This window comes from Agelaius phoeniceus, chromosome 31 (genome assembly GCF_051311805.1).
Source record: "Agelaius phoeniceus isolate bAgePho1 chromosome 31, bAgePho1.hap1, whole genome shotgun sequence".
Taxonomy (NCBI): domain Eukaryota; kingdom Metazoa; phylum Chordata; class Aves; order Passeriformes; family Icteridae; genus Agelaius; species Agelaius phoeniceus.
Window position 1 is genome coordinate 2,378,093 of NC_135295.1, and position 69,930 is coordinate 2,448,022.

Genomic DNA, 69,930 nt, shown 5'->3' on the forward strand with positions numbered 1-69,930 from the left:
GCTGCTTTTTGGCAATGGATATTGGGGAGGTGGAGACAATTTTTGGGAATGGGATTTCTGGGGGGATTGAGACATTCCCAAAGCTGCTTTTGTGGTGATAGAGACATTCCCAAAGGGGTTCTGGTGAAGCCAAAATGTGAGGAAATTGCCCCAAATGAGAGGAGCTCTGCAATTATTGATGCCTGGCAGTGCCCAGGGCAGGAAGGCCCCAGAGGGGACACCCTTGGGGTCACCTGGGGAGAAGCTGGTGCAAGATCCCAGTCCCTGCTCTCTCCTGCTGCCAGTGTGGAAATAACCACTGGTGCCCGTGCCAGGCAGTTGGAGGGATGCATGTTGTAAGCATTTCAGAACATCTAAAATTAGACTTTGTCTTTTTTTCCCCCTACCAGAACACGGCTGAGTGTCTCATCCACCAACACCAGCTGTGGATTTTTTATTTATTTTTTTAATTTTTTTTTTTTTTCCCCTCTCTCTCGCTTTGGAAAAAGCTTCCTCAGAGATACAGACAAAAAAGAAACGCTGCTCCACCCTCTCCCTGGCACACACAAAATATGAGAGGAGTAATTACAAACTGGGGCTCTGGGCCTCAAACCCAGAGCCTGCTTTGGGCTATTGAGGGAAATCTTTCAAAACCCAACTGGAAAGCAGCTCCATCAGCCTTTTGCCATGTGGGGAAGCTGGTCCTGCTGTGCTCAGCCCTCCCAGCCCTCTGGACCTGCAGCCCTGGTGCTGCTGAAATGCAGCTCCCAGCTCTGAGAAGGGAACAATTGCAGGCAGAGCCAGTGGGAGTTCAAAAGGAGCAATAGTGAATTAAACGATGGCAATTTCCCTTATTTTCTGCTGCTTAAAGGTGCACGCTGGGAATGTTTAAATATCCTTGTTATCCCCTTCAGTACCTAGGGAACATTTTTTTAACGAGCTGGGCTGTAATCAGGCCGTGTTCGTGCCAGGCATCCCTTACAAGAGCTGCTCTCCAAAAGAGCTGCCCAGAGCGAAGCCCTTTGAGGCAGAAGGAGAAAAAGAAAAAGCACCTGCAGCAAGGAGGAGCAGGCAGCTGAGCTGGGGTAGGTGCTGGGGGGACACTTCACCCAATTCTACCAGGACAAAACACAGCTCCCTGCCAGTACAGAAAAGGAATTGTGGTATTTAGTTCAGGTTTGGGGATTTGTGGGGTTTTTCCTGGTTTTGTTTGGGTTTTTTGGTTTTTTTTTCACTTGGGTTTGGAGGTGAGCTGAAGCTAACAGCACATCTGAGATGATCTGCTATAAAATTTCTTTATTTTTCAGGCTTCAATCCCCTTTTGCCCTGAAGCTGCTGGGTTACATGGGTGCCTTTGAAGGCATCGCTCAGGGGGGACACTTCACCCCATTTTACCAGGACAAAACACAGCTCCCTGCCAGAACAGAAAGAGGAAGTTTTGGGGGTTTAGGTTTGGGATTTGTGGGATTTTTCCTGGTTGGGTTTTTTTTGGATTTTTTGGGTTTTTTGGGTTTTTTTTGTTTTTGTTTTTTGGTTTTTGTTTTTGTTTTTTTTGTTTTTTGTTTTGTTTTGTTTTTGTTGTTTTTTGTTTTATTTTGTTTTTTGTTTGGTTTTTTGTTTTTGTTTTTTGTTTTGGTTTGGTTTTGGTTTGGTTTTGGTTTGGCTTTTTTTTTTAATATTGGTTTAGAGGCGAGCTGAAGCTGACGATAACACCACATCTGACATCATCTGCTATAAAATTTCCCTATTTTCAGCCTTCAATCCCCTTTTTCCCCGAAGCTGCTGGGTTACATGGGTGCCTTTGAAGGCATTGACCCTTTGGGGTGAACCATTAAAATCTCCTGAATCCCCAAACCCTCCACCTGAAGCAGGAAAACACTTGCAGGGCACAGCCAGGAGGAAACCACGAGGTTTTCCAGCCCTGAGGCCAGCAGGGTTGGTGTGGCTGAGGGGTCCAGGATGGAGCAAAGCGCTCAGGACAGAGGCTGTGGGTGCCCAGGACAGAGGATGAGGATGGGCAGGAGCTGCCTGGCACAGCCTGGGCATGGCTTTGGAGCTTCTCTGCCTGTGCCCTTCAGCCTGCACCCACCTGCTTCCAAATGCAGCCTTTTGTTGGCATTTTCTTTGTCTGGAGGACGCTGAGGCAGTGGCACAGCCTGGCCCAGGCAGCAGCAAAAGTGCCCAGGGAAGGCAGAAAAATGCCATCCATGGAGTGGGGGCTGGCACCAAGAGAGATATTTATTAATAAATTTATTTATTTAGACACCACCCAGCCCCAGAGCTTTTCCCCTTGCCCCAAACCTGCCAGCCAGCGCTGGCTGTGATCTGCTCAGGCAGCTGTACCCCAGATTTTGGGGTGACTGGGACTTGTGCAAACAAAATCCCGTGTTTGGATGTGCCAGAGCAGCAGCCACGCACATTTAGGGTCCGTTGTGTGGCCATTGTGTACAGAAAATAACCCACAGCTGCTCTAAACCCCCCGTTTGTGGGGACACCTCAGTGCAAACGCCTCAAAACCCAAAAACCCTCTTTGACCCCAATGTGGCCCTTCTTACACAGCTCCCTAAAGCTTCTCCCCTGTTTATGGGATGTTCCAGCTCAGCTCTTCTGGGGTTAAATGGGAAAATGAGGAACTGGTTGGGTCTGGGTCCAAATCCCCAGGAAAACCTGGGAGGGGGGAATGAGCTGGGAGAGGGAAGGGGAACCTTGCATCTCCCACACCTCTGAGCTGGCAGGCAAAAAAAAGAAAAAAAAAAAAGGGAATTTCCTTAAAAATGCCCAGCAGGGAGCTGCAGGCTGCTCCCTTTTGGGGCCCTGCAGGATCCCCAAAGCCCCACGGGCTCGGGGAGAGAGCGGGGAGCACCCAGGGCTGCAGGAGGGCATTTCAGAGGGCATTTGAGAGGGCATTTGAGAGGGCATTTTAGAGGGCATTTGAGTGGGTATTTCAGAGGGCATTTTAGAGGGCAATTTAGAGGGCATTTTCAAAGGGCATTTTGAGTGGGCATTTCAGAGGGCATTTCAGAGGGCAATTTCAGAGGGCAATTTTAGAGGGCATTTTGAGTGGGCATTTCAGAGGGCAATTTGAGAAGGCATTTCACAGGGCATTTCTGAGGGCAATTTCAGAGGGCATTTGAGAGGGCAATTTCAGAGGGCAATTTTAGAGGGCATTTCACAGGGCATTTCAGAGGGCATTTTCAGAGGGCAATTTTAGAGGGCAATTTTGAGAGGGCATTTTGAGTGGGCATTTCAGAGGGCATTTGAGAGGGCATTTGAGAGGGCAATTTGAGAAGGCATTTCACAGGGCATTTCCGAGGGCAATTTCAGAGGGCATTTTCAAAGGGCATTTCAGAGGGTAATTTTAGAGGGCATTTCAGAGGGCAATTTTAGAGGGCATTTGAGAGGGCATTTCAGAGGGCATTTGGAGTGGGCATTTTGAGAGGGCATTTTCGAGGGCATTTTGAGAGGGCATTTCAGAGGGCATTTTCGAGGGCATTTCAGAGGGAATTTGAGTGGGCATTTTGAGTGGGCATTTCAGAGGGTAATTTCAGAGGGCAATTTTGAGAGGGCATTTTCGAGGGCATTTCAGAGGGCATTTTGAGAGGGCAATTTCAGAGAGCAATTTCAGAGGGCATTTTGAGAGGGCATTTTGAGAGGGCATTTTGAGTGGGTATTCCAGAGGGCATTTCAGAGGGCAATTTCAGAGGGCAATTTTAGAGGGCATTTGAGAGAGCATTTCAGAGGGCATTTCAGAGGGTAATTTCAGAGGGCATTTTGAGTGGGCATTTCAGGGGGCATTTCAGAGGGCAATTTCAGAGGGCATTTGAGAGGGCATTTGAGAGGGCATTTTGAGAGGGCATTTTGAGTGGGCATTTTGAGTGGGTATTCCAGAGGGCATTTCAGAGGGCAATTTCAGAGGGAATTTTCAGAGGGCATTTTCAGAGTGCATTTTGCCCCTTGGCATGCCCAGGGGCACGGAGAGCATCGCCCTGCAGGTGCCCTGGTGCAGGGAGCTGCTGAGGGGATGGGGTTGGTGTCCCATGGAAATCCCTCTGTGCCCCCTGTGCCACACGCCCGCCTGAGGTGCCCCCAGCGAGGGTGGCACACCCGGGTTCAGGCACATCCCAGCGGCTTCTGCTCAGTTTTGGGGGTGCTCCCGCTGAATTTGTGCCCCCCATTCCCACCCTGGCGTTCGTGGCCTCGAGTCCCATCCTGGCACAGCCGGGGGGCACCAGAGCACCCAAAAATCCCCCGGGATAACCCGGGCAGGGGGGTCCCTCCCGTCTCCCCTGATGCGCTGCAAACCCGACCCTTCTGGTGGGAAATCTGCCTTTGTTTGGGTTTTCTGGAGGGGTTTTATCCCATTTTTAATGGAGCTGAGCGGCTCCGTGCGGGGCGGGGGTCCCGAGGGTCGCTGCCTCTCCCTCCCCCGGGACCCCCGCCCGGAAAATCGCGGTGAAAATCCCCCCGGATCCTCGGAAACCCACCGGGATTTGCCTTGCAGCAGAAAATCTCTGCAAAAATAAGTTTAAAGCGCCCGTTTTGCGGGCACTGAACGCCCCTGCTCGTTCGCGGTGGCAGCGCCTGGCACTGGGAAAATGAAGGCGAAATGAGATGGGCACAAAGCTCCTGGGCTGGAGGCTGCGTGCCTTGGGCTGGAGGAGCCAGCAGTGCCGAGAGAATTCCCAAAAAAATGGAAGAAATTGCTCGGCCGCTTTGCTCCAGCCCCTTCCTCTTTAAAGTTCGCTGTCAGAGAAAATAAAGAGGCGCTGTGAGACCCAAAAATCACAAAATCTCCGTCTGTCCCGGCGGGAGGCGAAGGTTCTCAGTGTCTTGAATTGCTACTTTGGGATAAGGAGGGGAAAAAATAATAATCCACCTTTTTTGGGGGGAAAAAAATAATAATCCACTTAAAAAAAATTAAAATCCACTTTTTGAAAAAATTTTTTTAATTTTTTTTTTTTTTTTAAGCATAATCTGGTGAGCGAAGCCGCCGTCCTCGCTGGAGGATGGGGAAGTGATGCCAGAGGGTCTCGGGGTTGCAGTGAGGATTTCTGCAGGGAAAACGGCTCCTCTCGTTGGGCGTCGTGAGCTGCGAATTTGCCAAGGCAGGGGGAACAGAAAGGGAATTTCAAATTTTTGAATTTCCTTTCCATACAGCGTTGTCCACGTTTCCAAACTCACGGGAGGTTTGCAGGAAGGTCGGCTGAAATGTCGAATAATAATAATAATAATAATAATAATAATAATAATAATAATAATAATAATAATAATAATAACCGGGAGGGACAGAAATGGTCACGGCTCCTCCGCCCGCGGCCGCGCAGGATGTTCGTAGTTTCTGGTCATTTGCAGTAAATAAATGGATTTTTAAAATATAATAATAATAGTAATTGTTTAATAAAAAATAATAAAAACTCCTGGTGAGTGGGGAATTAAAGAGGAATGGGGTAGAGGAATGCAGAGAGCAGCGACCCGGACGGGGCTGGGAAAAGCGGCTCAGCCGCTGAGGTGGAAAGGAAACTGCAGAAAAAGGTTTTTCCCAAAAATTAAAAAAAAAAAATTAAATTTTATCTAAAAAACTGGAAAGAAAGAAGGGAAGAGACCCCGCAATTCCCTCTGTTTCACGGCTGTTGCTGTTCTTAACCCAGACTCGGGCGGGCTCCGTGCCCCGGGGCTGCTGCCACCCCCACCGCCCCCATCCCTCGCCGAGGTTTTGTTCACTTCGGGTGTTTTTATCAGTATTTTTATCGCTTAAACGAAACCAAAAAACAGGGAATTGGTCGCTGATTCTGAGTTCATTCCCGTTATTCGGCCGTTTGAATGGCGGGCAAAAGGGAGAAAATGTTATTTAATAGGGGAGGAAAAAAGAAAATAATCCTGAGTAGGGAAGAAAATCGGAGCCCAAGCCGAAACGGGGAGTTATTTTTGAATACGCCGTGATCACAGTTTGTGAAAGGAGGGGAACAAAGTCAATTCCCAAACCGAGGGGGAAGCCCAGAGCCGGGGGAAACTTTGCGAGACGCCACGGGCGAAAACTCCGGCGGAAAAATCCGCGCCCGGCGCTGCTGCTGCCGTGTCCCCCCAGCTTTAACCAACACTCAGGAAATGCCAGGCAGACTTTGCCCCTAATCTCTGCTTATCGAGCAAAAAAAAAAAAAGCCCCGCGGTGTTTATAAACCCGCAGGTAAGCGGGGAACTCGCGGTCCAGCGCGTGTGCCCGGGATCTCCGCTTCGTGGTGGGGTTTTATTGTTAATAAAATGCAAGAAGTCCGAGGTTACCTTTAAAACACTCCCTGGGGCCGGGGCTGGAGCGCTCCGAGCCCGGCTCGGGCCCTCCGCGCGTGTTTTATTCCCAATTCCCGGGTTTTATTCCCAGTTCCCGGGTTTTATTCCCAATTCCCGGGTTTTATTCCCGGGGCGGGCTGAGGGCACCGCGCCCTTTGGGGAGCGGCTCCCGGGCAAGCCCCGGTCCCGGGGCCGGGCCGTGCCGCTCGTTTATGGCAAAGGGAGAAAATATGAATTGGAATTAAAGAGTGAATTAAGGGCAGGCGCACGGGCCCCGGCCGCGCTGTCTGCGCCCCCCGAGCGCTTCGCGCCCCCGCGGTTCGGCTGCTTTCCTCCAAAACCACCCAAATACCCTCAAATCACCTTTTTTCCCCCCGTTATCCCCGTTCCCCCGCACGCCTCACCCCTTTCCCACCCCCAAAGGCTGCCGCGCTTCTCTCTCTCCCCGCGCCTCCGTAGCTGCGGAGAGAGAGGTTGCCACATTTGCATATATGGTAATGAGCTCCTAATTGCCAGGCTCGCTGCGCTTTGCCGATCGATTTCGAGCAATCCAGAGGTTAAGGAAGCTTGGAAATAGCGCGGCTCTGAGCTCCCCCCACCCCTCCCCGCCCGCAACACGGAGCTGGCCCCGCATTTGCATCCCAACTTTTTTTAACTCTCCCACGTACACTTTACGTATCGGCTACGTGGAGGCTCCTCGGCCGCTCCTATATATCCGTACGGCGGGCACGGCCCCCGCTCCTCCGCTCCACCGGCGGCTCCGGGCTCGGGGCCACCGCCAGGACCCGCGGGAGAGCCGGGCAGGTGAGGGCAGGGCAGGGCAGGGCACGGTGGGCAGGTGAGCGAGGGCACCTTGAGCAGGGCACGGAGGGCAGGCAGAGCTTGCCTGGCACTGAAGGGAGGGCACCGCTCCAGGCTGGTGACCGGCACCAGGGAGGAGCCGCTGCCCATCGGGCGCGTCCCCCAGGTGGGTGAAGAAGTCGGGGTGACCCCGGAGAAAGAAGGGGAGCAGCGCTCAGCCAGCCCCGGCCCGCAGAGCCCCGCGGAGCCCCCGCGGAGCCCCCGCAGCCTCCCCGCACAGCCGGACAAACAATGTGAGACTTGGCGGAACAAAAGCGGCGGGGCTTGGGTTGCTGAACACGTCTGAGGCCAGACGAGCCGCGCGATTTATTGGACTCGGTGAGAAAACCATAATAAAAAAAAAAAAAGAAAAAAAAAAGAAAAAAAAAAAAGTAAGGGGGGGACGGGGGGATGGATGGAGGGGGGAGAGGACTCTCAAAGCGTCTTTTTTATGGGCTGGGGGCCGCAGCGCTGCGGGGCCGGGGGGAAAATGCTCCGGGAGCGGGTCCAGCTCCTGCCTGGGGTCGGGGCTGCGGGGTCGGAGTTGCTCCTAAATCCCCGGGGCAGGGGGAGCTTCGTCCCCTTTTCCCTTTTTCCTTTTTCCCTTTTTTCCCTTTTCCCTTTTCCGTTTTCCCTTTTTTCCCTTTTTTTCCCTTTGCCCTTCCCTCCCGTCCCGCCGCATTCCGGCATCCGAGCCGAGAAAGTTTGGGCACGGCCGAGCGCGTCCATCGCACGGCCCCGCGCTCTTCTCTCGGCCCGCGGCTGACCCAGAGCCACTTTGGGGTGAGGGATTCACTTCTTTCCCATTCTCCCAGCTGGAGAATCCAGATTTGGGGTGCGGAGCCCCCCGTGCAGCGCCTCGGGCAGGGGATGGGAGCGGCCTGGCCCGTTCCAGGCTCTCGCCAAGCCCCGGGGCTTTGTGCTTTGCTCCAGGGGATGCTCTCGGTGCCTCTCGTGTGGGGCAGGAGGAGAAAGCCCCAAATCCTCGCTCCTGACAGCGCTTTCCCCTCGGGGGTGCCCGGGGATGCTCCGGGGGTGCGGCCGAGCGCGGGGAAGGGGCGGAGGGGACACGGACACCGGGGGAGAGGGGACAGAAAGGTCCCGGTGCCCCCATCCCCAGGCAGGAATTTGGGGAGGCGTGGGATGCTCGGGGCTGGATCCCAAATTTGGAATAAGCAAATGAATGCAAGGCGAGCGGAAATAACCCCAGAGCAAAGGTTCTGCACATCCTCCGAGGCAGAACGGAGGGGGAACGATTCCTCCCCACCTCGGGAACTTCTCCCCGTGCGGCGTTTCTTAAATTTCTCCCCCCACCATAACAAGGTGGGAGCCGATCCTTTAATCCCCCTAAACCCCGAGAATTCCTGCCCTGGAGTGGCCCCGCTAAGGCTCCCCCTCCTCAGGCCGTGCAGGGAACCCAAATTAAACGGGTTTAGGGTATTTTTTAGAAGTTATTGAAGCCAAATGTGATGCTCCGACCGAAATTCGCCTCTCGGTTGCAGCGGGCCCGGGTGTTCCAATCCTGCCGCCGATGCAAAATCCCACATGGCTTTTTTGGGGGGTTTTTTTGTTGGTTTTTTTTTTCCTGCCAAAGAAGATTTAATCTTCATTTTAATTATAATTTTTATTTTAACTTATATTTTAGTTCTTATCGTCCTCTTTTTTTGTCGTTGGTGTTTTGGTTTTGGTCTTTAAAAAGCCTCATCCCCGCAATCAATCCTTGATTCTTTCCTCAGCGAGGGGAAAAAGCTGCGCTCAAAGAGTGCACGGGGAAAAATCAACCCGGGCTTATTTTGGGGCCATTTTTGGGCTATTTTTGGGGTCGTACGTGGACTCCCGGCTCTGCAAAAAATGCCCATGGTACCCACGGGGTCATGTCCTGCCCAGCTCGGCTCCGTTTTTAGCCCGCGGAAATTAAGTTTTTATATTTGCACTGACGTGCGTGGAAGTTTCAAGGCTGGAAATCCTCAAATCTGCCGTTCAAAGGGAGATCCCGCGGTCGCGGCGGCTCCTTCTTCTTCCTTGCGGTTTGGATTGGGTTTGTTTGCTTTTTTTCCCCAGAAAGACAGAAAAGCACGGAGCAGGTTTTTATTTATATCAAAACACACCCGAGCATTTTCTGCAAATCGCTCGTGCCCTTCCCTAAATCCTCCCAGATCGGGTTGGTTCTAAGGCGATGTTAAATAAAATTAGAAATAAAAATGCACTGTCATCGGGGTAATCCCAGGGTGAATCCAAATTTGAAAGCGAAATCCCTGTCTTTGCAGCCTTTTTCAGGATAAATCGCAAAATTCGTGGGTTTTTTTTTCTTTTTTGGCAGGTTAAAAAAAAATGATAATTTCTGGAGGGGACTGGAATAAAAATGAAGATTTAAAAAATGTGAATTTAAATAAAGAGGAGAATCAAAAGAGGGGCAGGCAGGCGGTTGCGTCCCTAAAATCCCATTTCATTTTTGCGTCCCTAAAATCCCAGTTCATTTTCGTGTCCCTAAAATCCCAGTTCAATTTTGCGTCCCTAAAATCCCAGTGCAATTTTTGCGTCCCTAAAATCCCAGTTCATTTTCGCGTCCCTAAAACCCCAGTTCATTTTTGTGTCCCTAAAACCCCAGTTCATTTTTGCGTCCCTAAAATCCCAGTGCAATTTTGTGTCCCTAAAATCCCAGTTCATTTTTGCGTCCCTAAAACCCCAGTTCATTTTTGTGTCCCTAAAACCCCAGTTCATTTTTGTGTCCCTAAAATCCCATTTCAGTGGCGGTGGGCAATGGTCACAGCCGGCCCCGCCGGGACCCCACCGAGCTGCTCCACGGCCCCGGGGGCTGCTGCGTTTTTAACCCTCCCCTCTTTTCTGTTTCTCTTCCAGGAGAGCCCCGGCCCCGGCTCCGGCCCCCTCTGCCCTCGGAGAAGCCGCTGGCCCAGGTGGGTGATGGGGAACCACGGAGGGAGAGAAGAAATCACGGGCAGCGCCCAGGCCGGGGGGCGAGCGGCCCCGAGAGGGCTCGGGGAGGGTCCCTGCCCTGCCAGGAGTTGGTGGCTGTAATTTGGATATGGGGGTGCAGCTGGGAGGACCCCTGGGTGCCTCCCATGGCTGCTGCAGCCCCTCCCTTCCCCGCGGAGCACCCATAAAATCTTCCCGAAATCTGCGATTTTCGCCCCAACTAAGCCTGGATGGATGAAGGGAAAGGGGAAAGGTGCGACAAAGCACCCCAAAAACCCTTTTGTGCAGGGGGGGCTGGCAGAGAACCGGGCAGGAGGCCACGGGGAGGGGCTGTCGGTGGAACAGCCTGAGGAGCAGAGCCCCAGGGCTATTTTGGTGCTATTTTGGGGCTATTTTGGGGCTATTTTGGGGCTATTTTGGGGCTATTTTGGGGCTATTTTGGTGCTATTTTAGGGCTATTTTGGGGCTATTTTGGGGTTATTTTGGTGCTATTTTGGGGCTATTTTGGGGTTATTTTGGGGCTATTTCCACACCCACAACCCCTTTTCCCCACTCCAGTGCTGGGCCTGATGGGGGCCAGACCAGTGGGTTCCTATTTTCCCAGTAGGGGCAAATGGGAGAGAGGGCCCTGGCAGGTCGGAGTGGCTGCACCGGGGGTGGCAGCGGGAGAATCCAGCTCCAGCAAGAGACAAAAGCCATGAGTAACTTCCCAGCCCAAACTCATAGACCCCAAAAGCAGCTGGAAAAAAAAAAAATTCCAAGGTAAAGAAACCTATAAGAGAAAATGAAAAAAAAAATCCAGCTCCAATCCTCTGTTCTTGTTCAAGGAAAAATCATGTTTGTTTGGAGTTTTTTTTTGGTTTTTCTCTTTTTTTTTTTTTTTGTTTTTTTTTTTTTTTTTTTTTTTTTTTTGTTTTTTTTTTTGTTTTTTTTTAATGGGCTCTATATTATAACAGGAAAATCACAGAGTAATTAATAGTGGGGTTAAAACTAGAGAAGTAAACCAACATTTGGTTCCATTTGGGATCTGCACACCGCGGCCAGGCCCTGGCACTGGCGCTAGCACTGGGTGGTGTTCGCCTCCCCGAGAAGGGGAAACCAGGGACGCTGAGCCCGGGGGGCACAGAGGTGGCGACCTGGGGACATCGGTGCTGGCAGGGCGGTCACGGCCGGGGCAGGGGACACTCGGTGCTGCCCAGGGCTGGTGGCCGCGAGCGGTGGCGCTGGGGGTGGCGGCGGCGATGCCCGTGGCAATGAGGAGCGCCGCGCTGAGCCTGGTGAAGACCATGCCATGAGCGTGGCCATGAAGATGATGATGATGATGATGATGAGGGTGATGGTGGCCATTCAGGGTGATGCTGGACGTGCCCATGGCGGTGGCACCGGGCGGGAGAGGCCAGAACGGCGGAGGCGGTGGCGGCGATGGGGCAGGCGGGGGTGACGGACGGCGGGGGGCGATTGGGGGGTGCCAGCTTGGGGGGTGCCAGCTTTGGGGGGTGCCAGCTTTGGGGGGTGCCAGCTTTGCCCCAGCGCCGCCCCTCCCCAGCCCATTGATGAAGCGGGAGCGCTGCAGAGGGGTGGGAACGGCCCGGGTGACGTCAGGCGGGTGCGGACCAATCAGCGGCGGCGGCGAGGGCCGGGAGTGTGAAAGCATGAATGAAAAGTGCCGCGCGCCGCTCCCCCCGGCGCAGAGGCTGCGGGCAGCGGCTGCGGGCACCAGGTACGAGCCGAGCCGAGCCGAGCCGAGCCGAGCCGAGCCGAGCCTGGCTGAGCCGGGCCGGGCCGGGCCGAGCCGCCGGCAGGGCCCCCCGAGCCGCCGGAGCTGCGCTCCGCGGGGGCGGAGGAGCCGCGGGGTCTCGGCGGAGCGAGGGCTCCGCGCTGCCCGCAGCGAGAAGGGTGAAAGAGGGATGCAGGTGAAGGAGGGATGGAGCGGAGCAGGTGGCTGGGCGAGGGGAGGGACGCGGGGGTGGAGGGATGCGGGGTGCGAGAGGGATGCGGGTTCCTTCCCCCCAGGAATGGAGGGATGCGGGCTGCCCTGGAGGGGAGGAACGGTGCGGGGGATGCGCGTTCCGCCCCGGAGGAAGGAAAGGGTGGAGGGACGCAGGTCACTCTGGAGAAGGAGAATGAGAATGAGGGGTTCCCCCCCGCCCCCGGGGAAAGGAAGGATGGAGGGAAGCAGAGCCCCCGAAGCGAGGACGGAGGGATGCGCGTTCCCCGCGAAAGAAGAAAGGACGGAGGGATGCGGGGAGAGGAAAGGCAGGGATGCGGGGAGAGGAAAGGCAGGGATGCGGTTCCCTGGCGGGGGAAAGCTGCGCTCTCCCCCTGAACGAACGGGGGGATGCGGGTCCCGGTCCCTGCCCGAGATGCGCGGTCCTTGCTCAGGGCCGGGGTCCTGAGCCGCGAGCAGGAGTCGCTCCCTTCCTTCTTTCCTCCCTTCCATCCCTTTCATCATTTCCTCTGTGTTTTCTGTGTTTGTTCATCGCTATTCCCCCAGATCTTGGCTGAATCCAAAGCATCACAAGTTACTATTTATATGAACCGGCAGGTTTTTCTCGCAGTCATTTTGTTTAGAGAGCGTTCAACGCATTTGTGGGTGGGGAAATGTCCTTTTGGTCTTTTATGCATATTTTAAGTTGTGGGTGCAAATTATATTTGCTTTGATTATTACCAGTTTGAATGCATTAATTTGATAGTTATTAAAAATAATGTGGGCTTAATTCTCGGCACCTGCAGAATATCATTTGGTTTGCAAATGAAACAAATTGAAACTCGGCAGAAAATAGGCAGCCCTTGCGTGGTTATCCTGTAATTCTGCTCCAAATTGTGGTTCCTAGGGGCCTGATCCTGCCTGTCCCAGTGATGCTCAGGACTCTGTGCCCTGGGCTGCTCGGGCTGCAGGAGCAGGGCCAGGGCTGGAGCTGGGTGAAGATATTACGGATCTGGCTGCTAATATTTGCATCTCTTTTTATTCGTTTTCCTCCCTCGTTCCTTCCTTAAAAGCCACGTGCCCCCGAGCCCCTGGAGAAGAGGAGGTTGGCTTTTTCCTGCTGATGCTGTAGACTCCAGGGGTTGGTTGTTATCTTTGGTTATCTAGCTGTATGAGTGGTGTCGATTCTTCATAAAGCTAGATAACCGAAAGTAAAAATAACCCCATTACACGCCTGAGGAGGATGTGGAGAAGAAAGGAAATTCATCAAAAAAAAAAAAAAAGGAAGAGGAGGAAAAGAAAAATATATTAAAAAAAAAAAAGAGAGAAACAAAAAAAAAAAAAAGAAGAGAAAGGAAATGAGAGGCGGAAAAAATGGGGGAAAAGACAACTTTCAGAGACTGGAATTAAAACCTGAGGTAGGATTTTTTTTTTTTTTTTTTTTTTTTTTTAAAGAACCTATTTGCCTCCTGTGATTTTAAGAGTTTACTGGTTCTGGGCATGTGAAGAAACCGTCTGTGTTGAGAAAGACAAAGATGTTGCCGCTCTCTCCTCGGCCGTTAACTGTAATTGAATTAACAAAGTAAAACTTCCAATCAGATTATGAATTAGTTAAGTCCAGGACCCAGACTACAGATCAAGGATGAACTTTCATTGCATAACCAGTCATAGAGCATCAGAAAATCCATAAATCAATACAGATTACTGTGTTGGATTATCTGTTTAATAAAGCAGCAACAGAGCAATGTTTATTAATGGTTGTTTTGCAAATACGAGTGCTGGATTCTTTTTCCTTTTTTCTACCTTCCCTCCCCCTTCTTCCCTATCTGTTATACAGATACATAAATTTTCCTCCCTGACAGCTATAACTTGATATCAGTATTAGAAAGAGGGATATGGTGATTTCTAAAATGGTTTCTTGCAGTTTTCTTTGTTTTTCTTCCCTTGTGTCTCTATCCAAATGCTTCCTTTCTTCTTTTAACCCTTTGTTTATGAATGTTTCTTTGAATGGGCTCAAGATTCTAATTTGGGGATTTACAAGGGAGATTTTATATTTATATATATATATAAAACTTGTGTGTGGAACCGCATGAGATTAATTGGGGAACTTGATTTTGCTTAATTTATCTTCTCTGCCAATTGATGTTGGTTCTTATCCCTCTTTAATGGATTATGTGTCAACCTCTTCCTTGTGGAAACTGGGATTTTTTAATCTGCTCTACCCTAGAAGGGAATTTTGAGTCAAAGAGGTGAACTGGGTGCTTCCCACTTGCTTTAAATAATCAGATTGGGTACCTGAGATGCCACCTACAAAACACAGCAACCTATTTGAAAAGGTGTCTTGATCTTGCTTAGAAGAACACAAAGATCTCCTGGTGGATTAAGATAAAATAATATCAGAACGCTGATTCCAAGGAGGAAAAAAAAAAAAACAAACCAAAAAAACCCAAAACCAAAAAAGACTTTATAATAATAAAGAGCTAATGTGGGTGATGGCACCTGAACTAATTTTGGAAAGGAGCAATTATAGCTTTGTGACTTTATGAAAACCCTCTTGTGAGAGATGTAGAAATGAGCTGACTTTTGACCTGTGCTGGACCCGCTCGTTTCGCTCATGTGCTCATTGGGATCTCTAAAAATCCCAAAAGGGCAGAGGGAGCTGTCCCTGGCACTTCCTTCAGGGAAGGGCTGTAGTGCTGGGTGTGACGTGACAGATTTATCCTGCTCATATGAATGCTTGAAATTAATAAACAAGATATTATTTTCCCCTCACCCATGGCCTTGAATTCAGAATAATTTAGCACATGTGTTCAGTGGAGTTCTGTAATGATCTGCTCGGGGAAAGCTTAGGGAGAACCTTCTTTCCTTCTTCCCATTGAGGTTCTGCCATTGTTCCTGGTGCTGGCAGGGATGCAGGGAAGTTTTTACAGGCTCTTCTTTGATTCCTTGCTCTCCTTTGCCATCCTGCTGCTCCTCCCTGGGGCGAGTGCAGTGCTGCTCTCCTGGCCAGGCTGTTTGTCCCCAACCAGAGAGGGACAGGGCAACAGGGAACCAGCTCCATGGGCAGGAGAGCAGCCCCCAAGGAAGGGGAGAGCTCCTCCATGGATGCTCAGAGCCAGGGAGAGCAGCCTCCAAGGAAGGGGACACCTCCTCCATGGATGCTCAGAGCCAGGGAGAGCAGCCTCCAAGGGAGGGGACACCTCCTCCATGGATGCTCACACCTGGGGAGAGCAGCCTCCAAGGAAGGGGAGAGCTCCTCCATGGATGCTCACAGCCAGGGAGAGCAGCCTCCAAGGAAGGGGAGAGCTCCTCCATGGATGCTCACAGCCAGGGAGAGCAGCTCCAAGGAAGGGGAGAGCTCCTCCATGGATGCTCACAGCCAGGGAGAGCAGCCTCCAAGGAAGGGGAGAGCTCCTCCATGGATGCTCAGAGCCAGGGAGAGCAGCCTCCAAGGAAGGGGAGAGCTCCTCCATGGATGCTCATACCTGGGGAGAGCAGCCTCCAAGGAAGGGGAGAGCTCCTCCATGGATGCTCACACCCGGGGAGAGCAGCTCCAAGGAAGGGGAGAGCTCCTCCATGGATGCTCATACCTGGGGAGAGCAGCCTCCAAGGAAGGGGAGAGCTCCTCCATGGATGCTCACAGCCAGGGAGAGCAGCTCCAAGGAAGGGGAGAGCTCCTCCACGGATGCTCAGACCCAGGGAGAGCAGCCTCCAAGGAAGGGGAGAGCTCCTCCATGGATGCTCAGACCCAGGGAGAGCAGCCTCCAAGGAAGGGGAGAGCTCCAAGGATGCTCAGACCCAGGGAGAGCAGCCTCCAAGGAAGGGGAGAGCTCCTCCATGGATGCTCACAGCCAGGGAGAGCAGCCTCCAAGGAAGGGGAGAGCTCCTCCATGGATGCTCAGACCCAGGGAGAGCAGCCTCCAAGGAAGGGGAGAGCTCCTCCATGGATGCTCACACCCCGAGAACCTCAGGGTGATGTTAGCCACCCTTGGCTTTGGTGACAAAGCGGTGACAAAGCTCTCGGCACGGAGCTCTCCTCACTCATCCTTGCCAGGCCAAACTGAGCCAGGAGAAGTCCTGCTGGGTGTTCACACCATTCCTGCTGGTCCAGCTGGGTGCTGGTGCTCCAGGATGTGTCTGAGATGTCGGCACCAAGGTCTGGGTGTGAAGGGGGACAAGGGACTCTTATTCAGGCTGAGCCCTGGGAAGCTGCCATGTGCCATCCACCATTGGCCCGTGGCTTCCCTCAAGGAGGGGAAAAGTGCCTTTTTCTCCAATCAGGGGCTGGCAGTGCTGCTGTGGGAGCATCTTTTGGTGTTCCTGGGTGACCAATCCCAGGCTCTGCGGCGCTGCCATAGGCTGCTTTGGATGGTGTCACTTCTTGGCTCTAACAAAGGCATGAGCAGGAGTGGGGGGATGTAAACTGGGACAAGGATGAAACTCCTCCAAGAATTTAGCAAACCATGTGTGGAGGGCCTGGAGCCAGGGGCAGGAGGTGCCTGTGCTGCTTGGTGATGGAGAGGGTGGGTTTAAAGCCCATCAGGCCCAAGCTGCCTCTCTGGAGCTTTTGCTCCTCATTCCCAGCTGCAAAAAACTCCCTTTTAAATGCTTGTGACCCCCACTGCCATTCAGGGATGTGGTGACACTGTGGGGTTAAAGCACCTCCATGCTCATCACCCATCCCTTTGTGCTCCCAGCCTGGAGGGGAAATAGGAACCAGTTCAGCTCCCTCAGCCCTTGGATGGGTCCCTGGGGGTTCCTGGTGCCACAAGCTTTGCTGCAGTTTCTGGGTGCTGTTGGAGCATGTCACTCTTTGGCTGGATAGAATTTCTTTCTAATTTGAGTTTTTGTTGTGGGGGATAAGCAATTCCAGTGGTGGAAGTGGCTGTGTGAGTATGAGCTGGGCTCGCTCCAAGGGCTTTGGAATAGTCTTGCAAATAGCTGATTTTTAATTTTTTTTTCCCTTTTTTTTTCTCCCTGATTTACTCCTGGAGTGCTGTAGCAGTAAGCCCTGTGTGTTGGCGTGACATTGATCCAAATTGCAGTTTACATGTGGCCGTTTAAGCTTGCTTGGACACTATGATTTGACTGGTTAACACTCAGCACTGTCTACTCCGCTCTCCCTTCTGGCCACATAACTGCTGGAGACATTAATAGGAGACACACTCGTTTGGGAGCGAGGTATCAGCTCTCCACATCGTCCTCTTGCTTAGCAGCAGTTTGGAATTGAGGGGAGAAAAAGAGACAAAATGCAATACTGATTTTTCTGTGATTCAGCGAGCTGTTGAGGAGAATGAGCCTGTACAAATATAATTGTTGAAAATGATTGATTTCACTCCGTGGATCTCCTTTAGGTTCTGTCTTTAGTGCTTATGTTGGCAGTGCAGAAATGCAGCAGAGCAGTTTGGTGCTGAGGCCAAAGCCCTCTCATTGTACGAGCGCTGCGGGTCGGGGACTGGCAAAAAGGCAGAAATTCTTGTGCTGGTTGGTACTGCCAGTGGATATGAACTTTTAGTTTGTGATGGATAAAATATGGTTGTTGTTTTTGTGGGTTTTTTGGCATTTCTTATTTGAAAATTCTCAGCCCGGAATGATGAAAACTAGCTAAAAAAAAAAAATGTTTTTAAAAAAATCATTATTTTATAGTGTCTGAGGGAAACAGACATTTCCCCATGGAGGGAAATTTTTTGCTGGCCTTTTACAGTTTTAAACTGAAAACAAAAGGAGGCCCTGATGGCTCCTTTGGTACATGAAGTGTCCCTTGTCCTCCCAGCACAGTCCCACGCAGCCTGGCTTGGGCAGGTGTGGAATGGCACTGCAGTGCCACCACAAAGAAATCCCACCAGTAGCACAGAAATTTGCATGTATCTATTTCATTTCGAAATGCACAGACTGAATTCCTTCCCACAAGCAGTCGCAGCTGGATTTGGAGGGAGAGGGGATGGTTTTTAGAGATGCTCTCCCAGCAGGGCTGGCAGCCAGCGGTGACTTGTTCCCAGCACCAATCCTCAAAGCTCTGCTCTTTTTGGGGTGCTGCTGGTCCAGCTGGGTTTGGGGGGCATCTCTGTGCCAGGGAAAGCGTGAGGGCTCTGCCATGGGCACCTACAGGCTCAGAAATGCTGCTGGAAGCCTCCAGCTGCCCGTCCGGGGCTGAGAGGGGAGCACATCTTTGTGCTGAGAACAGAGTCTTTCCTCTTCAAACAATCAGGGCTTCAAACCCCTGAGCGTTTTCAAGGGAGCGATTTTTATGTCGGGATTATGATAAAGCGGCTGAGTGGGCGCTAAGCCGCCATAGGAATCAGATCAGGCCCTGCTTTAATTTCAGCGAGTGGCGGTGTGTGGGAACGGAGGCCGGGCTGATGCTCGGAATTACCCGGCTGGGCTCTGGGCTCGGAGCTCAGCCTGCAGGAGGCTGGGCACGATCCTCTTGTCCTTGTCCCCAGCGTGGCTTTGCCCATCGTGTCTGGCACTTCTCAGGGTGCTCTGCAGCGCCCTGGGGTGATTTTGGGGCGGCCGGTGCCTATTTCTATAGAGCAGAAAAGGAGATTTCTTGAAATCCCCAAACGCGGTGCTGCGCGCCCAGCGCACGGGGCCGGGCGGCTCTCCCGCACCTCGCCCGGGGGAAGCAGTGCCCCGAGGTGGGGACAGCTCGAAGGAAAATGATGAGCTCTGTGCTCCTCAGGCTGCCGAGGAGACGGGAGCCAGCGGGCAGGTGGCTGAGATGCAGCCGGGGTGATTGGATGTGAAAGCGGAGCTCGGTTCTCGCCGCCCGCGCTGGCAGCTCCGCGCTCCCATCGCCGCGGCCGCCGCAGCTTTTGCTGGCCCAGGCTTGTGCTGCCAGCATGCCGGGGGCGGGGGGGATAAATATAGTCCTGGGGGGGTATTTCGGATTGCCCGGAGGGATTTTCGGGGACAGATATAGAAAGGGACGTGTGCGTGTGAGTCCCGACGCTTCTCGCTGGCCGAGCTGGGGAAGGGGCGGCGGCCGCGGGCAGGATCTGCTGCGGGCAAGGCTGGCACGGCCCTGGGTAGATTTGCAGGAAAAGAGATGGGAAACTTTGTTTTAGGGTGCCAGCTGCAGAGAGGGATGCCCGAATGCTGGGGTTGTGGCTGGGAGTGTCCGTGTGTCTGCAGGGCTGGTGGGGAGGTCTTGGACCGAGCACTCCTGCTGAATCTGGTTATCTGTGGATCACAGTCCCTTGAATCTGGTCCTCAGTGCATCATAATCTCTTGAATCTGGTTCTCAGTGGATCACAGTCTCTTGAATCTGGTTCTCAGTGGATCACAATCTCTTGAATCTGGTTCTCAGTGGATCACAGTCCCTTGAATCTGGTTCTCAGTGGATCACAATCTCTTGAATCTGGTTCTCGGTGGATCACAGTCCCTTGAATCTGGTTCTCAGTGGATCACAGTCTCTTGAATCTGGTTCTCAGTGCATCATATCTCTTGAATCTGGTTCTCGGTGGATCACAGTCCCTTGAATCTGGTTCTCGGTGGATCACAGTCCCTTGAATCTGGTTCTCAGTGGATCACAGTCTCTTGAATCTGGTTCTCAGTGCATCATATCTCTTGAATCTGGTTCTCGGTGGATCACAGTCTCTTGAATCTGGTTCTCAGTGCATCATAATCTCTTGAATCTGGTTCTCAGTTGATCACAGTCTCTTGAATCTGGTTCTCAGTTGATCACAGTCTCTTGAATCTGGTTCTCAGTGGATCACAATCTCTTGAATGGTTCTCAGTGGATCAGTCTCTTGCTGACTGGTTTCAGTGGATCAGTCTCTTGAATCTGGTTCTCAGTGGATCACAGTTTCTTGCTCACTGGTTCTCAGTGTTTCACAGTCTCTTGAATCTGGTCCTCAGTGGATCACAGTCTCTTGAATCTGGTTCTCAATAGATCACAATCTCTTGAATCTGGTTATCCCTGGATCACAGTCTCTTGCTCCCTGGTTCTCACTGGATCACAGTCTCTTGCTCCCTGGTTCTCAGTGGATCACAATCTGTGGCTCACTGGTTCTCAGTGTATCACAGTCTCTTGAATCTGGTTCCCAGTGGATCACAGTCTCTTGCTCACTGTGTAACCCCAGGATTTACCCTGCTACAGCTGGGACAGGCTGGCACCTGGCATCTGTAACTGTCCAGCTAAAGCTGGGTAATCCTCACCCAGCATCGACGGCCATGGCTGGAACTTTGACTTTGACAGCCCAGTCTAGGTGTAAAAATCATTGTAATTCCACTTTTGGGGAGTTGAATATTGCTGGGGAAGGGACAAAAGGAGCAGTGGCAGGATGCTGGTGCAGGAGGAGGGAGCATCCATTTTGGGTGCCTTTAACTGCTTGGTCTTGTTTGATGCATTTTTACATTGAGGCAAGCAGAGGACGTGAGGTGGAGCTTGCTCTGGGGTAGGGAGAAAATGTGGTTCTCAAAAGGAGAGAAAAGTGCTGATTAATAAGTGTTGGGAATGAAAATCTAGATACTCATTGGTGGTGGACTGGCCTGGTTCTGAGCCCTGTGTGGCTCCAGGGGCTGTTGGCTCATCTTGTGGCCTTGCATTGTTTAGGTCAAGGCAGGTAAATCAGGTTTAATTTGACCTTCAGCAGGTTCCTGCCTGCTGGAAACTCATCTTTTATTGAAAAAAATACAAAACAAAAAGCCAAACCAAACCAAACAAAAAAACACCCCAAAAACCAAAAATCAACCAACCAAAGAAAAAAAAACACCAAAAAAAACCCTACTGGAAAAGAAAAACCCACCAAAAAAACCCCAAAAAACCCCCAAAAAACCAACCAAGCCACAAAAGCTTTTCTGGATCAGTGTGTGAGCTCTGGGAAAGGGAAAGGGGATCCTTCAGATCGTCTTCACACTTTTGGAGGCACAGAATGCTCTTTGGGAAGGAGGAAGGATTGTCCCTAAGGAATCTGCTTTGTCTCATCTTCCTCTTCCCCTCCGTCTTTTAGTAAATGTCTCTGTTTTGGTTGAGCGAAATATTCTGCTTTTATTCTATTATTTTATTCTTTTCTTCCATTCAGTATTTCATAGGAGAGGATTGTTTTAGGGATTCCCAGGCTGGAGCAGGCAGGAATGTGTCTGAGCCAAACAACCTTCCTCTGGCATCAGCAGGCACCAGCTGCTTGGGAGGAAAGTGCTTGAAACCCTACAATTATGGGATAATGTATTCCAAGAGAGTTTCTTGGCTTTCCATTCCTGGGCTGGAGAGTTTATATTCCCTCCCTGATCCTTGTGAAATGTTGCTGAACTTGGATGTTCTTGTCACCTGCTCCTCGATGGGGACAATCCCACAGCAGCAACTGGCAGGGCTTGGGGCTGGGCAGGAGGGGAAAAAAGCCACATTTTCTGGCATTTGCTTCCAATTTTGTGACTCTTCTTTGGCAGAGGAATCTTTGAAAAGATCTGGAGGGGCACGGCTTTCCACAGCCACTTATAGAGCCAACGGAAAAGCGATGGGGAATTAACGATGTAACCTGGATTGTTCAAGGGAATTAGGCACAAAATTCACTCAGTAACATTGGTAAATCCTGCAGGGCGCTGTCAGGATCCAGAGCAGTTTTCCTCCTGCTGGGGCCTGGCCAGAAGGTGCAGAAATTGTCCCCTCTGGCTGGGGACAGCTTTGAGGGCTTGGGACTGGAGAGGGACATGGAGGACAGGTGGCCCTGGGCCACCACATACCCCACAATTTTACAGACAAATTCCAGTCCTGGGAGATTTTTTTCTCTTCTTCCCCTTTGTTTTGCCTTCAAAAAACCCTGCTAACAAATACACACACAAATTTTTCTCCTTTTTCATAAAAAAAACCATCTTTCTTTCCAACATCCACCCATGTGCAGGAGCAGGGCTGGCTCTTTCTGGAGGCAGAGCTTTCCCACAGAGCTGTGCATTTCTGGATGCTCTTTGCTGGAGAAAATCTCTGATTTTTGGAGGTGATGAAGCCTGTCCAGCCCCTCTGCCCAGCCTGGCCGAGGCTCTGACAATTGTCCCCTCTGGCTGGGGACAGCTTTGAGGGCTTGGGACTGGAGAGGGACATGAAGGACAGGTGGCCCTGGGCCACCACATACCCCACAATTTTACAGACAAATTCCAGTCCTGGGAGATTTTTTTCTCTTCTTTCCCTTTGTTTTGCCTTCAAAAAACCCCGCTAACAAATACACACACAAATTTTTCTCCTTTTTCATAAAAAAATCCATCTTTCTTTCCAACATCCACCCATGTGCAGGAGCAGGGCTGGCTCTATCCGGAGGCAGAGCTTTCCCACGGAGCTGTGCATTTCTGGATGCTCTTTGCTGGAGAAAATCTCTGATTTTTGGAGGTGATGAAGCCTGTCCAGCCCCTCTGCCCAGCCTGGCCGAGGCTCTGACAATTGTCCCCTCTGGCTGGGGACAGCTTTGAGGGCTTGGGACTGAAGAGGGACACAGAGGACAGGTGGCCCTGGGCCACAACCCCACCCCACAATTTTACAGACAAACTCCAGTCCTGGGAGATTTTTTTCTCTTCTTCCCCTTTGTTTTGCCTTCAAAAAACCCCGCTAACAAATACACACACATATTTTTCTCCTTTCTTATAAAAAAAGCTCTTTCCAACATCCACCCATGTGCAGGATCAGGGCTGGCTCTTTCTGGAGGCAGAGCTTTCCCACGGAGCTGCGCATTTCTGGATGCTCTTTGCTGGAGAAAATCTCTGATTTTTGGAGGTGATGAAGCCTGTCCAGCCCCTCTGCCCAGCCTGGCCGAGGCTCTGACAGGATGGGGACAAGCTGGCAGCGATTCTGGAGTGAAAGCAGCCTGCCTCCCTCCTCTGGTGCGAGGGATGGCCACGGAGCAGGTTGCCATGGAGAACGGGGATTATTCTGCGCGTGTGTGTGTGTGTGTGTGTACAGGCTGGGGGGGAATATCGTAGGTTTCTTTTTTTTTTTGTTGTTTTTTGTTGGTTTTTTCCCCTCAAAAACCCCATTTCTGATGCCGTCAGCGGCCGTGCTCAGCCGACCTTGGGAGCTACAACCTCCAACCCCATCCCCATCCCCTCCTCCCCTGCTGCTGCTGCCCCAGCCCCTCCATCGGACTCTTATCTCCAATAATCCCCCCTAAGAGGGCTTTCTGCTTGTTATGACACCCAGTGAAAGCGTGGGAGAAAGATCCTTTCTTCGCCCTTGTCCTCCACAGCCAGCCACTAGCCTGAATGGGAGGCTTTTTTGTGTCTCTGTGTGCCTGACTAATTGAGCTGAAGGACTTGCGTCTGGAAGGGCTTGAAAGGGACTTTTGTTGCCGCTGTGGAGTTTGTGGAAGGAGAACGAGCTCTGCTTTCTTAGGGAACGCGGCTCCTGGGCAAATTTGACTCTCGAGTGCTCACGCCTCCCAGTTCTTTGGGAAAATAAGAAAAAAAAAAGGATGGTGGGATTGGATTTTTTTTTGTGTTTTGGATTTTTTTTTGTGTTTTGGATTTTTTTTGTGTTTTGGATTTTTTTTTTTGTGTTGCGTGTGGGGTTTTTTGGGGGTGATTTTTTTTTTTTTTTCTTCAGCGCTATTGGTGCTGGAGAATTGAGTCTGGCAACAAAAAAAAATTAAAAAAAAAATAAAAACCAGCCCAGCCCTGAAAGGTTGGTGAGCTGGCTGTAAAAAAAAAAAAAGGGCTTGGTGAGATGAGTTCAAACTGGCTAAAAATAACAGTATCAGAAGCCCTCCAAAAATAACAGTATCGAGAGCTCTTGCCTCCAAAAATAACAGTATCGAGAGCCTGCGCCTCCTGCAGCTTTTGAAGCCTCATAATCCAACCCCAAATCTTCTCCAGGATTCCATGGGAAATTCCTTTGTGGTCCAAGGATGCTTTCACATCCCGCTGCTTCCGAGAGGAGATGAGCACCGGCCATCACAAGGGAGTTTAAGTGGCGGCTGCAAAATTCCTCTTTTCCTCTCGGCCTTTACAGGAGTGCTGAAAAGTCGGGATTCTGCCTTAAATTGGTGATGCCCAGGTGGATCCCCTGCACCAGTGGCAGTGTGGGCATCAGGAAGGGATCTTTCTTCTACCTGTGACAGCCCCAACCCTTTATCTTCCCTAAAGCACCCAACATCGTGCTTGGTAGGAGAACCAAGAGGTTTTCCCATAGCAATTTGGGAATTTAAAGGCTCTTTGCCACTGGGAATTTTGGTTTGGGGCACCTGGATTGTCTTCTCTGTTGGTATCTCCTGCTGCACTTTTGTTCCCATCATGAGAATTTGGTGTTTGCACGTGTCCAGGAGATTTTCTTGTTGTCTTTGCTATTTTTTCTCGGTACTGAATTAATTCAAAGGCCTTCTCCAGCCTGTCTGTTCCCCATGGTGTGGCTGTGCAAAACCTACTGCTAAGTGTCTTTCCTGCAGAACACCCTCTGGCAAGGAGGGAACGTGGGGTTTGGGAGGAAAAAATGGCTTTTGAGGTGCAAAACTTCTTGGCATGTGGCAAAGAAGGTTTTTGAAGAGGCTGGAGGGAGAAATGGGGAAGAAAGTGGTTTTATGAGGTCACTTTGCTCCTGTTGCTTATTTCCCACGAGATGTGCAGCCCCTGCACCTTGTTGAGAAACCACTTGAAATTATTGTCCAAAATATATTTTCAATAAATATATTTCCACTGTCATTTCTCAATACCTCCCCTTACCCCTTCTTCCTTTATTCCACAGATCTTGCAGATCCCTCCACACAAAAAAAATTACTGTAGAAGCTGCCAGGGTCCATTCCATCCCCATCTCACAGGGTGTGTTATTGATTTCTAATGACAAGGGGTTAAAATGTATTGAAAATTGTATTTTTAAGTGAGTTATGTAGAGGCTGCAAATGCCCAGGGCACCTCTTTTTCCACCCTGCACCCAAAGGTTGCAGTTGGGTGTCTTCAGGAGTTTTCCAGGGCCAAAGAGGTGCATCAAGGATGGGGGGAAAACCAGAACAAAGGGGTTTGAAACAGATGTAGACATGAGTGGTGAAATTTGATAGAAAGGGAAGGTGAAGGCAAAGAGAGCTGAATGAACAGGATGCTTTCTATGCAAAAAAAAACCCCTATCAAAAATGCAAAAATCACTTTTGGAGATAGAGACAAACCCGTTTTCACATGACTCCACTTGGAGTTTTTAAATCCAGCAATTTCTGCACTGCTTCCTACCAACACTGTGCTAAACTCAACCTTGGTTTTGTGTCCTGCAGCCCGAGCCCTGTCCTGCAGCAGATCCTGGGATGCCCATGACACCAGGTATGTGTTAATGCATCCTCACTCCTTCCTGGGCCAGGAAATGACAATTTCTGGGTGTTTGGGTGCTCATCAGGCAGCATCTGAGGAGTTTGTGCTGTCAGCTCCACGCCAGGATAATTCAGTGTTGGTCATTAGTGATGAGCAGCTCCCGGGCACGCTTGGGCACTGCTGCACCCCCAGTGTCCTCCAGCCCTTTTTATATTTTTATATATATATATTTTTTTTTTTTTGGTGTGTGTGTTTGTTTGTTAGCTATTTTTAAATATATGCTTTCCAATAACTAATTAAAAAAGAGAAAAATCACCCAATTCCACTTTTGGAATAATGTGTGAACTTGGAAATTGGGGCTTGGAGTCAAAACAAGATGAGGGGAGCAGAGCAAGGCTCCTGCTCCAGTGGGTTTGAGGTCAGAAGATGTAAAGAAATCCAAATTACTAGTGCCTTTAAAAAAAATATTTTTCTATTTTTAATTTTTTTTTTAATTTTATTTTTAGTAGGGAAAGGGGTTTGCCAAAGTGCACACCTCAAGTGTATTTTACCCTTATTATGCTGGAACCAGCTTAATGAAATAAAAGAGTTTATTTTTTTTACAACTGACCAATAGTTCACTTGTGCATTTCAGAGCACAGCAAAGTGACTCTAAACCAAAAATTTTTATGGAGTCTCAAACCAAACCCCTAAAATTTGGCAAATTCTTGTCCTTGCACAGATTATTGCTGCTGCACTTAATACCTTGCAGCTCAAATAACAAGAGATTTTGAGCAGATTGGGAAAAAAGATCAAATGTAAAAGGAGATATAGAAAAGAATAGAAAAATCAGGAGGTTTTGGAACAGATAAGGAATAATTCTAGGACAAAACACAGCAATAATCCCAAAGGGCTTTATTATTGTGAATCAATACAACGTTGCTATAAAATATTTAGAATTCTGCCCTGCATCTATTTCTCTGTAATATTCATAATTCCTGCAATCCCAAAAATCAGTGAGCACGAGGTCACTTCCTGGAATTTCCTTGTTTCAGCTCCCAGCACTGGGGCCTTCTCATCTTTGGGGCAGGGATCAGGAATTGGGATTTTTACAAAGCTCTGGAGGAATGGGGCACTGATGCCACACAGGTTTTGAACGCACTGTGGGCATGCCAGGATGCTGGACAGGTCACAGGGATGTGAATTGGGACCCCAGTGCCACCACTGCCACCCTCTGCTCCTCCCTCCTTCTGTGTCTCCCCGGAGGACCACGGGCTCACCCAGCACTGGGGGAAATCAGAATTTAATTTTTTTCCTCAATGAAAACGCTGGGAAAAAAAGAAAAATGAAAAGGGAGAAGAATGGAATCTTGGTGCATTTTGTGACTTTGCTCCCAGCAGAAGAAGAGCCAGGGGCTCCAAGGCCAGCCCAGTGAATGGGTTTGATGTGAGCAGCCAAACCCTGGTGGCTGCCAGGACCCTTCTCTGCTGCACCACCGGAGGGTTTCACCTCCTGCCAAGAGCGGCCTGCTCCTCTTCTTTCCCTTCCCTTCCTTTTCTTTTCTATCCTTTCCTTTATTTCTTACCTAATATTTATTTAATTTTATTTTTCAATTTAATTTTGAATTTTCCTTTTTCTTAATTTTCCTTTTGATTTTCCTTTTTACTTTCCTTTTATTTTCCTTTTAATTTTTCTTTCAATTTTCCTTTTAATTTTCCTTTTAATTTTCCTTTCTAATATTTCATTTCCCTTTCATTTTATTTTTCCTGGTTTTTTTTTGTTGTTGCTGTTTTTTCCTATTTTTCTTCCTTTGTTTTCTTTTCCCATTTTAATATCCATTTTTCCCCCCAATTTCTCGCCTAAGCCTGCTTTGTCTTGTCTCCTGCCGGAACGTTTAACGAAGGGCCAGCCGCTCCCACGCCAGTAGGGTTTTTTTTATTGTTGTTGTTGGTATTTTCCTGGCGCTTTGTTCCACCCTCCCCACCTCGGTGCCCATCGAGGGGTGCGGGTCGGGGTGCCCACCATGGATGGGGAAGCACAAAGCCCCAAGGAAGACACGAGGGCTCTTGTTATCCTGGCCGTGCAGGAAAGAGTTAACCCATTAGAAATTCCGAGCCCTTCTTCCGATAGTTAAACCTGATTTGCATGCATTTGCATAATGAATGTCATTTGCATTCTTGGAGGTTGGCTACTTCTGTGGGAAAAGTCAAAGCGGGATTGCGGGGAGGGTGAAGGGGGGTCGGTGAAGAAAGAAGGGAAGATTTTTTTTCCCCGCACCCCCACGCATCCCTGCCCCTCACCATCCTCACCCAAACGCTCTTTTCCTTCCCCTCTTTCCCCCCATTTTCCCCCCTCGAGGCCTTCCTCCCTTCTCCCTTCCGCAGGACACAAAGGCAGCCATCGCTGCCTAGGCCGTGCCGAGGCCAGGCGCATCCTCTCCCGCTTGCCCCCCTTCCCCTCCTTTAATTTCTGCCTCTAATTCCATCTTGGCTCCCGTTCCCGGCGCCCTCGCGAGCGGGGGGCTGCGGCCCCGGCCCTCCCCTCCCCGTGGGTGCATGCGTGCTGAGGGGAAGGCAAGGTGGGAGCCACCATTTTAGGCAGCTGCTGTGTAAAATGGCCGATTCCCCTCAGCCGGGCCCAGCCACGCGGGCGGGAGCGTTCCGGTGGCTTCCGTCGCGTTCTGGCGGCTTCTGTGGGATGGGACGGAGCTGCTTGCGGTGCTTCAGGTGCCGTGACCTCGCCATGGGGCCTTCAGCCTCGAGGGGCTCATCCCGGCCTCAAGGGGCTCATCCCAGGGCCTTCAGCCCTGAGGGGCTCATCCCGGCCTCAAGGGGCTCATCCTGGCCTCTTCCCGGGGCCTTCAGCCTTGAGGGGCTCATCCCGGCCTTGCTGTGGGGTCTTTGGCCTCGAGGGGCTCATCCCGATCTTTGGCCTTAAGGGGCTCATCCCGGCCTCACCACGGGCCCTTTGGCTTTGAGGGGCTCATCCCGGCCTCAAGGGGCTCATCCCGGCCTCACCATGGGGCCTTTGGCTTTGAGGGGCTCATCCCAGCATCAAGGGGCTCATCCTGGCCTCACCACGGGGTCTTCGGCCTCAAGGGGCTCATCCCGGTCTTGCTGCGGGGCCTTCAGCCTCGAGGGGCTCATCCTGCTCTTCAGCCTTGAAGGACTCATCCCAACCTTGCCATGGGGCCTTCGGCCTCAAGGGGCTCATCCCAGGCCTCACTGTGGGCCTTCAGCCTTGAGGGGCTCATCCCAGCCTTGAGGGGCTCATCCTGGCCTCACCATGGGGTCTTCGGCCTCAAGGGACTCATCCTGGTCTTCAACCCCAAGGGGCTCATCCCAGTCTTCAGCCTCGAGGGGCTCATCCCGGCCTCACTGGGATTTGGGATTTCCCTCTTCCCACCATCACCGGGGTGTCGCAGCCACAAAACCTCCCAGCCAACCCACACCCCAAAATCAGTCTCTTTTCACCTCGTCTCCAGATTTTGCACCACCCAAGGCAGCTCTATCATCTTTTTTTGCCGTATTTTACAAAAATTATTGCTCAAAATACCCTCTGTGCCTCCCTCAGGGGCTTGAGGCTTGGCTGCAGAATTTTTTCCTAGATGCACTAGATGATGTTTCATTCTTTGTGTACTGTGATAACATTAGCAAAACAGCTGTTTAATTATTTTTTTTTTTACCCCTCCTCCTTCTTCTGGACTAGAAAAATTCGATAGTCTCGTTTTTTCTGTTGCTGAAACCATTTCATGGCTGTTTAAGAAAGGGGGGAAGAATAAATGTGAAAGAAGAGTGACTTCATCCTCTCCTGCCATCCTGGGCTGAGGCTTCACCTGGTCCAAGTGATCTATGGGCACAAAGTTATTGTGTTAATCTCAAAGAAGGGAAAAAAATCTCATCACACAACTGGTGGGAAGTGATTAATTTTATTACAGCACCTGAAATATATTGGGGTGTTTTATCTGAAGCCCCATTTCAAGGGGTTTGTGGTTGAGGTGAAAATCTTGGTGTTCCATGAGGCCGCGTTTGTTGTTCTTTTTAATTTCTCCCCATCCCTCTGTTGCCATGAGACCTGGAAACTTAAAAGCCTAAATATGCTAAGTGAGTTTAACCCTGGTGTGACGGGAATTTTGAAAGCAGATTAAAACCAACTCAAAATTTATCCCTAGAAGAAAAATAAATCCCATTTTTTTTTGCTTGCGGGCTGACGCCGCAGTCCCAGACACACCTGGCTGGGGGCAGCCCCGTGGGGGGGAACGTGGCTGGGCTTGGCTCAAGCCTGGTCCCTGGTGGGGTCTGTGGGGTGGCAGGGGCTGGGGAAGGGGGGATGTCACTGCTGTGTCCCTTTAGCTGGAGCTGGGAAGGGCCACGCGCTCCACTCCGCCTGCCAAACGTGCTTAGTCAGGAATGGGAAACACTTCCCTAAAACTTGCAAAAATGCTCTAAGGCTCTTAGCTCTTGGGCTAAGCTGCAGCTACTTAGTCCACTTCTCACTGCTTTTATTTATAAACTTCAGGCTGTGCTGGGGGATTTTTTTTTTCCCCTTTTTTCTGGTTCTTTCCCTGGGATGGGGCACAGGAATGTGGTGGAAGCAGAGCTGGAAGGAGAGGATGGGTCTGGGCATTGCTGCTCTGCTCCCACCAGTGCCACTCACTGGCTTGGCACCACTGGATTCCCACAGGATCAGATTGTCTCTGATTTCAGTAGAGTTAGAGGTGATTTATGGGACTAATGGCCAGCAGAACAAGCTCCTTCTCTGGCCTTTCCTCAGTTAAACCACATCAGTTCTGCACTGGGTATCTAAATTCATGTGTAACCTGTGAGTAGCCATAGCTGGAGGCAGAGAAATCTCAAATTAGCCAACCAAAACCACTACACAGAGTTTATACACATGGAAAGTACATAAAGTGAAGATTAATATATTATTAAAATATAAACCAGTTCTATAAGGACACTCCAAAGCATCCAAAAAGTGTCAGGGCTGCTCACTTTTGGTATTTTCAAGCAGGGATGAGCAGTGCTGGAGCTTTGCCACTTGGTTCCTGCTGCATTGAGGGTGGCAGTCACAGAATGCATCCTGAGAGGCTCCTCCTTTGGTCCAGAGCTCTTCCCTCAAATGGAACCAAAGTGCTCAGGAGAGCCAGGATAAATCCCCCCAGCCTCAGGGGGCTCTGGGCTCGGGTTTGGCTTTGGGCCTTGGTGCAGCAATCACTGCCCTGGGCAGGGAGGGAGACCTGGAGAGCACAGCTCCCCATAAGACAAAAAAAAAGAATAAAGAAAGTGGATTTTTTTTACTTAGATTTACAGTTTTTGGTCCTGCTTGTGGCTTTTGAGTACCTGGAGTTGGTTTTGCTACACGATGCAGTGAGATGCTGGCTGGCACCACAGCTGGCAGGGACAGGGAATTAAATTTCACATTTAATTTCAAATTTCATTTCATTTCAAGCAGCCATTTCAAATTGCCTCAGAGCAGACCCCAGGTCCTCTTGCTCCTTACAAGGCTAAGGCCCCACAGAGGCATCTCAAGTTAGGAAACCAGCCCAGTTTCAAACTGAAACACTGAGAGTTTTCCAGACAAATTCTCTCTTCCTCATTCCCCTTTTGTGTCAGAAGTGTGGCTGTAATCTCCCTGTCCTGGTGTAATCCAGCCAGAGAAGATGAGGCTGACATTTAACATCCTCTTTTCTCTCTCTTGCCAGGCTGGACATGGGTTCACCCAACCTGCTGCTCATTTTCTGGCTGACAAATTGTCTCTGGCCCTGGTGGGAGTTCATGGGAACATCCTGGTAAGGGGATTTTTTAAAAATTTGGATTTTTTTTTAAAAGACTTTCCCTAAATTTACACTGGGTCTGGTATCAGCAGGCAACTGGGATGGGCTTGTATCCATGGCAAGTGTTTGGGGACTGGTGAGAGCTCCTGTGGGGAAAAAGAGGAGCCAAAATCTCCGTGGTCACCAGCACCTTCCTTGCTGATCATTTGGCCCAAAGTATCAAACATCTGGATTTTTTTTCTGTGTTTAACATCTTTTTTTTTTTGTGGGTTTGTTAACTGGTAATGCCCAAGCCTTGGGAGAGGTGTCTGTCTCATCCACAGGAACAAATAAAAACAGGGGAGGGGGATTTCCTGTTAAATAGAAAGGAGATAATAAAGTTGTTTCTCTTGTGTTTGGTTTTAGCTCAGATTGGCTCTTTATTACATGAATCAGGAGTGGGGGTTTTATGGAAAATCTCACCCTCCAAAAGCCACGAGGAGCTGCCAGCACTGAGGGACCCTCAGCAGAAGCCCCTCACCACAGCTGATCCCTCCTCATCCTCTTCCTCCTCCTCCTCCTCCTCTCCCTGCTCTGCTGGCCTGGAGCATGATGTGGATCCTGATTTGCACCAGTGCCTGTCCAGGCTGACCAGCACCAGACCTCAGCGTGGGGACACAGCAGCAGCACTGCAGGCACACACAGGGGGCAGAGGACACCAGGACATGCCCGCCCTGCCCACTGCACTGTGGGCACTCACTGGTGAGCCTGGGGGTGTGGAAACACTGTGATGGGGCACTCTGGGGTGTGGGGAAGGGATCCACCTGGAGGGATGGTGAGTCTGGGGGTGTGCTGGGTCACTCTGGGGCGTGGGGAAGGGATCAGCCTGGAGGGATGGTGAGCCTGGGGGTGTGGAAACACCATGCTGGGGTATGGGGAAGGGATCAACCTGGAGGGATGGTGAGCCTGGAAATGTGGAAACACCGTGATGGGTCACACTGGGGTGTGGGGAAGGGATTAACCTGGAGGGATGGTGAGCCTGGAAATGTGGAAACACCGTGCTGGGTCACACTGGGGTGTGGGGAAGGGATTAACCTGGAGGGAAGGTGAGCCTGGGGGTATGGAACCACCATGCTGGGTCACACTGGGGTGTGGGGAAGGATCCACCTGGAGGGATGGTGAGCCTGAAAATGTGGAAACACCGTGATGGGGCACACTGGGGTGTGGGGAAGGATCCACCTGGAGGGAAGGTGAGCCTGGGGATGTGCTGGGTCACACTGGGATGGATCCACCTGGAGGGATGGTGAGCCTGGGGATGTGCTGGGTCACACTGGGATGGATCCACCTGGAGGGAAGGTGATTCTGGGGATGTGCTGGGTCACTCTGGGTCACTCTGGGATGGATCCACCTGGAGGGAAGGTGAGCCTGGGGATGTGCTGGGTCACACTGGGATGGATCCACCTGGAGGGAAGGTGAGCCTGGGGATGTGGCACCACCGTGCTGGATCACACTGGGGGAAGGGACCCACCTGGAGGGATGGGGATGGCAGGTAGAGCCCACAGCAGTGGGCAGCTGGCCCGAGGAGGAGCTGATGGCCAGGGGAGAGGTGCTGGGAAGGGACAGTGTGTTTATTATGGAGGCGCAGCTGAAGCGGGTCCTTTGCCAGTGGTCAAGTCTGAATCACAAACTCTGCATTGTTTCCGAGTGTGTTCAGCACATTTCCCTTCTCCCCCTCCCTTTCCCTTTCCTCTCCTCTCGCCCTTGCACAAAGCTGTCATTGTGCAGGGGACTTGGTGATGGCAGCGTTGTTATTTGGTCAGAAAAAAAAAAAAAAAAAGAAGAAAAAAAAAGGAAAAAAAAAAAGAAAAGAAAGAAGTGGGGAGGGGGGGGGGACCCAACAAGGTGAAGAGGTTTAAATCAGCTTAGCCCAAATGCCAATTAAAAACCAAAGAGGATTAGGCTTGTGATCAGCAGAATAGACAGTCATTGTACCCGGAGGAGGTTCCCCCTCCCCGGGCCCGGCGCGGCGGTGCCGCAGGTTTGGCTGGGGCCGGCACCGCGCTGCTCCCCCGGCAGGACGGGGCAGGGCAGGGGCTGCCCCCGAGCGGGGCTGGGCTGGGCACCCGGCAAAGCCCTCGGCGGGGCACGCTCAGGTTCCTGCTGCAAAGACCTTTCCTCGCATGGTTTAAGGACTCTTGTCCCGCCTCGAGCTCGGCTGAGCAAGGAGAGGTTTCAGCCTGAATCAGCTCTTGGGCTGGAGCATCCCTTGGCCAGGGGCTGCTGCAGGGTGCCTGGGGTGAGCTCCTGGCTGGGGCTCTGAGCTGGGGGTCCCCACCTTGCCAGACCCCCAGGTGCATCTCAGGTGCTTGTGCTGCCTGAGGGCTCTGTCCAGCTGGAGGAACTTTGGTCAGACCTTTGCTCCCCAGCAGCCAGCACACCACCTTTGGCTGCAGGCCACGGTGACAAAATGCCAGGACCATCACACGAGGTGGACATGCAGAGAAGACTGGTTCTCTGTTCCATGGATGGAAATGTGATGTCAGTGTTTTCTGCCTGGTTTAGTGCTCTGCACTGCCTACCCCACTGACTGCTGCCTCCATGGGTTGAGGTGTCAGGTAGCCAGAACCCCCTTGTAGCCCCCTCAGTGAGAGGAAGCCAGGCTGGGTGAGCTGTGTCTGGGTGATTGCTTGGACTCAGAGGCGTGTGGCTCACCCAGTTCTCTCCCAGTATGCTGATAAACTGGTAAAACTCCAGGAACAGGAAGATGCTCTGCACCAGGGTGGTAACAGAGGTCAGTCTCATTCCTGACTCTACTGACAGGGCAGTGAAGGCAAATCCCCTGCAGCCAGAATGGCTACACTGGTGTGAAAAGCGTGTTGACAGAGCTGGAGTGTCCTGGTGCCACACTGGTTACTTAAAATGAGTCCTCACTTAGGTAGAAATTGTAATTCTAGACTAACTTTGAGGTTTTGTAAAGGAAAGTTAGCAAATGTAATTCTAGACTAACTTTGAGGTTTTGTAAAGGAAAGTTAGCAAATGTAATTCTAGACTAACTTTGAGGTTTTGTAAAGGAAAGCTACCAAGGGTAGGTGGGAGCTGGGCCAAGCAGGAGAGGTTTAAGGGGCATCAGCAACAAACTCAGGTGGAGCTTGAGCACCTCCACGTGTGAGTGGGGGCAAGCAGCCCGAGTTCCCCTCTTTTACCCTGGCAGTTGGGGGTGCAAAGAGACCCCTGCACTCCTGTGCTGCCTCTTCTCAGTGGCTCTGCCAGGTGCATCCTTTCTGCTGATGGGGCCCAGCTCCTGGCTTGGTGGCTTTGGAGTTTGGTGGATCCCAGCTTTGCACAGGAGCCCAGGGATGGCTGCAGTGCAGCTGGTCCAGCTCCAACCATCTCCTGGAAGTCACTGAGCTGAGACTTTGCTGCTGACAGCTCCAGGTGCAAAACTCTCCCAGCCTTGAGACAGGGAGAGTCAAAAGGGACTGAAAGGGCATTTTCCCTCGAGGGCAGAAGGAGAAACCCTCCTGCTTCTGCACCAGGAGCTGCTTCTCCCCGATCCTGGGCACGGCCAGCACTGCCTGAAGCACCGGAGTCGTGGTGCAACAGGCGACTGGTACTGAAAATAAAACAGCAGAAAAGCTGTGGAGCAAAGAAAACGTGCTTTGAGGGGACAGGGAAAGGTGAAGGGGATGCCGTGGGCTGCGAGATGCAGCTCCTCCACCTCCCCTCCTCAAAACCCTGGTGCTGCCGCCATCCCCATGCCCGGGGATGCCCAGCGAGCTGTGGGAGCGAGCAGGGGAAGAGGGGCAAGACCCGCGCTGCATTTTTTGCTTTTTTTTTTTTTTTTTTTTTTTTTTTTTGTGGCTGCCGTGTAATTTATGATATGAGAGAGAGAGAGAGGGAGCGAGAGCCATTGTCTGGACCCATCCTGTATTTTTCCGAGGGCTTTGCCTCTCTTCCCAGCCCCCCGCGGCGCTGCCGCTACTGTACGGTTGCTATGGGGCTGCTCCCCGTGCCGCCGCTATGCGGGCCGGGGCCGGGGAGGGCTGCCCGCATCGCCCGGACCCATCTGGAGCCCCGGGCCCGCTGCCGCAGCCCGGCGGCCCCGCTGACGTGCCGAGGGCCTGGGAATGGGGCTTTCGGCCCATCCAAGTTCACGGCCACCGGAGGCATTCAGCTGCTGGAGAAACAGGGGAGGGGGGAGTGGGCAGTGGGATCTGGGGCGTTTGGCTCCATTCTCCCTTCCCTTTCAGCGCCGGCAATGTCCTCGGTGCATACAGATCCCCCGTCCCTTTCTCCTCCTGACAAGTGCGCACATAAATAAATTACCCCACCGGGCGAGTGTGGAACAATCTGTCCCCTAAATTCTATTCATCGCCAGACAGGACTCATTATTCCCCCGATTAAAGCCGCTGGAGTAGCTTGCAAGGGTTACAGTTACTCTGTCAAACTGTAAATAAGACACTAAAAATAAAGGGCGCTGGCGAGGGAAGGGGGAAAGGGAAGCCAGACTAATGCCTGCTGCTAGGGAAACCGAATGAATCCCTAATGACGCCTGTGTACAAACTGCAAATAATGAAGGAAAAGTGACAAACAGACCTCAGCCAGGCTGTGGCGAGGTCTCCTCTCTGTGATGGCAGCGGGGACCAACTCACCCCTTCCTCCAGGGACAGCCAGCAGGAGAGCTGGACCCTCTCACAAACCCCTCTGAGCAGAGCATTTAAGCCCTTGTCCTTCTCTTCCAGGAAGGTTTAGCTCTTGTGGGTGTGTTTATTTTTTAGGCACAGAACCCACCTCTGCCTGAGCCCACATTTTGATATTTTAGAGAAAAAACTCCATTGCTTGTGGTCTCAGAGCAGCCCCCAAAGTTTAGTCTGTGCTCTGCTGTTCGAACAGCTCAAAGCTCTGACCTAGGACAGGGCTTAGGACCAGGGGGTTAAACCCATCCTTCTGCCCAGAGCCCTGAGGGATGCAGCCCTGGACCCTTCCCACCTGCAGCAAGGCATCACTGCCATGGCTGAGATGGAGATGCAGGGCTGAGCCCCAGGTCTGAGCAGCCTGGATCTGCTCCTGGGCCATGCCAGATCACAGGGGAGGATGTGTCCAGCCCTAGAAACCTCTTTGGATAAAACACAGTTCCTTCCTGGCTGGTCTCTTGCCAGCCAGCAAAGATAGAGATACTTGCCTTGCAGCAGATCCTTTTTCTCCTTTGATATCTTGGAGCTGAAGAAATGAGGCAAAAAAAAAAAGAAAAAAAAATCAGCTATAGGCTTGTTGTGGGTGTTTCTCAGTTCCAGAGGGACTGAAATGTGAGAGTTTTATTTCAGGTCCTGCTTGAACTATTCCCACCACCCTCACTGGGTGAAATGCTGGAATTCTCTGTGTTGCTCAGGGAAATATTTTGACTCACGTCTCCCAAGCCTGTAAAGGAGAAAAGACAGCTCTGAGCTGTGTCTCTCCAGGTGGATTCTTGCTGTCCAAAGGAGAGCACTGAGAAGGGAAGGTCCTGGTAGGGCTGTGCAGTCCTTGGGACCCAGAGCAGACCAGGCTGGACCCTGAGCCCTCATCCCCCAGATCTGTGTGGATGCCTCAGCCCTCCCCATCCTCCTCCAGAGCCCAGCAGTGCTGGGGCCTCTCTGGAGCCTGATCTGCACCAAGCAAGGGCACAGCCAAGAGCAGGGGGAGCAGCAGGTGCTGATGGTCCCTGCCCTGTGGGTGCTGTTCAGCAGGGAACCCACCTGTTCTCAGAATTGCAAGGGGCCTCATGCAGGCAGAGGGGTTTTTGGAGACTTGTTATGCTTCTACAAGGCTCAGACATCTTAAAAGGGATTTTTTCAGGCCAGCTGAGCTAGTCTGGAGCCCAGTTGCATTTCCCAGTCAGGTCAAACCAAGGCTTAGCAGATTTCTTTCCCTTCAGTCTTAGGGGAAACAAACCCTTTTCACCCACCATTCCTGCCTGTGAGGCCCCATGACTCCAAAGCAGCATTCCTGGGACATTCCTGGTGCCATGGTATGTGCAGAATTTCAAACAGAGCCTCATGGCTCCACATCTCCATGCGCTCTCCCTGCTGGACTCTGTTATTTGGATGGAGCAGGAGATTCATGATTGCCATTGGTAATAATTTCATAATTGGCATTGCCATTGCCCATGGTGGTGTCTGGACAGCTCCTACAGCCCCAGGTGGGTGTGTGCAGGTGCTGATGAAGGAAGAGCTGTGCTCCTGTCTCTCTCCTGCAACATTTACCAGCTTAGCTGGATAAAACAGCAATTTGCTAAAAGCCTCACGACCAGCCAGACCTGAGCAAGTCAAACCCATCCCTGGGTTGTCCTGGTGTTCTCCATGGAAATTGGGCAGCTCTTCACCACCCCTGCCTCCTGGAGGTGGTCTTTAGGAGAGTTTTGGCTTAGGGAACCTCATGGTACCCTGAGAGGGAGCTTTGGGGTTTTGTTCCCTACCAGGAAAGTGTTTGCTGGCAGGCTCAGGTGCTGGGAGCAGCATCAGGGCCAGGGATGCAATTTGGAATACTCAGGGATGCAATTGAGACCACACCAGGAATGGCAAAAAGGAACTTACTTGCCTTGCCCCGCCTGAACCTCTTGGGTCACATTTTCCAAGGTTTCTCTCAACCTGTAAAAATAGAATTATCACTACTTTTTGATGGAATCTGTGATTCCCCTCCACGTGAATCACCCAGAAACTTGAGCCATGGTGTTTGAGGAGACTGGGGGTTGTTGGCCATTGAGCAAAGCACATGCAGCCAGATTTGCCCTGGACAGATGAGGACAATCAGGGAGTGCTCCATTCTACATCTCTTCATAGCAGTTCTGAGAAGATCCCATGCCTCCTTTCATTCCCTCAGGACACCTGACTGTGCTTTTCCACCCATCCACGGACGTCACCTGGATGTGTCCATGAACCAGGAGCTGCCAGCTCGCTCTTGGACCTCCAAACCTGGCTCAGCAAGGCCCAAAGGGCCCTGTTCCAGCCACACCCCTGCCAGCTCCCTTCCCTTTTCAAGGATTAGGATGAGGCAAATTCCTCCAGTCTGCTTTAATCCTCAATACCTGATCCTGCAGGAGGCACACACACACATCTCAGTAATAGCCAGGTAACTCGCAGGGCTAAATCACTCTGGGTTTTTTTTCATTATAACCTCCCTTTAAAGCACATTTAAATGCTTCCCTGCAGGCTCATGTGAGGGCTGTTAAGGGCTTCATTTGAATAAATAAGGGCACAGGTAGAGGAGGAACATCACCACAGCCCCTGGATAGCCAGGGCCAGCCATGGCAGCAATGGGCTGGCGAGTGGCAAAGGCCCTCCATGTTATATATTCCATAAAGTAGAGTAATTAAGTATTACTAGTTTTGATGACTTCAAACAGAGTGACTCCAGGAAATAAGCCCCTTCTTTATAATTAGTGGGATTTCCTCTGCATCAAACGGAGAGATTGATTCTTTAATCTGCTCACATGCTTTTGATTTGGTCTTTCAGCTGCTTGTACCAACTGCTTCTACTCCCTGCTCTTGCTGATAAAACCTTGCAAAGGAGATTTTAGGAAGGCATGACCTGAGTTGAGGTCCAGGATTTTCTTTGTGTGTGGCTGTTTTGTGAATTCCTAATTTGCCAGAGATGATGATCATGATGATAACAAGAATAAAAAAACAGCACAGACCTGGCTTTTAAACATCCACCTATGTTTAGGTCAAATAATTGCGGTTTGGGGTTTTGTTTATTGTCTTCTCAGCACACCTCTCAGTTCTGCCTCATGCTCTTTGACACCTGAAAAGGTAATTTTGGCTTCCCATCTGCAGGTTGGGCTCACTGCATAATGCTGCTCTTTAAGAGCACACACCCCTACCACCAGGTGTGCTGGCATCCCAAGGGCTCCACTGCTGGACATGTGCAGAGTGTCTTTGGGTATTTCAGGGGTTGGACCTGATTTAGAGCTAAACCCAGGAACTTGGGAAGCTCTGTCTGAAATCAAACAGTTTGTGGCTGCCCCATCCCTGGGAGTGTCCAAGGCCAGGTTGGACAGGGCTCATGGCAGGGGATAAATGAGATGAGCTTTAAGGCCCCTTCCAATCCAAACCATTCCACAATTCCATGAAAATCCCTGCAAAAGTTGCTGGTTTCCACATGAAAAGTTCACGAGAGAGTGGGAACTTGCCCCCTGCAAGTGCAAGAAGCTGCTGGTGAGCAACCAGCTCCTTCCTGGGCATCTCCATGGGGTCAGTGGTGCTGCATCAGTCGTGTGGGAAATGTGGGCTGGGGTCTGTGCTGGTTCCAGGCATGCACTAAACCTCCCATGTACTTCTCCCACCTCCAAAGCAGCTCAGACCTTGAATCATCTCAGCAAACAGCCCCTGGCTGGGTTTTCTTCTGGCATGTGAGGTTCTTCTGAGGAGATTAAAAAGGGGGGAAAATTTGGAATATCCTGCTTTCCATCCACCTTTGGATGCTGTTGGAAATGTGGAGGATGAGCAAGAGAGGCTGGTGGGCCTCATGTGCATCGCAGGGGGTGAGAATGAGAGGAGAATGAGAGGAGAATGGCTCCATTTTGGCAGCTGCAGGGCAGGGACTGGCACCACAAATGAGGCGGGAAGGGCAAGCGGGGCTGTGCCAGCCCTGGCAGGTGGCACCAGCCTGCAGGGAGGAGCTGTGGGCAGGGGATGGATCCTCCTGGGCTCACCTGGAGCAGGAGCAGGAGCAGGAATGCTGGAGCAGTGCTTGGTATGCCCTGCACAAGCCTCCCCGCGTCGGGAGCGGTGTCGAACACAGATCGTATAATTAGGGAGCCAGTGAATACGTAACTGTACATTATGCAAATAGTGATCAAAATCACTGTTTTCAGCAGAAATGCCTGAAGATCAAGACAGAAGCTTCATGCAACCTTAATTTAATCTGGTCCTGCAGGAGTGGGGAGGTCTGATGGATGACCCAACCTTGTGCCTGCCCGTGTTTAGCAAGGCTGGGGTGGGAGGCGGGGGGAGGAGTGCTGGAGCATGCTAAGCGAGGGGGAAATGGCACTGAAATCATGTTAGCAAACAGGGAAAAAGGGCAGAAAGAGCTGATGCTTACAGTAATTTTATTTTTCTTTGAATTTCAGGTGAAGCGCATAAGGCTGGAAGAATGGGAAAAATTAAAAAGAAAAAAAAAAGAAGAAAAGGAAGAAAAAGAGTCTCCAACCCCAGGAAATCTGTGTTAATTGCTTATGAATGTCTCTGTCTAAAAAATTATCGAATTGATGTTGTCGTGCTTTTTTTTGACAGCCTGTCTGTTACATTTTTTTAAAATATTCATGCACCGAAATCTAATTACTAGGCAAATTTAATGATAATGAAATGAAGGCACTTTAGCAGAAAGCACAGGGCCTTGTTAATGTTTTCTCAGCCTCTGTCTTGTTCATATTTTTAAAATTATTTTTTTTACAACTGCCTTTCTTGCATATGAGAAAAAAAAAAAAAGATTGCTGAAAATAAAACTCAGATTGCCGATAATGTTTGTGGTGGTTCTGTTTGTAATGATGGGGAATTTGCAAGGTGATTAAAGGTGTTTTGCAAAAATCAAATGAGCCTAACCTAATCAGATAAGGCAGATGAAATATTATTATTAGAGGGGTAACATTAGGAGCATGCCTGGAGGCTTTAACAGAGATGAAGCTTTAACAAAGTGCACCGTGCAGGGCCAACCACAGCCTTGCCATCCTCAGGGCCCCTCCAGCCCCTTTCCAGGGCACAGGACTTGTCTGTGCTCTCCTTAGGCCAGGCCTGGGTGGTTGGAGGATGCCCATGACGGTTGGAGGATGGATGTGATGGTTGGAGGATGGATGTGGTGGTTGCAGGATGGATGTGATGGTTGGAGGATGGATGTGGTGGTTGGAGGATGCCCATGATGGTTGGAGGATGGATGTGATGGAGGATGGATGGCAAGGCTGTTGTTGGACGTGATGGTTGGAGGATGCACACAATGGTTGCAGAACACAAGTGATGGTTGGAGGATGGATGTGGTGGTTGCAGGATGGATGTGATGGTTGGAGGATGCCCATGATGGTCGGAGGATGGATGTGATGGAGGATGGATGGCAAGGCTGTTGTTGGATGTGATGGTTGGAGGATGCACACGATGGTTGCAGGATGGATGTGATGGTTGGAGGATGCACATGATGGTTGCAGAACACAAGTGATGGTTGGAGGATGGATGTGGTGGTTGCAGGATGGATGTGATGGTTGGAGGATGCTCATGATGGTTAGAGGGTGCATGTGATGGTTGCAGGGTGTATGTGATGATTGGAGGATGGATGTGGTGGTTGCAGGATGCTGCTGATGGTTGGAGGGTGCACATGATGGTTGGAGGACAGATGTGATGGATGGTTGCAGGACACATGTGATGGTTGGAGGATGGATGTGGTGGTTGCAGGATGCTTGTGATGGTTGGAGGGTACACATGATGGTTGGAGGACAGATGTGATGGTTGTAGGATGTATGTGATGGTTGCAGGACACATGTGATGGTTGGAGGATGGATGTGATGGTTGGAGGATGGTTGTGATTGATGAGGAATGCAGGTGATGGATGGAGTGTGCAGGCCATGGTGAGCATCCATGCTATGGTGGGTGTCCATGGTGGGTGTCCATGCCATGGTGGGTGTCCATGGTGGGTGTCCATGGTGGATATCCATGCCATGGTGGGTGTCCATGGTGGGTGTCCATGCCATGGTGGGGTCCATGGTGGGTGTCCAGGCCATGGTGGGTGTCCATGCTGTGGTTTGAAGAGGTTTTTCCATGGTTGTTCATGCTGTGGTGGGTCTCCAGGCCCTGGTGGGTGTCCATGCCATGGTGGATGTCCATGCTGTGGTGGGTCTCCATGCCATGGTTTGTGTTCATACCATGGTGGATGTCCATGCTGTGGTGGGTCTCCAGGCCATGGTGGGTCTCCATGCCATGGTGGGTCTCCATGCCATGGTGGGTCTCCAGGCCATGGTGGGTCTCCAGGCCCTGGTGGGTCTCCATGCCATGGTGGGTCTCCAGGCCATGGTGGGTCTCCAAGCCCTGGTGGGTCTCCAGGCCATGGTGGGTGTCCATGCCATGGTGGGTCTCCATGCCATGGTGGGTCTCCAGGCCATGGTTTGTGTTCATACCATGGTGGGTGTCCATGGTGGGTCTCCATGCCATGGTGGGTCTCTATGCCATGGTGGGTCTCCATGCCATGGTGGGTCTCCATGCCATGGGTGTCCATGCCGTAGTCTGTCCTGCCCTGCAGCTCTGCCCCTGCTATTTGTATGACCTAAAGGCTCTGGCTGATGTTGAGGGCGGTGTCAAAGGTTTTACTGAGGCTGCTGCTGGCCCCAATCATTTCTGTAGGATTTCCACTTCTGGAAGACCATCAGGAAATTCCTTTTGCTGTGGCTGGCGTGGCCACCACTTGGAGGAGGTGGTGTGGCTGGGATGTGCCAGCTGGGCTTGTTGGCTGCCCCGTGGTGGGTGGCTGGAGGCCAAGCTCACACCTTGGCCTCCCCAGCACAAAGTGAGGGGTCTCTGTGGTCCTCGTTCCTGTAGGAATGAGGTGTGTGGGAATTCAGAAGTTTGCAGCCCTGGCTGTGAACGTGGCTGGTCAGAAGAGGTTTTTCCTCCCCAGAAACACTGCCCTGCATCCTGGGCTCACCTGTGGCAGCTCAGGGGGTTGGAGCAGCTCTGGCAGGTCTTGAGGGAGCACCAGGACAGGGCAGGATGTGTTTTGGACCTCCTTTGATTCTCCAACTCCCTCAGCAAGGGCAAGGCTCCCTGCCCAGCCCTCCTGTGCTGCAGCCCAGATTTCCCCAATGTGGCAAATCTCCTGGAAGTAGCTCCCAGACCACTTTAATCCCCTTAATCCTTCCTGCAGCCCTTCCCTGCTGGTGCTCAGGCACTGAAAGGCTCCTGACACATCTCTCAAGTGCTGCAGCTGGCTGAGGAGGGATCCCAGCTCCTCAGAGTCAGGGGACCAGCCCTGCCTCCCTTTTGTGCCTCTGGTTTCCACTCCTCCTGCTGCAAAGCCTTGGGCACTTGTAGGTCTGAGTGGAGGGCAGGGAGAGCTTCCTGACTGCTCCCAAACCTGCCACACACATTTGGGGTGTGGATTTCCAGCCTTGCAGCAAGGAATTCTCCCTTTGCACTCAAGCCCTTTGCAAAAGATTTGGCTCCCTTCTCTCCCCCAGCTCCCACCATCAGATCTGTGCTTCCCCCTGCCCTTGGGAGGTGGCAGGAGCAGTTCAGTGACACAGGCAGGGCTTGCAGACTCTGCCATGGGGACCCCATGAGTGCTTTTCCCTCCCTTTTCTGTGCTTCTCCACCTTGTGTCTCCTGACATGCTTCATGTGGTTTTTCTCTGGCCTTCAGCTCATCTCATGGGGAGAAGAGCAATCCATGGGTTCTCTGCATGGTACCATGGAATGGTGTGGGTTGGAAGATGCCTTAAAACCCTCATCTCATTCTTCCACTGTCCCAAACTGCTCCAAGCCCCATCCAGCCAGGCCTTGGACACTTCCAGAGATGGCACAGCCTTCTCTGGGCAACCTGTGCCAGGGCTCCACCACCCTCGTTGTGAAAACCTCCTTCCTTATAGCAAATATAAAGCCCTTGACTATAAATATAAATATAAATATAAATATAAATATAAATATAAATATAAATATAAATATAAATATAAATATAAATATAAATATAAATATAAATATAAATATAAATATAAATATAAATATAAATATAAATATAAATATAAAGTTCTTCTGATCTGTGGGAGGCTGTTTCATGCTCAGCTGTCCTGAACAAAAGCCTGAGTGGACTCAGGGGTGCTCCCAGGCTTGCACACACACACACACACACACAGAGCTCCTGAGCTGCATTTATCCTCCAAAGTGACAGTTTTCTATTAGAGAGCTGCAGCCCAGCACGATGATTATAATTGTCACTAATTTCTTTCTTTAGCAATCAGGTTTGTACCTTGACACTGTGGCATAAAATGAGGCAGATTCCCCCCGTTCCAGGCTGGCTCTCGAAATGTTTGTAGCCCCCTGATTTCCTTCAGGGAAGCTGCTGCTGATGCCAACTTTTGGTCGATGGTGGGAGAGGGGACAATATTAATAAAAATATGGGCAAGGGCTGGGGATGCCTCGTGCAAACCCCTTCTGTGGGGGCAGTCACCCTCAGGAGCAGACAAATCCCAAACCCACCCCAGAGAAGGCTGGATTTGGGAATGGAAGGCTCTTCCCTGCCTTTGCTTTGGGCTGGAGCATCCCAGGACCAGCAGGGCTCTGTGTGGATGTCCCTTCCCTGGGCAGACCTTCCCTCTGGTGCCCTTGGCAAGAACCTTCTGCTGGTCAGGCTTTTCCCAATAAACTCATTTAATGAGTGCAAGTGGGATGGGATGGGATGGGATGGGATGGGATGGGATGGGATGGGATGGGATGGGATGGGATGGGATGGGATGGCAGGAGGGCAAGGTGGGATGAGTGAGAAGTGGCTGTGAAACTTGTGAGGGTTCAGAGAGGGGTGTGAGATGTGCTCCTGCATTGCTCCTGCATTTCTATCAGGGTCACCAGAGGAGAATTTGGCCCTCTTATTTATCTATTTATCTATTTATCTATTTATCTATTTATCTATTTATTTTTTAGCTTAAGCCTCTGAAGAGAGTGCTGCAGAGATTCCCAGGGGGTATTGGCTGGCAGAGCTCCCATGATACCCTCCAAAATATCCCCCCCACCCAAAACAGAAATAACTCAGTAAAACAAAGCAACGGATTGTTCAGCCAACTAAAATTACCAGCATGTCAAATAAAATATGTACAGCATTAAAATAAAATTTGCATCGCAATAATGCTTTATTAAGCACATTAGGAGATTAAAAGAATCAACCCATTTGTTCCCATTCACGTTGCGTCAGGATTTGCATTTCTTTTTTTCCCCACCTCCAGCTCGCCCCTCTCCCCTCGCTTGTTTGGGAGTGATTTTCTCAAACGAGCCCTGCAAAGCTCTGCCCCAAAGAAGGTGTGTGTGGATATGCCGAGGGGTTTTTAAATCAAAGCACTTGACTTGGTGCTGTTTGTCTGCGTGAGTGTGCGGCAGAGGAGGGGTGGGATGGAGAAGAAAAGGTTTGTCTGCTTCCATTGCAGCTAAAATGGTTAATTAAGACAATAGAGGCTCTCCAACAATCGGGGCCGGGGCTGTGAATGCTTGTCTAGACTCTATAGTTCAGCTGCAACTTCTCTGTCGGAATTTTAACTTGGCCCGGCTCGTTTCCCCTCCCCTCTTTCCCCGCCTCTCAGCTCATGCCCATAAGTTCTCTTTTCTCTTTTGTTTGTTTTTTTTTTTTTTCTTTTTTTTCTTTTTTTTTTTTTTTTTGTCCTTAATCAATCTTTTGAGAGCCCGGGGCCCGGATTGACAGCTCTGCCTGTCTGAGGGTTTGTGTTTGCCACGGCTCTGCCCTCCCAGCACGGGAGGAGTCATTGTTAGCAGGGCGCTCTGTGTGCTCTGTGCCCGCCTGGCCGGGGCTGGGCTCAGCTCCCGGGGCTTCCTGGAGCACCCCAAAATGGGAGAGATTTTATCTTTATTGCTGCAAGCCTTGGGAAGGGCTGGGGAGGAACTGGGGAGACACCAGGGCTCAGAGTTCTGGGGTGCTGGCACACGGGGTGGCATTTCTCTGGCTCCTGCAGGCCAGGGTGCTCTGAGCTGGGGCTGATCCTTCTCTGGGTGAGGCTGGGGGAGGCCAAAATCTGCCCCTGGTTCTGCTGGGTGAGGTGGATGAAGCCAAAATCTGGCATTGGTTCTGCTGGGTGAGGCCAAAATCTGCCACTGATTCTGCTGGGTGAGGTGGATGAAGCCAAAATCTGGCATTGGTTCTGCTGGGTGAGGTGAGCGAGGCCAAAATCTGGTGCGTGAAGTGAAGTGGGTGAGACCAAAATCTGGCATTGGTTCTGCTGGGTGAGGTGGGTGAGACCAAAATCTGGCACTGGTTGTGCTGGGTGAGGTGAGTGAGGCCAAACTGTGGCACTGGTTCTGCTGGGCAAGGTGTGCCAGGTGGGTAAAACCAAAATCTGCCCTTGGTTGTGCTGGGTGAGGTGTGCCAGGGGTGGGTAAAGCCAAAATCTGCCCCTGGTTCTGCTGAGTGAGGTGGGTGAGGCCAAATTCTGCCCCTGGTTGTGCTGGGTGAGGTGAGTGAGGCCAAAATCTGGCACTGATTCTGCTGGGTGATGTGAGACCAAAATCTGCCCCTGGTTCTGCTGGGTGAGCTGAGTAAGGCCAAAATCTGCCCCTGGTTCTGCTGGGTGAGGTGGATGAGGCCAAAATCTGCCCCTGGTTGTGCTGGGTGAGGTGGATGAAGCCAAAATCTGGCATTGGTTCTGCTGGGTGAGGTGGGTGAGGCCAAAATCTGGCACTGGTTCTGCTGGGTGAGGTGGATGAGGCCAAAATCTGCCCCTGGTTGTGCTGGGTGAGGTGTGCCAGGTGGGTAAAGCCAAAATCTGCCCCTGGATGTGCTGGGTGAGGTGGATGAAGCCAAATTCTGCCCCTGGTTGTGATGGGTGAGGCCAAATTCTGCCTGTGGCTGTGCTGGGTGAGGCGTGCCCTGCCAAAGTCACCTGGCTGCCCTTCCCTTGGGTTTGGGGGCACTGCAAGGAGCTGCTTTGGCCCCAGTACACATCAGGTGCCCCCAGGCAGGGTCACAGCTTCCCCTGGGCTCCCAAACCAGCTCTGAGAGGCCCCCAGGCTGTGAGGAGGAGCAAAGTGAGGAGGGACAGGTGAGCAGAGACCTCAAGTGACGCCTGGATTTTCCGCTTTCTTTGGGAATTGCACCAAAACGATCCTGAAGCACAAACAAAGGGCGTGCCAGGAGCTCAGCTTGCAGCAGAGGGATCTTTGCAGTGTTTGCAGTCCATAAACCTGAGACCAGCCTAAAGCCTTGCTCCCTAGGGCAGGACAGGGGTGGCTGTGGGCTGCAGCAGCTCCCCCAAAGGCCAGGGATGCTCCCCAGAGCTGAGGTGTTGGGGTCCCACCGTGTCCCCCATACACCCCATCAGGGTTTCTCGTATTTTAGCACACATGGGGCCTCAAACCCTCCCTTTCTGCAGCCCAGGGAGCGGCTCCTGTGGGGCTGCAGGAGGCTGCCTGGTGTCTAGGTGGCTTTAAAGGCAGCCTGAAGTGGCTGCACTCAGATAATGGATGCACAGCGGGAGGGAACCTCTCTGGAGGAGGACTCGGGGATGCAGCCACACGCTGAAATATGGACGAGATTATTCCAAGTGCATACATGCAAATGAGGCCCGTCTGCAGACAGGAGAGACAAAAGGTCATTAGCTTCCCATGTAGAACCCTTCGTGCAGGGCCTAATTTACTGTCTTCCTCACCCTTTTCTACAGATCTCGCATTTTTAGGCTTAAAGCTGCTGATATTTTGGCAGGTTTGATGGGTGTCGAGCAGCTCGGGGTTTATTGGATGTTGTGGTGTGGGAGGGAACGCAGGAGTTCAGCTTTTCCTCAAAAGCTGCTTCCACACTGCAGCTTGCCTTCTCAATTCTCCTGGCACATGAGATTCCCCAGCTTTTTCCCCAAAAATCACAAATTTCTGCCTGCCCAGGAGCTTGTAACAGCTCTTGGGGAATTTTTGATCCCCTGGATGATTTTCCAGTGGAAGCTGGAGTTGAATGCAGGAGTTCAGCTTTTCCTCAAAAGCTGCTTCCACACTGCAGCTTTCCTTCTCAATTCTCCATGAGATTCCCCAGGTTTTGCCCCCAAAATCACAAATTTCTGCCTGTCCAGGAGCTTGTAACAGCTCTTGAAGAATTTTTGATCCCCTGGATGATTTTCCAGTGGAAGCTGGAGTTGAATGCAGGAGTTCAGCTTTTCCTCAAAAGCTGCTTCCACACTGCAGCTTGCCTTCTCAATTCTCCTGGCACATGAGATTCCCCAGGTTTTGCCCCCAAAATCACAAATTTCTGCCTGTCCAGGAGCTTGTAGCAGCTCTTGAAGAATTTTTGATCCCCTGGATGATTTTCCAGTGGAAGCTGGATTTAAACACGGGAGTTCAGCTTTTCCCCAAAAGCTTCTTCCACATTGCAGCTTGCCTTCTCAATTCTCCATTAAATTCCCCAGGTTTCCCCCAAAATCACAAATTTCTGCATGCCCAGGAGCTTGTAACAGCTCTTGGGGAATTTTTGATCCCCTGGATGATTTCTCAGTTGAAGCTGGAGTTGAACGCAGGAGTTCAGCTTTCCCTCAAAAGCTGCTTCCACACTGCAGCTTGCCTTCTCAATTCTCCATGAGATTGCCCAGGTTTTGCCCCCAAAATCACAAATTTCTGCCTGCCCAGGAGCTTGTAACAGCTCTTGAAGAATTTTTGATCCCCTGGATGATGCTTGATTTCTCAGTTGAAGATGGAGTTGAATGCAGGAGTTCAGCTTTTCCCCAAAAGCTGCTTCCACACTGCAGCTTGCCTTCCCAATTCTCCATGAGATTCCCCAGGTTTTGCCCCCCAAATCACAAATTTCTGCCTGCCCAGGAGCTTGCCAGCAGCTCTTGGGGAATTTTTGATCCCCTGGATGATTTCTCAGTTGAAGATGGAGTTGAATGCAGGAGTTCAGCTTTTCCCCAAAATGATGCTTGATTTGATCCCCTGGATGATGCTTGATTTTTCAATGGAAGCTGGAGTTGAACACAGGCGTTCAGCTTTTCCCCAAAAGCTGCTTCCACACTGCAGTTTGCCTTCTCAATTATCAATGATATTCCCCAGGTTTTGCCCCAAAATCACAAATTTCTGCCTGCCCAGGAGCAGCTTGTAACAGCTCTTGAGGAATTTTGATCCCCTGGATGATGCTTGATTTTTCAATGGAAGCTGGAGTTGAATGCAGGAGTTCAGCTTTTCCCCAAAAGCTGCTTTCATGCTGCACTTTTCCTTCTCAATTCTCCATTAAATTCCCCAGGTTTTGCCCCAAAATCACAAATTTCTGCCTGCCCAGGAGCTTGTAACAGCTCTTGAGGAATTTTTGATCCCCTGGATGGTGCCTGGAGCTGCTGGAGGGGGGAATTTTGTGCCCATTCCTGTGGAGCTGCTCATGGCTGCTGGAAGCACCCTTGGGGCACCCAGCTGTGCCCACAGCACCCATCCTGCCCTGGCTGGGTGGCACTGGCACAGAAACCGAGCCTCACCCAGAGCTCAGGAGACCCTGCCCTGGCAGGGGCAGATGTGGTGTCCTGGCTGCCCTGTCCCTGTGCAATTTAGGAATAATTCAATGTTCCAGAGGCTCCTTTACAAACCCCTCCAGGTCCTGATGGGGCTTTTTGGGTGGCTCCAGCCCAGTCTGCTCCAGCAGTGCTTGCACAGGGAGCTCCCCTCGATGCTTTTGGAGCTGCTGCCCGAGTTTTGAGCACTGAGCTAATGAGGAAGACTCACAGCATTTCCCTTAAACATTTGAAATAAATTGATTAAAGAAATGATTTTAATAAATACATTGATTTTTTAAATAAATAAATTGATTAAAGAAATTATTTTAATAAATAAATTGATTAAAGAAATGATTTAATAAATACATTGATTTTTAAATAAATCAATTGATTAAAGAAATGATTTTAATAAATCAATTTATTTATAATAAATAATTTGATTTATAATAAATTGATTTAAAATAAATATTAAAATAAACAGAATAAATATAAATAATATTTAAATAAATAAATAAATAAATAAAAAAAAATAAATAAAATAAATTAAAATAAACATTTTATTCTGCCACTCTGCCCACCCTGAAGGTGATGTGGGCAGGTGACAGAGTTTGAGTGAGCTGGGCATGGGTACAGGCAGGGCAGGGCTATTTTATATAAACTATTAAAATAAACATCCTTAAAAACATTGAATTTTGCCCACCTGAAGGTGCTGTGGGCAGCTGGCAGAGCTTGGGCTGAGGTGAGGATGGGTACAGGCAAGGCAGGGCTATTTAAAATAAATGATTTTTAAAAATATCCTTAAACATTTAACTCTGCCCACCCTGAAGGTGCTGAGGCAGAGGTTGGGGTGAGGTGGGCATGGGTACAGGCAAGGCAGGGCTATTTTTTAAAAACTATTAAAATAAACATCCTTAAACATTTCATTCTGCCACTCTGCCCACCCGAAGGTGCTGTGGGCAGCTGGCAGAGGCTGGAGATGGGCACAGGCAGGGCAGGGCTATTTTAAATAAATTATTAAAATAAACATCCTTAAACATTGAATTTTGCCCACCTGAAAGTGCTGTGGGCAGCTGGCAGAGGCTGGGGTGAGCTGGGGATGCACACAGGCAGGGCAGGGCAGGGCTATTTTAAATAAATTATTAAAAAACAATCCTTAAACATTGAATTCTGCCACTCTGCCCACCTGAAGGTGCAAGTGGCAGAGGCTGGAGATGGGCACAGGCAGGGCAGGGCTATTTTATATAAACTATTAAAATAAACATCCTTAAACATTTCATTCTGCCACTCTGCCCACCTGAAGGTGCCATGGGCAGCTGGCAGAGGCTGGAGATGGGCACAGGCAGGGCAGGGCTATTTTTTATAAACTATTAAAATAAACATCCTTAAACATTGAATTCTGCCACTCTGCCCACCTGAAGGTGCCATGGGCAGCTGGCAGAGGTTGGAGATGGGCACGGGCAGGGCAGGGCAGGGCTATTTAAAATACATGATTAAAAAACAATCCTTAAACATTGAATTCTGCCACTCTGCCCACCTGAAGGTGCCGTGGGCAGCTGGCAGAGGCTGGAGATGGGCACGGGCAGGGCAGGGCTATTTTTTATAAACTATTAAAATAAACATCCTTAAACATTTCATTCTGCCACTCTGCCCACCTGAAGGTGCTGTGGGCAGCTGGCAGAGGCTGGGGTGAGCTGGGGATGCACACAGGCAGGGCAGGGCAGGGCTATTTTAAATAAATTATTAAAAAACAATCCTTAAACATTTCATTCTGCCACTCTGCCCACCTGAAGGTGCCATGGGCAGGTGGCAGAGGCTGGAGATGAGGGCAGAGGCAGGGCAGGGCAGGGCTATTTTAAATAAATGATTAAAAAAACATCCTTAAACATTGAATTCTGCCACTCTGCCCACCTTGAAAGTGCCATGGGCTGGTGGCAGAGGTTGGGCTGAGATGAAGATGGGTACAGGCAAGGCAGGGCTATTTAAAATAAATGATTTAAAAAAAAATCCTTAAACATTTAACTTTTAAATGTTTAACCCTGCCCTGCCCACACCCTGAAGGTGCTGTGGGCAGGTGGCAGGGGTTGGGGTGAGCTGGGGGTGCACACAGGCAGGGCAGGGCTATTTTTTATAAACTATTAAAATAAACATCCTTAAACATTGAATTCTGCCACTCTGCCCATCTGAAGGTGCTGTGGGCAGGTGGCAGAGGTTGGGCTGAGGTGAGGATGGGTACAGGCAAGGCAGGGCTATTTAAAATAAATGATTTTAAAAAAATATCCTTAAAGATTTAACTTTTAAATGTTTAACCCTGCCCTGCCCACACCCTGAAGGTGCCGTGGGCAGCTGGCAGAGGTTGGGGTGAGGTGGGGATGGGTGCAGGCAGGGAAGGGCTATTTAAAATAAATGATTTAAAAAAATGTCCTTAAACATTTCATTCTGCCACTCTGCCCACCTGAAGGTGCCGTGGGCAGCTGGCAGAGGCTGGGGTGAGCTGGGGATGCACACAGGCAGGGCAGGGCAGGGCTATTTTAAATAAATGATTAAAAAAACAATCCTTAAACATTGAATTCTGCCACTCTGCCCACCTGAAGATGCCGTGGGCAGCTGGCAGAGGCTGGAGATGGGCACAGGCAGGGCAGGGCTATTTTATATAAACTATTAAAATAAACAATCCTTAAACATTTCATTCTGCCACTCTGCCCACCCGAAGGTGCTGTGGGCAGCTGGCAGAGGCTGGGGTGAGGTGGGCATGGGCACAGGCAGGGCAGGGCTATCTTTTATAAACTATTAAAATAAACATCCTTAAACATTTCATTCTGCCACTCTGCCCACCCTGAAGGTGCCATGGGCTGGTGGCAGCGGTGGCAGGGGTTGGGTGAGGTGGGGATGGGTACGGGCAGGGCAGGGCAGGGCTATTTTAAATAAATTATTAAAAAACAATCCTTAAACATTTCATTCTGCCACTCTGCCCACCCGAAGGTGCCATGGGCAGCTGGCAGAGGCTGGAGATGGGCACGGGCAGGGCAGGGTGGTTTGCCTGGCACGGGGGCGAAGCTGCTGCAGGTTCGGGGACTCCTGGGGCCACCCCGGGGTGCGGGAGCAGAGCGGCTGCTGCTGGCAGCCCTGCCTCCCCCAGGCGGGCCGGGATTGAGAGTTTATTCACGCACTAATCAAAGTGACATGATGGTCGTGGCAGACTAAAGCCATTCACTCCCCGAGCTGGCGAGGTCGGGAGGTCGCCCAAGTTCACAAGAATGGCGCTTTTGTGATGCAGATCGGCCGGGAGCGGCCAGACCAGCGTGGCAGGGTCCCCCCACGGTGACAGGGGACCCGGGTTCTCCTGGGGCTGTTACCCCAGAGGCACAGAAAGCTCTAGAAAAAGTTCAGACGGCAATGCCCAGGCGATGTCAGCCTGACCTGCCATTCAGATTTACCATCTCAGGTAAGTTGGCAGAAAAAAACAAACACCTGAGGCAAAGGAAACACCTAAAAACGGCCAGGGGTTTCCTTTCCAGCATCCCTGGTGCAGGCAATTCCTGCAGGGATCTGCATGGGGTGATGTGGGACCTCTTTTCCCCTTGAGGCCCCCAGGGTGTCTGTGGGGACCAACAAATTTATGATTTCAGGTGAGTTGGCAGAAAAAACAAACACCTGAGGCAAAGGAAACACTTGAAAAGGGACAACACCAGAGGGACCCTCTCTTGGTCATAGAGTGGGTTTTCCTCAGCCACCACAGGTCCAAGAGAATGACAAAGAGCTGGTGGCAGAATTGATTCAGAAAGCTGGGACCTGGATCAGGGAGCTGGCAGGATGTGACTTTGAGTGCATTCAGATTCGAATTGGGTTAAAATCAGGCACAGAAAGCTCTAGAAAAGGTTCAGATGGCAATGCCCACAAGACAGGCCAGGCGATGTCAGCCTGACCTGCCATTCAAATTTATGATTTCAGGTAAGTTGGCAGAAAAACAAACACCTGAGGCAAAGGAAACACTTGAAAAGGGCCAGGAGCAGAGGGACCCTCTCTTGATCATTGAGTGGGTTTTCCTCAGCCACCAAAGGTCCAAGAGAATGACAAAGACCCAAGAGCTGGTGGCAGAATTGATTCAGAAAGCTGGGACCTGGATCAGGGAGCTGGCAGGATGTGACTTGAGTGCATTCATATTCCAGTTGAGTTAAAATCAGGCACAGAAAGCTTTAGAAAAGGTTCAGATGGCAATGCCCACAAGACAGGCCAAGCAATGTCAGCCTGACCTACCATTCACATTTATCATCTCAGGTAAGTTGGCAGAAAAAAACAAACACCTGAGGCAAAGGAAACACCTAAAAAGGGCCAGGGCTGGGGATTTTGGGGTTTCCTTTCCAGCATCCCTGGTGCAGGCAATTCCTGCAGGGATCTGCATGGGGTGATGTGGGACCTCTTTTCCCCTTGAGGCCCCCAGGGTGTCTGTGGGGACCAACAAATTTATGATTTCGGGTGAGTTGGCAGAAAAAACCAAACACCTGAGGCAAAGGAAACACTTGAAAAGGGACAACAGAGGGACCCTCTCTTGGTCATAGAGTGGGTTTTCCTCAGCCACCAAAGGTCCAAGAGAATGACAAAGAGCTGGTGGCAGAATTGATTCAGAAAGCTGGGACCCGGATCAGGGAGTTAGCAGGATGTGACTTGAGTGCATTCACATTCCAGTTGAGTTAAAATCGGGCCAAAATACCAAGAAAATGTTGAAATATTTGCTTCAGGAAAATGAGGCGTTGCAGTTTGCTCTGGATTCCTACTCAGGACAAATTTCTATCCATCAGCCCGCCCACAAACTTTTCGAATAAGAAGCTCAAATTTGAAATTGTGGAGCCGGGGCTGTGCCCTCTGAGGGTTCATGGGTGGGGGCTGCAGGTGTGGGCACAAGAGGGGTGAGGTGACAAACATTTGGGGCACAGCTGGCCATGGGATGGGACCTTGGACAGCCACCCAGCACCCCCTGCCCAGGGTGGGTCTGGGGCCTTTGGGGTTCTCTTTCCAGCACTGGTGTCAGCTCCAATTCCTGCAGGGATCTGCATGGATGATGTGGGATCTCTTTCCCCCTTGAGACCCCCAGGGTGTCAGTGGGGACCAGCTGAGCTGTGAGAGGCCAGAAACCCTTTGGTCCTGAGGAGCCAGGCCTGGAAGGGGAGATCATGCCCCATTCCACCCCCCACCCCAACTCAAGGGTTTAATTTTGTTGGATAATTCCTCCCAAGGCTTCCCATTCCAGCAAAAAGGAATCAGTTTTGCTCGAATTGATTGGCCTTTGTTTTTAGGCAGAGCAGGGTTAGAGTTAGGGTTAGGGTTAGGTTAGGATGGGGACAGAGGAGAGGACAGAGGACAAACTGCCTTCCTGCAGCAGCCTTTGAGCATCCCCAGCCTCCCCTCCTCTGCCTCCTGCATGGCCTGTGCAGGCCCATTTGATAGCTTGATAGCTTTACAGATGTGATGACAATTTTAAAGCTAAGCAAACCCCCCCAAAACCCAATTTTTATAATTGGCTCTTGACCAAAACGAGAGTTTCTTTGAGGGTCTTTAAGGAGATCATGTCCCATTCCACCCCCCCAACCCAAGGTCTGAATTTTGTGGATAATTCCTCCCAAGGCTTCCCAATCCAGCAAAAAGGAATCAGTTTTGCCCAAATTGATTGGCCTTTGCTTTTGGGCAGAGCAGTGCTCAACCCTAAAGTGACACAGAGATGCTGCTGTGCAGGAGGGATGGGGACAGAGGAGAGGACAGAGGACAAACTGCCTTCCTGAAGCAGCCTTTGAGCATCCCCAGCCTCCCCTCCTCTGCCTCCTGCACAGCCTGTGCAGGCCCATTTGGTGGCTTTACAGATGTGATGACAATTTTAGCACCTCTGAAGCTAAGCAACCCCCCCTAACTCAATTTTTATAATTGGCTCTTGACCAAAATGAGAGTTTCTTTGAGTGTGTTTGAGGAGATCATGTCCCATTCCACCCCCCCACCTCAAGGATTGAATTTTGTGGATAATTCCTCCCAAGGCTTCCCAATCCAGCAAAAAGGAATCAGTTTTGCTCAAATTGATTGGCCTTTGTTTTTAGGCAGAGCAGGGTTAGGGTTAGGGTTAGGGTTAGGTTAGGATGGGGACAGAGGAGAGGACAGAGGACAAACTGCCTTCCTGCAGCAGCCTTTGAGCATCCCCAGCCTCCCCTCCTCTGCCTCCTGCACGGCCTGTGCAGGCCCATTTGATAGCTTGATAGCTTTACAGATGTGATGACAATTTTAAAGCTAAGCAAACCCCCCCAAAACCCAATTTTTATAATTGGCTCTTGACCAAAATGAGAGTTTCTTTGAGGGTGTTTGAGGAGATCATGCCCCATTCCACCCCTCCAACCCGAGGGTTTAATTTTGTTGGATAATTCCTCCCAAGGCTTCCCATTCCAGCAAAAAGGAATCAGTTTTGCTCGAATTGATTGGCCTTTGTTTTTGGTCAGAGCAGGGTTAGGGTTAGGGTTAGGGTTAGGTTAGGATGGGGACAGAGGAGAGGACAGAGGACAAACTGCCTTCCTGCAGCAGCCTTTGAGCATCCCCTGCATCCCCAGCCTCCCCTCCTCTGCCTCCTGCACGGCCTGTGCAGGCCCATTTGGTGGCTTTACAGATGTGATGACAATTTTAGCACCTCTGAAGCTAAGCAAACCCCCCCCCCAACCCAATTTTTATAATTGGCTCTTGACCAAAATGAGAGTTTCTTTGAGGGTGTTTGGAACAAAGCACGCTGATGGAAGGGGCACCCTGAGCCACAAAAGGCCTTGGCTTTGATCCTTTCTGCTTTTATTGTCAGTGGAGGTAAAATAAATGGTTTAAAAATTAAATTGGTGGAGGGTTTTCTTTAAATTTAAGCAATGCTTTCATGGCAGATTTGAGGCAGGGGCTGTGCTCAGGCACCTCTGTGGGTGAAGCAATGAGGAGTGAGGTCAGTTTAGGGTTGAGCACTGCTCTGCCTAAAAACAAAGGCCAATCAATTCGAGCAAAACTGATTCCTTTCTGCTGGAATGGGAAGCCTTGGGAGGAATTATCCAACAAAATTAAATCCTCAGGGTGGGGAGGGGGTGGGGGTGAAATGGGACACAACAGCTCTGGAGGAGAATTTGTTAAAACACACAAGTGAACTCTGCGAGAAACAGGGAGATTTTCCTTTTCTGGAGGGGAAAGCTCAGGTTATAACCCCAAAGTGCTGGGTTTGGACTGGCACAGTTGCACTTGGTCTGACCATGGAACGTCCTAGGACTCTGCAGGTCCTGGCTGTGGTGGAACAGGGCAGGCTGAAGGTCTCCCATGGATTTCAGGATCTCTGCTGGCCTCCCTGATAGAGAGATCCAGGCAGTGGCAGGGCATGAAATCTGCTTGAATTGGTGACTCCCAGCTCGTGCTGGCTGATGTGCCTGAAATGACTAAATTACCCCTGGGCTGCCCAGGGTGGGCAAAGCAGCTCAGAGGGGTTTTGGAGACTGCCTGGATCTCTCTAGGACACATCTGGGCACACACATCCCTGTCCTCACAGAACCAGGCTGCACAGGACCTTTCCAGCAGCAAAAATGTCACAGAGCACACCTCAAACAGAGAGAAATCATAGGTGGGGCACGATTTGAAGTGGAATAAACTCCATTTTCCCCAACTCCTGAGCCCAGATATGTCATAGAGAGATCTGGGCAGTGGCAGGGCATGAAATCTGTTTGAATTGGTGACCCCCAGCTCGTGCTGGCTGATGTGCCTGAAATGACTAAATCACCCCTGGGCTGCCCAGGGTGGGCAAAGCTGCTCTGCCCAGCTCAGAGGGGCTTTGTGCCAGGGCCTTGCCCCTTTTGAGGGGGTGAGTTGTTCAGCAGTTGGGGAAAATGAAGTTTATTCCTCTTCAAATTATGCCCCACCTATGATTTCTCTCTATTGGAGGTGTTCTGCTTGGCATTTTTGCTGCTGGTCAAGCTGGAAACGTCCTGTTCAGCCTGGTTCTGTAAGGACAGGGATGTGTGTGCCCAAATGTGTCTCTGCTTCCCAAAAAATCCCTGTTGGGACCCCTTGGCTGCAAATCCCTCTCTGTCCTGTGGCTGTCTGCAGCACTGGGGAGGAACGAGGGAGAGGAGCAGGCTGGGGGAGCAGGGAAGGATTTACTCCCACATATTCCCATATTTGCTTTTTGAAAGGATTCTGAGGAACCTTTTGGTGCTTCCTTGGTGCTGTTTGGGGAGATGCAGTGCCAAGAGGCCTGATGGGGTGCAGTGCTCCTTGCCAGGGCTGTGCCATGCCTGGGGAGGGGGGATGGCACTGCCAACACCAAATGAACCCCACAGGGAGCATCCCCTGGGCAGAGCAAGAGAAGGCAGGGGCACAAAGGGGTGGGATCTCTCTTTTTCCCCTGGTGGAACAAAATGTGATGGATTCAGTGAGGGCCAGCACCACCCTTCAATGCACTTCCAGCTGAACGGGGGTTTCTATGGCAGCAGGGAGAGCCAGGCAGGGCCTGGAAAGCTGTTTGTGCAGAGCTGTGCCAGGGGCATGGGGGCATTGGTGCCACGGTGTGTGCAGAGCTGTGCCAGGGGCATTGGTGGTGCCACTGTGTGTGCAGAGCTGTGCCAGGGGCATGGGGGCATTGGTGCCATTGTGTGTGCAGAGCTGTGCCAGTGGCACCAGTGCCATGGTGTGTGCAGAGCTGTGCCAGGGGCATGGGGGGCATTGGTGCCACTGTGTGTGCAGAGCTGTGCCAGGGGCATTGGTGGTGCCATGGTTTGTGCAGAGCTGTGCCAGGGGCATGGGGGGCACCAGTGCCATTGTTTGTGCAGAGCTGTGCCAGGGGCATTGAGGGCATTGGTGGTGCCATTGTTTGTGCAGAGCTGTGCCAGGGACACTGGGGGCATTGGTGCCATGGTTTGTGCAGAGCTGTGCCAGGGGCATTGGTGGTGCCACTGTGTGTGCAGAGCTGTGCCAGGGGCATTGGTGGTGCCATTGTGTGTGCAGAGCTGTGCCAGGGACATTGGGGGCACTGGTGCCATTATTGGCATTGGTGCTAGTGGCATTGGTGGTGCCATTGTTTGTGCAGAGCTGTGCCAGGGGCACTGGGGGCATTGGTGCCACTGTGTGGGCAGAGCTGTGCCAGGGGCACTGGTGGTGCCATGGTTTGTGCAGAGCTGTGCCAGGGACACTGGGGAAAATGGTGCCATTGTTGGCATTGGTGCTGAGGGGCATTGAGGGCATTGGTGGTGCCACTGTATGTGCAGAGCTGTGCCAGGGGCATTGGGGGCACTGATGCCATTATTGGCATTGGTGCTAGTGGCATTGGTGGTGCCATTGTATGTGCAGAGCTGTTCCAGTGGCATTGGTGGTGCCATTGTGTGTGCAGAGCTGTGCCAGGGGCTGGCTGAGGCTCAGGCGTTGCTGCTCCACCTCATCCAGGAGCACTTTGCTTTTCTCCAACTCTTCCTCTTTCATCTGCAGTGCCTGGGCTGGAGGTTTGGAGCTGGAACTCCCTGGTGCAGCCAGAGACAGAGGAGCTGCCCTTGGGGGAGCCCTGGGCTGGTTTGGGGGGTGATTGAGGCTGCTCCCACCCAAGGGAGGGTTTTGGGGGAGCCCTGGGCTGGTTTTGGGGGGTGATTCAGGCTGCTCCCATTGAAAGAAGGTTTGGGTGAGCTCTGGGTGGGTTTTGGGGGGTGATTCAGGGCTGTTCCCATTAAAGGGAGGGGTTTGGAGGAGCCCTGGGCTGCTTTTGGGGGGTGGTTCAAGCTGTTCCCACCAAAGAGAGGGGGTTTGGTGCAGCCCCCACACATTTCATCTGCTGCTGTTCCTCGTGATTGACCACAAGTGGTTCCAGATGGGCCCTTCCCCCATCCCAGGGGACTCCTCATGCTCATCCTCACCAAAATCTCCCAATCTTCACCAAAAAAATGGTCACCAACCTCCTCCTCTCCCGTGGGCATTTCCAGCCCTAATCTTTTGTTGTTGTTGAGAAAACTTCTGGAATGAGATTTTTCCTGAATCCTGTATATTCAGGGCTGATCTCATGAAGGCAGCCGGAAGGGGAAGAGGATGTTTTAAATTCATTGGCAATACTTGGAGTTTTTCTTCCCTTCTCCTTCCCCCTTTCTTCCACTTCTGAGGGAGAACAAGAGATGAAACTTCAATGTTTTTCTCAGAGTGAAATTGCAAAGTAAATTACTTTAGACTCTATAATGCGAAATATTAAAATGAAAAGTTTTTTTTTTTTTTCAACAGGCTCAGTGTTCCTTCTTGAAAAGCCCAAAGCAAAATGTGTTGATCTCGTTTCAGTGCTTCTCCTCTCACAATTTCTCTTTCCAAACAAGCTCTTTGTAGGAACGGACTGTGTTTAGGCATGACATCTTGCTTTTGATGAATTGTCATTTTCCATCAGAAAAATGCCCAGCCAGCTCCACCCACTATTGGTGATATCCCCAACAGCCTCAGTTTGTGCACAACTGGAGAGAGGAGCTCGTCAGGATTAAAAGATTGCTGCCATCCCTGCGCCAGTCCAGAGCTGGATCTCCAAAATCCAAAACTGTAGGAGCCTAAATGAGAGCTGTGGGACTCCAGGGGCTCTTCAAAATGCAGTTTATTCCATCCAAGAGTTACAGAATTCCAGGTGCTGTTGTGAGTGACAGAACTGTGCCCACAGCTGTCAGCTCCAGCTGCAGGCAGGCCTGGAGTCCTGCATCCCCCATTCAGGCTCTTACTGATGGTGCCGACGTTGGGCGCCACTGTAAGAGCCTGAATGAGGGATGTGGGACTCCAGGGGCTCTTCCAAATGCAGTTTATTGTATCCAAAATGTTACAGAAGTCAAGAGCTGTGCCTACAGCTGTCAGCTCCAGCTGCAGGCAGCCCTGGAGTCCTGCATCCCTCATTCAGGCTCTTATTAACGGTGCTGCACATTGGGCGCCACTGTAAGAACTGAAATGAGAGATGTGGGATTCCAGGCAGCTCTTCCAAATGCAGTTTATTGTATCCAAGGTGTTACAGCAGGCCAGGGTGGTGGGTGACAGAGCTAAGCCTACAGCTATCAGCTCCAGAAGACCCATGTCCCCCATTCAGGCTCTTATTAATTGTGCTACACGTTGGGCGCCATTGTAAGAGCCAAAATGAGCGCTGTGGACTCCAGAGGCTCTTCCAAATGCAGTTTATTGTATCCAAGGTGTTACAGCAGGCCAGAGCTGTGCCTACAGCTGTCAGGTCCAGCTGCAGGCAGCCCTGGAGTCCTGCATCCCTCATTCAGGCTCTTATTAACGGTGCTGCACGTTGGGCGCCACTGTAAGAACTGAAATGAGAGATGTGGGACTCCAGGCAGCTCTTCAAAATGCAGTTTATTGTATCCAAGAGGTTACAGCAGTCCAGGGTCATGGGTGGCAGAGCTGTGCCTACAGCTGTCAGCTCCAGAAGACCCATGTCCCTCATCCAGGCTCTTACTAATGGTGCTGCACGTTGGGCGCCACTGTAAGAGCCTGAATGAGGGATGTGGGACTCCAGGGGCTCTTCCAAATGCAGTTTATTGTATCCAAAATGTTACAGAAGTCCAGAGCTGTGCCTACAGCTGTCAGCTCCAGCTGCAGGCAGGCCTGGAGTCCTGCATCCCTCATTCAGGCTCTTACTGATGGTGCCCACGTTGGGCGCCACTGTAAGAGCTGAAATGAGAGATGTGGGATTCCAGGCAGCTCTTCAAAATGCAGTTTATTGTATCCAAGGTGTTACAGCAGTCCAGGGTCGTGGGTGGCAGAGCCTGTGCCCACAACTGTCAGCTCCAGCTGCAGGCAGGCCTGGACACCCTTTGGTTTTGGTTGCAATGCATTCTATACTTTTCTTTTGGTTACATTGCATTATAAACTTTTCTTTTGGTTGCAATGCATTATAAACTTTTCTTTTGGTTACAATGCATTCTATACTTCTCTTTGTTGAGCATCTCAATACATTAGAACCAATCTCTACCTTAACTTTTATCTCTAGCCCATCATAACTGCTATAATTACCATATTCAGGTTACTGTTCTCCAATCACTCAAAGTCAGTACATTACAGTTTAAGCCAGAAGTTGTTTTTCAGTTTTCTTGCAGTAGAAAATTCTGAGACCTTTTTTCTACTTGCACTTGGCTGCCTTGTTTGCCTGTGCTCTCTTTGTGCTTGGTAAAAACATCTTCTTGTCTGGGGTGGGTTTATCCTTTGCTCTAAGCCATAAAAACCCTTCTAACTAACATAAAATACCCTTGGCCTCCTTGCTTATCCAGTCAGACTGGCTCTGCAATTCTTCTGTATCAAAACTTGCTTCCATCTCCATTCCTTCATCAGCCTCTACATTTAAAATCTTTCTGCCAAGCACACAGACCTGTGAGACTTTCCTGTCAAACTCTCATCCTTCCCAACACAAAAGAGTGCTGGGGTCATTGCTGGCTGCTGAGGCTCGGCTGGGTTTGGGGTGTTTGTGTCCAAACCCAGACATTTTCCCCTCTGAGCACTTCCCCACCCCACTGGAGCAGCCTGGAACACCCAACTCACCCCAGGGTGCAGGAGATGATGGTTCCCCCCTGTCTCTGTCAGGGTTTGGGGAAGAACTGAGCAGCTCCAGCCTTGGGGAAGGTGATTCCTGAAGGGTTTTGTGCTCATTCTCTAATGGGCAACTGAAGTTCCCCAGGTGAGCAAAGAGCCACCTCCTGTGTCCCCACTGTGACCTGAGAGCCCAGCAGTGCTCCAGGCTTTGGGCTGACAGGGATGGGGCCATTTCCTGCCTGTCTGGGCACTTTGAGCACCTGAAGAGGGCAGAGGAGGCTCCTTTTCTGCCCCAGCAGAGGTGAGGGGTGTCCTCTGAAAGAGCCCAAACCAAAACTGGGCATGGAGAAGGTCAAAGCTGTCAAGAATTCACCTCCAGAAAGCAAGGAGCAGCTCTCAGGAGGAAAGCCCAGTTCTTCTTGCCAAATGCTTGACTCAGTGCAGACACAGGATTATTTTTGAAAAACATAATTTTCTGGTTTTTCCCCCAAAAAATCAGATGGGAAGCAGATGGGTCTGTGCTTTCCTATGCCCCAATATTTGAGCCCTTTGGCTGACAACAAAAGGTTTAAAAGTGGGGAGCAGAGCAGCAGTGGTGGCTTTGTGCCACCAAGGAGGTGCTGGCTGTGCTGCAGGGTCCCCACCCTGCCTGGGGCTGGGGTCCCCCATGCTGGGACCCCACTTTGGGGGCTGGGGAGGTGGCACAGCTGCCCAGAGCATCAGGGAGGGCAGGAGGTGGCTCTGGGAGCCTCTGCTGGCCCTGGAACTGGAACTGCAGAGCAGCTCTGCAACCTCACAGAGGGGAAAGTGAGGGGAAAACCCAAATGCCAAGGGAAAATAAATCCCAAATACCAGGGGCAAATAAATCCCAAATGCCAGGGGAAAGGAAACCCCAAATGGCAGGGGAAAAGGAAACCCAGATGCCAGGGGGAAAGAAAACCCAGATGCCAGGGGGAAAGAGATGAAATCCCAAATTCCAGGAGAAAAGAAACCCCAAATTTCAGGAGAAAAGGAACCCCAAATTCCAGGGGGAAAGAAACCCCAAATGCCTGGGGAAAAGAAACCCCAAATTCAAGGGGAAAAGAAATCTCAAATTCAGGAGAAAAGGAACCCCAAATTCCAGGAGAAAAGAAACCTCAAATGCCAGGGGAAAAGAAACTCCAAATTCCAGGGGAAAGGAAACCCCAAATTCCAGGAGAAAAGAAACCCCAAATTTCAGGAGAAAAGGAACCCCAAATTCCAGGGGAAAAGAAATCTCAAATTCAGGAGAAAAGGAACCCCAAATTCCAGGAGAAAATGAACCCCAAATTCCAGGAGAAAGAAACCTCAAATGCCAGGGGAAAAGAAACTCCAAATCCCAGGGGAAAAGAAAAGAAACCGCAAATCCAGAGGAAAAGAAGCCCCAAATTCAGCTCTGGGGCTGCAGGAGGATGCTGGCAGAGCATTTAAAGGGTTAAAGGATCGCTGGTTTCAACAGGGGCTGCTCGAGGTGTCTGGGTGGCAGTGGGGACAGTGGGGACAGTTTGGCTCTGGGAGAGGGGCTGCAGATCCTGTCCCTGTCTGTCCCTCCCTGTCCCTCTGTCCCTCCCTGTTCCTCTCTGTGCCACAGGGCTCTGCCCTGCCTGAGGGGTTGTCAGTGAGGACTCAAACACTTCTGAATTTTTAATGCTGGATTGATTTTAAAGTTCTTTCCCAGCCTAAACTATTCAATAAAATACATTTATTTCCCCTCGTTCTGGCTGTGAGGAGGGAGGGCTCTGCTGCACAGGGCAGGTTTGGCAGTGTTGGTGCAATTGTTGAAAGATCTTTTTCCAGGTGAGGCAGTAAATCTCTGCCTTCAGCTGCAAAAAAAAGCCAGGAAAAAAGTGGCATGGAGGAGAAAGAGGGATGTCACTTAATTTTTTAAATGGAACGCAGGAATTCTGTTAAACTTTTGTCAAGAAAAAAAAAATCAATAGTTTCTTGTGTTTAAACTAGGGAAAATCTCCAGATTTTTTTTTCTTTTTGTCATGTAATATCCACATAGATAGCATTTATATAGGATTATCCTAGATAGCATTTATATAGGATTTTGATAGGATATATATAGCATTTATATAGGATTTTGATAGGGTATATATAGCATTTATATAGGATATATATATAGCATTATAGTAGGATATATAGCACTTATATAGGATATTTATAGGCACAAATATAGGAAAAACACCACCAAAAAAAGGAAAAAAAAGCTGAAAATAGTTTGAATATAACCAATTTCTGTGCAATTCCCTGCGCTCCCTGGGTAGGATAATAAAAAGAAAAAAAAATTAGATATGATGAAGTGTTAATAAATCTTTGAGTTAAGCATCAGAGCTGGTTTTGAGGTTTAAAATCGTGGCACAGAGCAGCGATGCTGTGGCACCACAGCCCTGCCACGTTTTTGCATCCTGTGCTGCTGCTGCCACGGCTGACCCCTCATAAATATCCTGCTCCAGTGCAAACAAGGAAAAACATTGATTAAGGCAAAAAATTCCCCATCTCCCCTAAATGAAAACAAATCCCTTCCCAGCCGTGCTGGCATTTTTAAAGGGAATATTTGTCAGCGGCTCAGCGTTGTATTAACGGGATGGGGGGTGGGATGTGGCGTTCAGCTGTGAATAAAGTGTTTATTTTCCGTTTATTTTCTGCACGTTAATGGCATTAAAACGCCAGACAAAAGGCTGGGCCAGGTGTGGCAGGTCAGGGTGGGAAAGGGATCCAGGGCTGGCACCATCGCGGGCATTGCCCTGCCAAGCAAGGAGCCGGGCACCTCCCGGAGGTGAAATCCCGGAGGTGAAATCCCAAATCCCGCCCCGCAGCCTCCATGCCGGGCTCCTGGAGCAGCCCAGGCGAGAGACAGAGACATAAAAATAGATTTGGGTTCTCTTTTTTTAGGTTGTTTGTGTGTGGGGCTGGCACGTCCCGCGCCTGCTCCTCTCCTCCCAAACCTGTTCTGGCCGAGCGCTTTGTTCATCGGAACGATCTTGTTTAAAGGGAGATGAATTAAAAAATGAAAAAATAAATAAAAAATCAGCAGCCAGCTGCCCCCATCGACCCCCCCCCAGTAATTGCCATGGCTTTGGCACTGCCTGGCAGCTGCTGCCCTCTTTTCCTGTGCTGTGTGCCAGGGTGTTGGCACAGGGAAATGCTGCTGGCTTCAGTGGGCACAGAAAGGATCCCCTGGGCATTCGGGGGGGTGCCCGTGTCCCTTTCAGGGGGTGCCCGTGTCCCTTTCAGGGGGATTCCTGTGTCCCTTTCAGGGTTTGTCTGTGTCCCTTTCAAGGGGGGTGCCCATGTCCCTTTCAGGGGGTGCTCGTGTCCCTTTCAGAGGGTGCCCAGGTCCCTTTCAGGGGGTGCCCGTGTCCCTTTCAGGGTTTGTCTGTGTCCTTTTCAGGGTGGTGCTCATGTCCCTTTCAGGGGGATTCCTGTGTCCCTTTCAGGGTGTTCCTGTGTCCCTTTCAAGGCGGGTGTCCATGTCCCTTTCAGGTTGGTGCCCGTGTCCCTTTCAGGGTGTTCCTGTGTCCCTTTCAGGGTGATGCTCATGTCCCTTTCAGGGGGTGCCCATGTCCCTTTCAGGGGAATTCCTGTGTCCCTTTCAGGGTGATGCTCATGTCCCTTTCAGGGTGCCCATGTCCCTTTCTGAGTGATGCTCATGTCCCTTTCAAGGTGTTCCTGTGTCCCTTTCAGGTTGGTGTCCATGTCCCTTTCAGGGGGTGCCCATGTCCCTTTCAGGGTGTTCCTGTGTCCCTTTCAGGGGGTGCCCGTGTCCCTTTCAGGGGGATTCCTGTGTCCCTTTCAAGGTGTTCCTGTGTCCCTTTCAGGGTGTGCCCATGTCCCTTTCAGGGTGTTCCTGTGTCCCTTTCAGGGTGTTCCTGTGTCCCTTTCAAGGCGGGTGTCCATGTCCCTTTCAGGTTGGTGCCCGTGTCCCTTTCAGGGTGTTCCTGTGTCCCTTTCAGGGTGTTCCTGTGTCCCTTTCAGGGTGTGCCCATGTCCCTTTCAGGGTGTTCCTGTGCCCTTTCAGGGTGTGCCCGTGTCCCTTTCAGGGTGTTCCTGTGCCCTTTCAGGGTGTGCCCGTGTCCCTTTCAGGGGGATTCCTGTGTCCCTTTCAGGTTGGTGCCTGTGTCCCTTTCAGGGGGATTCCTGTGTCCCTTTCAAGGCGTGCCCATGTCCCTTTCAGAGGGTGCCCGTGTCCCTTTCAGGGTGTTCCTGTGTGCCTTTCAGGGTGTTCCTGTGTCCCTTTCAGAGGGTGCCCATGTCCCTTTCAGGGGGATTCCTGTGTCCCTTTCAGGGTTTGTCTGTGTCCCTTTCAGGGGAATTCCTGTGTCCCTTTCAGGGTTTGTCTGTGTCCCTTTCAAGGGGGGTGTCCATGTCCCTTTCAGGTTGGTGCCCATGTCCCTTTCAGGTTGGTGCCCGTGTCCCTTTCAGGGGAATTCCTGTGTGCCTTTCAGGGTGTGCCCGTGTCCCTTTCAGGGGGTGCCCATGTCCCTTTCAGGGTGTTCCTGTGTCCCTTTCAGGGTTTGTCTGTGTCCCTTTCACGGGGGGTGTCCATGTCCCTTTCAGGTTGGTGCCCGTGTCCCTTTCAGGGGGTGCCCATGTCCCTTTCAGGGTGCCTGTGTCCCTTTCAGGTTGGTGCCCATGTCCCTTTCAGGGGGATTCCTGTGTCCCTTTCAGGGTTTGTCTGTGTCCCTTTCAGGGGAATTCCTGTGTCCCTTTCAGGGTTTGTCTGTGTCCCTTTCAAGGGGGGTGTCCATGTCCCTTTCAGGTTGGTGCCCATGTCCCTTTCAGGTTGGTGCCCGTGTCCCTTTCAGGGGAATTCCTGTGTGCCTTTCAGGGTGTGCCCGTGTCCCTTTCAGGGGGTGCCCATGTCCCTTTCAGGGTGTTCCTGTGTCCCTTTCAGGGTTTGTCTGTGTCCCTTTCACGGGGGGTGTCCATGTCCCTTTCAGGTTGGTGCCCGTGTCCCTTTCAGGGGGTGCCCGTGTCCCTTTCAGGGTGCCTGTGTCCCTTTCAGGTTGGTGCCCATGTCCCTTTCAGGGGGATTCCTGTGTCCCTTTCAGGGTGATGCTCATGTCCCTTTCAGGGTGCCCATGTCCCTTTCTGAGTGATGCTCATGTCCCTTTCAAGGTGTTCCTGTGTCCCTTTCAGAGGGTGCCCATGTCCCTTTCAGAGGGATTCCTGTGTCCCTTTCAGGGGAATTCCTGTGTCCCTTTCAGGGGAATTCCTGTGTCCCTTTCAGGTTGTTGCCCATGTCCCTTTCAGGGGGTGCCCGTGTCCCTTTCAGGGTGTTCCTGTGTCCCTTTCAGGGTGCCCGTGTCCCTTTCAGGGTGTTCCTGTGTCCCTTTCAGGGTGTGCCCATGTCCCTTTCAGGGTGTGCCTGTGTCCCTTTCAGGGTGTTCCTGTGTCCCTTTCAGGTTGGTGCCCGTGTCCCTTTCAGGGTGTGCCTGTGTCCCTTTCAGGGTGTTCCTGTGTCCCTTTCAAGGTGTGCCCGTGTCCCTTTCAGGGTTTGTCTGTGTCCCTTTCAGGGTGTTCCTGTGTCCCTTTCAAGGTGTTCCTGTGTCCCTTTCAGGGTGTGCCCATGTCCCTTTCAGGGTTTGTCTGTGTCCCTTTCAGGGTGTGCCCGTGTCCCTTTCAGGGGGTTCCTGTGTCCCTTTCAGGGGGTTCCTGTGTCCCTTTCAAGGTGTGCCCATGTCCCTTTCAGAGGGTGCCCATGTCCCTTTCAGGGGAATTCCTGTGTCCCTTTCAAGGTGTTCCTGCGTCCCTTTCAGGTTAGTGCCCGTGTCCCTTTAAGGGGGTGCCCGTGTCCCTTTCAGGGTGTGCCCGTGTCCCTTTCAGGGTGTGCCCATGTCCCTTTCAGGGGGATTCCTGTGTCCCTTTCAGGGTGTGCCCATGTCCCTTTCAGGGAGATTCCTGTGTCCCTTTCTGAGTGATGCTCATGTCCCTTTCAAGGTGTTCCTGTGTCCCTTTTAGGGTGTTCCTGTGTCCCTTTCAGGGTGGTGCTTTCATCCATTCCTCTCTTTTGGGGTTTCCAAGGGGGGTTGGTGAGAGCTGCCCTGTTGTCTGTAGAGGATTTAGGGATTTAGGGGTGCCCCCGTGGTGCCAGGCTGGGCTCAGGTGCATCCTCAGGGAGTGCCCCTGTCCCTGCCTGGTGGTGGCAGAGCTGTGGGAGCAGGGATGGGACGTGCCCTGGCATGTGGGGGTCACCACACAATCCCCCATCCCACTGTGACCCTACCCCTGTCCCTCCCTCAGCTGGGCACTGGGGCCTTCCCAGGAGCTCCCAGCTGTGCCCAGCCCGTGGGCACGGCCCTGAACCAGCTCTGGGCAGGTCAGCGGGGTGGGCAGGGACAGAGGGGCCCCTGCTGGCCCTGTGTGCCACCTTTCCTGGCTCTGGGGCATGTGTGCCACCTTTCCTGGCTCTGGGGTCACCTCCTACCCGTGTGTGCCACCTTTGCTGGGGTCAGAGGCTCTTCCTGCCTGTGTGTGCCAGCTTTGCTGAGGCTCTGGGGTGTGTGTGCCACCTTTCCTGGGGCTCTGGGGTCACCTCCTGTCCTGTGTGCCACCTTTCCTGGACTCAGAGGCTTCTCCTGTCTTGTCTGCCACCTTTCCTGGGGTCACCTGCTGCCTTGTGTGCCACCTTTCCTGGTTCTGGGGTCACCTCCTGCCCTGTGTGCCACCCTTCCTGAGGCTCTGGGGTCACCTCCTTCCCTGTGCCACCTTTCCTGGGGCTCCTCCTGCCCTCTGTGCCACCTTTCCTGGCTCTGGGGTCACCTCTTGCCCTGTGTGTGCCAACTTTCCTGAATCCCTGGGGTCACCTCCTGCCCTCTGTGCCACCTTTCCTGGCTCTGGGGTCACCTCCTGCCCTGTGTGTGCCACTTTTCATGAGGCTCTGGGGCGTGTGTGCCACCTTTCTGGGGGCTCTGGGGTCACCTCCTGCTCTGTGTGCCACCTTTCCTGGACTCAGAGGCTTCTCCTGCCTGTGTGTGTCACCTTTCCTGGGGCTCTGGGGCATGTGTGCCACCTTTCCTGGTTCTGGGGTTACCTCCTGCCCTGTGTGTGCCACCTCTCCTGAGGCTCTGGGGTCACTCCTGCCCCTCTATGCCACCTTTCCTGGGGCTCCTCCTGCCCTCTGTGCCACCTTTCCTGGCTCTGGGGTCACCTCCTGCCCGTGTGTGCCACCTTTCCTGGACTCAGAGGCTTCTCCTGCCCTGTGTGCCACCTTTCATGAGTCCCTGGGGTCACCTCCTGTCCCTCTGTGCCACCTTTCATGAGGTTCTGGGGTGTGTGTGCCACCTTTCCTGGGGCTCTGGGGTCACCTCCTGTCCTCTGTGCCACCTTTCCTGAGGTTCTGGGGTCACCTCCTGCCCTCTGTGCCACCTTTCTGGGGGCTCTGGGGTCACCTCCTGCCCTCTGTGCCACCTCTCCTGAGGCTCTGGGGTCACCTCCTGCCCTCTGTGCCACCTTTCCTGGGGCTCCTCCTGTCCCTCTATGCCACCTTTCCTGGGTCACCTCCTGTCCCTCTGTGCCACCTTTCCTGGCTCTGGGGTCACCTCCTGTCCCTCTGTGCCACCTTTCCTGGGGCTCTGGGGTGGTGGCTGTGGCACTGTCCCCTCTCCCTGCCCGTTTTGCCCGTTTCAATGGGATCAGGGATTTTCCCAGCCCTCGAGTGCCCAACCCCAGAGCTGCTGCTGGAGCAGGAGCACTGCAGGGAGGGGGGAGCCTCTAGAGGATGTAAAATATGAAATATCCACTTTAGCAGCACCCTGCTCAGAACTGTGCTGGGTGTAAATTATCATTTTGGCTTTATTCATTTCCCAGAGAGGTTTTGGTGCTGCCTCCCAGCAGTCCTGCAGAGAAATCAGAATTTCTCTGTTCATGGGCACCTCCCTGAGCTGCCAGAGCCAGGGCAGGCTCGTTTATCCCAAATAACCTCATTGCTTAACAACTCTGGCCCTAAAAATTGCTGCTTTTGTTGGTGTCACCTGCAAGGAGGGAAGGATCAGGCCTGGGCTGCTCCTGCAGCTGAAGGTGGTGCCAGAGGGAAAGGCTGAATCAAAGTTGTCAGGGTTAGAAAGAAATGAAAATCTCAAATTGTTTATATGTGATTAAAGGACATGGATGTGTGACTTCATCCTCTTCCAAGTGAGGATAGATTTTTATTTGATTTTATTGCCTTTCTAAGGGGGAATTAGGGATAAAAAGGGGTTCAGTGCACAGAAAATGAGGAGCAGTCCAAGGAGAACAAAAACATTGGAGTCAGTGTTAGTGAGGGTGATTTTATCCTGAGATTTTCCTCACTGTCCTGGGGG

At 51.3% G+C, this 69,930-nt stretch overlaps 1 long non-coding RNA gene across 7 annotated transcripts; it reads left to right on the plus strand.

The window, feature by feature from the left end:
* The first annotated feature begins 6,915 nt into the window (after positions 1–6,915).
* Positions 6,916–40,404, plus strand: LOC129132316 (uncharacterized). 7 transcript variants are annotated; one of them, XR_013185693.1, is made up of 7 exons: positions 6,952–7,068; positions 7,180–7,443; positions 9,964–10,019; positions 25,144–25,189; positions 30,858–30,944; positions 31,335–31,670; positions 40,014–40,404. It is a non-coding gene; the product is annotated as an uncharacterized LOC129132316 (long non-coding RNA). The 7 variants fall into 7 exon arrangements; XR_013185692.1 differs by lacking the exon at positions 7,180–7,443 and having other exon boundaries at positions 6,916–7,068; XR_013185696.1 differs by lacking the exon at positions 40,014–40,404 and adding an exon at positions 38,399–39,991 and having other exon boundaries at positions 6,939–7,443.
* The last annotated feature ends 29,526 nt before the right edge of the window (positions 40,405–69,930 follow it).